This window comes from Oryza glaberrima, chromosome 8 (genome assembly GCF_000147395.1).
Source record: "Oryza glaberrima chromosome 8, OglaRS2, whole genome shotgun sequence".
NCBI classification, from domain to species: domain Eukaryota; kingdom Viridiplantae; phylum Streptophyta; class Magnoliopsida; order Poales; family Poaceae; genus Oryza; species Oryza glaberrima.
In genome coordinates this window covers 21,993,233-22,064,134 of record NC_068333.1, presented here as the reverse complement: position 1 = coordinate 22,064,134, position 70,902 = coordinate 21,993,233, and the positions used below count along the sequence as shown (strand labels likewise).

The following is a 70,902-nucleotide window of genomic DNA, read 5'->3' as shown; positions in this document are numbered from 1 at the left end:
AAATATAAGCATTTTTAGAATAGTGCGAAGTCAAACTTTTAAATTTTGACTATTAATAGCAAAAAAAATTTAAAAGATTAATCATGTAAAAATGAACTATTATAATATGGAAACTATCTTTATTTAAAACATATTAGTCTTATAGATATTGTTGGTCAAAATAGTATCTCGAAGACTGTCCCGACGTAACGGAGGGAGTAGTTGGCAAGAAACAAAAATGACACAAAATCGAGCAACCGCGCATAGTCTTCCTTGAAACACGTAATTTAGTAGTAGTAATACATTTTTATTTGATTATGTTGATAGGAACCTTTATTCAAATTTATTCATCTAAAATATTTTCATGCTAAAAGGCTAATAATACTATACAATATATTGGCTACACAGACCGTTAAGAAACCCTAAAATATTTTCTTAGGAGGGAAGTAACATAACAATATTAGTAAATATTAATAACATAATACACGCGTCAACTGACATGTTGATTTCTCGCGGCAAAAACAAAGAGATCTAGGCTATGTTTGGATCTATGGGATATTTTTTAGCCCACCCCTAACCCCTTTTAGCCACAAAATAGCTCAAGGGGAGCTAAACAGGAGGGCTATTTTAGGGCTATTTGTAAATAGCTCACCCCAAAAAATTATCACTCTCAAGGGGTGCTAATTAGGGCTATTTGGTATGGGCCTACCGATTCCCATTATCTCTCACTTGCTCTGGATCCCATTGCAGCCACCCGCACTCGTCGTGCCTCGCTCTCGCCCTCGCTCGCTCTCCAGAACCCTAGAGCCACCTCGATCTATCGTCGCCGGCCTTTGCTCGTGCCGCCACCCGGCCCCACCCGCGCTGCCCCCTCCTCTTCACCCGCGCCGCTCCTTCCTTTAGATCCGCCGCTGGCCATCCATGCCGGCGCCTCACCCCACCCGCATTGCCGGCCACCGGATCCGCCGTCCACACATCGCCGTGCACCGGATCCGCCGGAAGATGGACCCCAATGGCTTCGATTTCTTCTCCCAAGATCCCATTTCGTCCGTAGCCGGCAACATTTGGCCCTCGCAGCTGTCGGCGTCTAGCCCTTCCCACGAATCCGTTCCCCGCGCCAGCGTTGACACGCTGGACCTCAACGCCTAGGCGGCGTCGGGCCAGGAGTTCCCTCACCTTTACGAATACGGTGCCTTCCTCTAGGGTGGCGGTGAGGAAGGAGCCAGCCGCGGCCGGGGCTCCGGTCTCCCTCCCCTCCACGCACCACACTCTCTAGGAGTGAGGGAGTTCAAACTTGATCACTTATTAAAATTAAAGCAGTTTAACTTTAATAAAAAGTCAAAACATCTTATAAACTGAAAATAGAGGGAGTATATACTATACGGACGAAAATAATTTACAGGACAATGTTTGATTACGCGTATAGTAGATCCATAATTTATACAAAACTGCTTTAATTACATCTCGGGCAGCAAAGCTACTAGAAATTGTTTCGCCCAGCTGCTAGCTCTCCACTCGATCGAGACAAGTCGTGGACTCCGGCCGGCCGGCGGCGGCGAACAATGGCTAGCTAGGACTAGGAGCTAGCCGGCGGCGGGCCGGCGGGGTCGACGGTCTTGAACGACTGGTGCAGCCGGCGGAGGACGGCCTCGTCGCGGCTCCACTCCGGGTTGGGCGCCGTCACGAAGTGCGCGTACAGCTTGTTCCGCGCGCACGTCACGGAGATGAGGCTGTGCGCGCCGGCGCCGGCGATCTCGTACTCGTAGTAGAGCTGCCCGCCGCCGTCCCTCCGCTCCGTCGACAGCACGCCGTCCGCCGACGCGATCTGGTCCTGGAGCCCGACGTCGGAGAGCGCGAGGTTGTCGAGCACGGCGCCCACCGGCGCCAGCGCCCGGAACCCGGCGAGGAACGTGAGGTACTCCCGCTCCGACCGCTTCCGCGGGTTGAAGAACTCGCTGTCCGTGCCGTTGGTGCCCTTCTCCACCTTGGACACCAGCCGCTCCTTCCACCCCTCCGGCACCTCGTACACGTACTCCGCCGCGTCCTTCTTGCTCGCGTTCCCGCCGTACCCGCCGTAGTTCGCCGCGCTCGCCGCCGTGCCGTAGTACACCTTGAACTCCGCCTCCCCGGCCGCCGCCGCCGCCGCCGTGGCCGGGGACAGCGCCAGGAGCCCCGCCGCGGCCACCGCTGCGAGAGTGGCGGCGAGCGGCTTCGCCGGCGCGAGCCTGACAGCCCTCGGCGACGTGGAAGAGGTGGTGGTGGTGGGAAGAGGGGAAGGGGAGAGGAGGGAGGCTAGGAGCATGGCCATGGTCGACGTCGGAGAGGCCGGGGGGAGGGGAAGATGCGGTGGTTGGCGCGCGTTTTCTTGTGTGGTTTTTTGTGTCGGCGAGAGGATAGGAGAGATCGGCGTGGCTTATCCGGTGATGAGACGACATGGCAGTATGGCACTTGCCGCCACTGCCTTTCGCTGTATTTTGTTGGATCACCTGTACATTTCTTCACAAATTTTCTTTTTAAAATTTAACAAATATAATTATAGTATAATCATGATATAATTAAACTATAACTTACACGTAACTTTCAAAAATCTCTCCGTAACATACTATTTTGGTGAAATGGAGGTCTGGAAACGAATCATCTCACATATGTGCATGCAGTGACTTTTTTCCTTCTTCACTTGTACGAATCTTGAAACAAATATAACGGTTCAAAATTATGTGAAAGTTATATGCAAGTTGCATACAAGTTATAATGTAATTACATACGAGTTATAGTATAATTACACTATGATTATACTGTAGTTATATTTGTTAAATTTTTAGAAGAAAATTTGTCGACAAATATATAGCAAAATTGATAAACTTAAAGTTGTGCCATTGTTTATTTCTGTTATGGTTAGGTTCTGAGTTAAAAATTTGTAGCTTCACTTGAAGCAAACACCGGGTTTCATATCCATTATCCAAAAAACTCCGTCCCCGTACAAACATGTTTTTTTTTCTCGAACATTTTTCGCTGCTGTTTTGACCCTGAAAAGGGCAGGATTGCACGAGAAGTTAGAACCCCAGAACGTGTCACTGACGTGCGGGGCCAACCAAGCCCATGGGCCCTCATTCAGGTGGGCCGAGTGCTTTGCGACCACTATTCATGGGCCGAATACTCCTCGTCGGCCGCAGCCTAGTATAGCCCAAAAAGAGACTGGAAGTGGAAGCGTACTCATCAGAGAAGTCAGAAAGGGAGGAGAGCCGTCGCCGCCGTGGGATGTCGCCGTCGTCGTCGTCGTCGAGCACGGGGCCGATGGGGGTGGCGGTGTCGCCGGAGGTGGAAGCGGCGCTGGCGCGCGGCGGCGCGGTCGTCGCCCTCGAGTCCACCATCATCTGCCACGGTAAGCTCGCGCCTCGCCGCCTCCTCCCCACCCCGTCTCCCTCCCGGATTACATGGCTCACTCCGGCGATGTGCGCCCGCGGCTGGGGGACGCGTTTGGCTTTCTTCCCATCCCAGGTATGCCCTACCCGAAGAATCTCCAGACCGCCATGGAGGTGGAGGCCGTCGTGAGGGAGAACGGGGCGGTTCCTGCCACCATAGCCATTCTGAACGGCGTGCCACATGTTGGTGAGTCCTGTGATTTTTCCTGTGACTCGGAGATCAGATACATGTTCAACTGTTCAAGTGCTGGAGGCGTGATCCGTAGTTGCTAGCTACTATGAATTATTCTCCAATTAACACCGGATAATTTTCGTAATGTGATAGGCCTTAGCGGCGAGCAATTGAAGAGCTTGGCTGTAAGTGGAAGACAGTTTCAGAAGACGGCTAGAAGGGATATTGCACATGTTGTGAGTACCTTGCACACTAGAAATTGGTCGTTCAGAATGTTTTCCAATGTGTTCAGTTATATCTGCACTAAAACTTTACAGTTGATATATGTTTATCGTCTTATTGCTTCCTGTAACGAGTTTTACTGATTGAAAGGTGGCCTCTGGTGGTAATGGTGCAACAACAGTTTCTGCCACTATGTTTTTCGCTCATAAGGTCAGAGCCAAAAACATCTTACTGCTCTTGTTACTGTTAATTTATCTTTCCTTGATTTGATAGCCTTTTTCTTGTTCATCTTTGTTACATGTAGTTGGTGCCAATCATTCATCTCTATATCAAACTAAAGTTGCTCTCAAATTCAGGTTGGCATACCAATTTTCGTAACTGGAGGGATTGGAGGTGTTCATAGAAATGGTGAACAGAGTAAGTACCTTCCTCCTTCCAATCGTGTAAGGAGTCCCTTGCTATCGGCACATTTTACAGTTGATGCTTCAATCAGTTTTTCTGAGTTATGAATGGATGCTATAGCCTTCCATTTTAATATCGTTTACTATTACCATGGGTCTAAATGTGGATTATAGCAGCTCATGCCTGATAGAGGTCATGTGGCTTAATAGCTCTAAAAGAGGGCAAGTGAAATGACATGTTTATTATATCTAGACGATGTAATTTTTTGTTGATTTATACCATTTCGATCAGTTTGTGTTTCTTCATGTGTTGAAAACTTAGCAGAAATTTAATATGCCTCTTGATTTTTTGTAATCTAGTTTGTCTATGCCTCTTGATTTTTTGTAATATAGTTTGTTTTCTTTAGCTTTTCTGCATCCTGTTGTCATTCTCTAGTTAATTTAGGAGTAAAGTGCACGGGCGGTCCTTAAACTTGCAGGGGTGTGTCATCTAGGTCTCTAAACTCTCAAAATACATATCAAAGTCCAAGAACCCTTCATAGTGTGTCATTTAGGTCCCAAATCGCTCCAGCCCCTATAGGATCCTACGTGGCACTGATGTGGCATGCCACACGGACAAGACGTGGCATCATTTTGACTAACAAATGAAACCCATTTATCTTTTTCTTCTTTTCTTATCTTTTCCTCCTCCTCCTCTTTTTTTTCTTTCTTCTTTTTTTTTCTTTTCCCGAGTAGAAGAAAGGAAAAAAAAAAGAAGAATGAGAAGAAAACGAAGAAAAAAGAAGGGAAAAAGGAAGAAAAGGACATATCACGTCCATATGGCATGCCATATCAGCGCCACATAGGATTCTATAGGGGCTATGTCGATTTGGGACCTAAATGATACACTTTGACAAGTTCTGGAACCTAGATGTGCATTTTGAGAGTTTGGGGACCTAGATGACACAACCTTACAAGTTTAAGGACTGCCTATGCACTTTACTCTTAATTTAAGATGCTGATGGTGTTATACCATCTACTCAGTTTGAACCCTGAAGCTAAATATTTATTTATATCCATTATCCACACGTTCTTTGAAATACATTACCGACAGTTTGTTGTTTATACTTGATTAAGACATCAATTGATTAAGCACACGTACGTCCTATTAAACAGTTTGCACTGTTTGATGCAGCCATGGACATCTCCTCAGACTTAACTGAACTTGGAAAGACTCCTGTCACTGTTATTTCAGCTGGTGTGAAATCTATTTTGGACATACCACGGACACTTGAGTACTTGGTATTACCTATCACTCCCACTCTTCAAAAGAATGGCTCTTTGATCTGTTAAAAGTGAACTTCCGTCAGTTCATGTAGATTGTTTTCTTGTTAGAACATTGGATACTTCACACACTGTGTATCAGTATTTTCTGGATTCTGTTAATGAAGTATGAGTGGAGCAGCTGTTTTCAGGGGCTCTCCAACAAAATTCTGTAGTCATATCTGTTAGACCACTCTGATATAGGAATACTAATGTAGCATTATAATTTAAATATGAAGTATTACAAAACAAGGTTTACCTAGTAGCAAAGCAAAAAATGCTGCGGAATTGGTAGCTTATTTTTACTCCTAGTGATGTGCTGCCATAAGTATGCTGTTAGCTGCACCGTTACTATGATAGGATGATACACTGTGCAAATTACAGAGCCAGGATCTGATACAGTAAGAAACCAGGAACCAGAAATTAGTTACCACGAAAATTAGCTCACTTCCTATGTATTTTTTGTTGTTATATTTCCCTCAAGAAATAGAATGCTGTTGCATCAGAACCTGAAAGTTTTCTCATGTCCATGATAACTCCATCCAGACAAGTAAAACTGCTAGATCTACAACTGAGGGTTTATAGTTTTCCAGAATCATACGTTTGTTCATTTTATTCTCCATAATCTACGACCATCCTTTTCAAGTAAGTCATGACAATTTTCTGGTGTTTCTTGGTATAGACAAGTTATTTCTTTAGGTTTTACTCGTTAAATGTGCTATATTTGAAATTTGGTGTATTTCTGGCTAGGCATTTCAATGAATGCAATGTTGTTTGGTGCTCAATCGTATAGGTTAACTGATTGCATTGGCAGGAAACTCAAGGAGTAACGGTTGCTGCTTACAAAACCAATGAATTTCCTGCTTTCTTTACAGAAGTCAGCGGATGTAAGGTAGAATAATTTGCTTATGTAAAATGTTTATAAGCTATATTTAATTTTTGTTTTGTTTGTTTAAGGAGATTTTCTTTTCTGTAATCTGGTGTGAATCTGTATAAAAAAGAAGAGCTGGAAATGAGTATGGGTGTTGATTTTTCAATGTTGTGTATTGTGTTGATCTGAAGGTCCCAGAATCTTTCCTTTATATATTTTGCCATGAGCCCTTGGTACAGTATCTTTTGTCTCACTGTACTGCAGTGTTAGGATGTTTGTACTAACTGGCTCCTGTCTGCTTAATTTAGGTGCCATGTCGCGTTGATTCTCCCGAAGAGTGTGCCAAGATAATATGTAAGTATTAAAGTTCGCATTTACCCCATCTGTATTCATATCTGTATCATTTGTGCGATATTGGTTTGACATGCACTGTTGGCACATTATCCATTAACCCGAACTGATTGAACTCCAGCAGACATCCAATACCTTTTGACCTTTTTACTCTGTTGGTTACAGAAAGCTACTGGCCAATGTTAATTCAGAATCACGTAAATTCAACACCAATATCCTATTAGAATCTACAATTGAGTCAGCATAAGATTCAGAACTGAAAGCAGCACATAACACGAATCGGGAGTTCACTATTGTATAGAGTTTGATTTTATCCTATGAATTACTATAACTCAACTGGAAAAAGAATTTATTGTAACACAGAGTTTATCAGCATTGCTGATTTATATCTATTTTTTACAGATGCAAACAAGAATTTACATCTAGGATCTGGGATTTTGATTGCTGTGCCGATTCCCAAGGAACATGCAGCTTCAGGAAATGCTATAGAGTCTGCAATACAGAAAGCCCTCAAGGAAGCAGAGTATTGTCCTTATTCCTAACCTCCTGCTCTCTCACTTTATCTTTTCTGTGTATTTGTGATACTAACAGAAATGATATCTAATGACTTTCTATGTTGTTTCAGGGATAAAAATATAATAGGCAACGCGATCACTCCCTTCATGCTTGACAGAGTGAAAGTACTAACTGGAGGATCTTCGCTAGAAGCCAGTATCCTACAAATTTAATTTCAAACTTTGCTGTATTTTGAACCACGATAATTTTCGTATTTCCCTGTAGTTTTGAGCATTGATTAGCTATTTATTTCTATTTCAACATGCAATTTGGCATTTGGATCTTTTCAAGTTGGACTTTATGAGAGAAAAATCAAAAGGTTCAAACGTTTAGATGAATAACATCTGATTTCCCCCTCTTGTTGTTTCCTGTGTCAATAGAAACTTCTCCTTAGCATATTCAGATATTGCGCTTGTAAAGAACAATGCTCTTGTTGGTGCTAAAATTGCTGTGGCCCTTTCTGATCTTCACCAGAGAGTAACAAACAGTAAGGTTCTCTCATCAATAATAATAGTAAAATCCTAATTCTGTAATTATCTCTACAACTAAATACTTAGGCATCCTGGTTCATAAAGATTTGCAAGGTTATCTGTTCTGCTTGCATGTTTTTAGTTTTTACTGGAGTTAGTCTACTGTCTGTGTTTATTGTTGGAGCTAGACCCTAGACTTGTGATCACACTCACGTCTGCTCTGGGCCAGTGATTTGCTTTTTTATGTGAGATATCACACTAGCATCTCCTCTGCCTACATGTTCAATTGAGACCTAACTATTTTCAACTTGCTGTAACAGGATTTCGGAGGTCTGCCTTATAGAGTGCATGTACAAAGGCAAGCGAGGTCTGAAAGATGGGGCATCCTATTCATCCTCACAATGTATGCTTGTACAACTAGTTGGAAACTTGTAGCTTCATCCTTTTCTGGCACTATATAAATGATACCTGAGGTGCGAGTGCATGATTTGTAGCGAGATTTGCTACTGTAGACTTAAATTAGTACATTCCACTCCAGCATAACGTGTTCTTCGCTTTTTCGGGCGTGTTCTTCACTTTTTTGTTAATCTGATCTTCTGCTTTCACCTTGAAAACTTGAAATTAATTTGAACTGGGCATTCAGTCCTCCTATTTGGAGTGCATGAACTGTTGTCAAACTAATGTGGAATTTGTGACTTGTCAACAGGGCCAGTGTTTGCTCTATTGCGTTGATCATAAATGAATAATGCGAGGACTGACGACGCCATCCGCTCCCAGCTTGGGTTGGCACGAATGCCTGATATCCAGGCCATTTCTGCAAGTGGCCCATTAGGCTGGCCTGCTTCTGTCCAGGTAAGAACTTCTATGGGCCACAATACATTTGGGCCATCTGGTATGACATTATTAGGCTCTGATGATTTTCTAATTTCTAGCAGTGTTATTGTTTTTCATCTTTAATTTTATTGGGTTCAACACTAGAACTTGCTCACAATGTTACGTTCATTTGGAGTACGTGGTGCTTGCTGTACTATACTAGTTCAGTTCAATCAGATCCTAGTAGTAGTCAAGACCGGGGTACGGTTAAGTCAAACTACCGGGTGGTAGCCGGGCTGTTGAAGGTAGTAAAATTTAAAACTTTCTCCAACATCTAACTCCAAGCAATATCAATCGAACAATACCCCAAAATTAACATATGTGCTCTGGTAACAGGATTAATTTTCGTACGAATTAGTTCAATTTATTAGAGAAAAACACTAGCAAAATTTCTTTGTTCCAAAGAAGGCCGCTAGCTAGAAATGCACATATTTTGGAACAAGGGATTGAGAGAGTAGTCCGTAGCAAAATGGGAGCTCTCATAATTTTTCTCAGCTGATGGTAGAATGCCTCTGCTGTAGTGCTGTCTCCTTCCATTCCCCTATACTGCGATTTCGAGCTCGAACAGTGCTCAACAAATTCATGCATGTGCATTCATTCATCATTCAGCATGCTGATCGATCTGCATGTAGCCGGCCGGGGAGCTAGCGGTAACGTGCGGTAGCTGCAGCTTGTGCATGGTCTCTGTTTGGGCCATTCCGAGCTGGCACAGTTACTCCAGTAGTCATGTCAGCTTTCCTAGCCAGGCCTAGTGTAGGATAGCTACATACTAGCTTTCACCCCCTTCCTTCCTGCCTGCATCTGCATGCATCCATCCATGCATTGTGTGCATTGTTTAGCTGCTGCTTTTACTCCAGTTTACAGTTCGCTTGTCACTACAGTTGAGACCCTGTGCAACCACTACTACTGCCAATGCAATGCAATGGCAATGGCAATGGCAATGCAAGGGTAGGGTAGAATGCAAGAGCGGCCGGCCTCCAGCCTCTACTCGGTTTTGGAGGGGGGGACAGGAAGTAATGTGGGGTGCATTTATGCCATGCACCCATCCATCCATTTTGCTGTGCTCCGTGGAGTACGTACGTACGTGACACCAGTATGGCAGTAACTGTACCACCCTCTTGCCCAAAGGCGCATTTACTCTCATCTCATCTGCCTAGCTATAGCTCTTCCATTCTGCTGACATTTTGTCCAAATTACATGCATGCACATATCCATCCCATGCATACATTTTGCCCAAATTTCTTTTATCCCATTCAGATGTGTTTTAGAGAGCCCTCGGCGGAGCCAGAATTTAAACTTGGGAGAGAGGTATAAGAGTCACGAAGGGGTCTAATACTCCATTACGTAGCTTAATTACATAATTCGTTAGATGATTCTATGTAGAAAATTTGTTGGAGGCCTGGAGGGGGCTTGCGGACCCTGCCGCCCCCCTGTCTCCGCCTTTGATGAGAGCACAAACAGAGCGCTGAAAGAGAGTCGTCATGTTTGTCATAAGGTCCTACACTTTCCAATGTTAATCGTCAAAGAAAAAATATATCACAACTGGTGTAAATTGTACTATCTTCGTTCCAAAATATAAGGACTTTTAGGACTAGACATAACTTTTAAGAAAATAGGTAGAATTAAATGGGCAAGATTATGATTGGATGAGAAGTGAAGATATGTTGAATGGTAGAGAATTGTGATTGGTTGAGAAAAAAATATTGGTGGAGTAGTTGTTATATTTTAGAATAAATTCTAAAAGTTAAAAGTTGTTATATTTTGGAATAAAGAAAGTATTCATGTAGATCGATCAACTTATACAGTATGTTTGAATAACATTGTAAGATCCTACCGTACTATGTACTCCACCTTCACTAGAGTTCATGATATTATAAATAGCATGTCTGATTGGATAAAATCCAAGGTGTCACTGCAATTAATACGGGGAGAGACAACCTACGTCCTACATAAAATCCAACCTGAAGAATATATAAAAAAAAGCATTTGATGCATACATATTGTGTCTAGACATGAATCGATTGAAATGGGGATTAAGGTAACGATATTGATTAGTTGAGTCTGAGATAAACCCCATATATATATATATATATATATATATATATATATATATATATATATATATATATATATATATATATATATATATATATATATATATATATATATATATATATGAACAGTTTTCTTGAGTGGTGTTTTAGATGGTATGGACAACTCTAGTTTGTAATGTAAATTCCCTTCATCACATAATAATATAGCAATCTATAATCAGATAAGATATTAGTACAATGAATCTAGATAGCTGTAACGGAGTTAATATATCAGGAATTAATGCTCTTATATCTATGTCGATGGAATAAGCTAGTGGCTTGTTTGGTATCTCGATGGAAAGGGATTGGGAGTTTACACAAGAGAATTGATGATGGGAATTTAATTTTTAATCCCAATATCTTGTTTGGTAGAGGTGATGGAAATTGATAGGGAGTTTAGTTGGAGATTAGGTCATTAATAAAAATGGATGGCTGAGATTTGCTTAGACAAAGTAAAGAAGGAATTCCCTCCCAATCATCTGCCGCTACCCAGGTATTGAAAATGAGGGAGTTTCTTCCTCAATTCCCCATCCCCAGCCCACCAAAATTCCTATGTCACCCTACCAAACAAAACACTTAATAGCCTCATCCCTTTAAATTCTCAATCCCTCCTAAAAACTTCCTCCAACCAAACTGGCCGTAGAGGTATACAAACACATGGATTACTAATTAATTTCAAAGAAAAAAAAGGTATGTTAAATTAAGAAAACAACGTCTAGAAATTAAGAAAACAACGTCTACTAGTACTGTTGGGCCGTGTTACTATCTGGGAGGGATTCTCTCCCTAGGTGCCTGATACGGACGAGAGGGAGAGCAAATCACCAGAGTAAAAAGTGCCTCGTAAACCCGATTTGGGGAGACAGTGCTGTTCCTACCCTGTTAGGGCGTGCACGAGACAGCACGTCACTTGTATATTCCCTCTTGTGCTTCTCCTGGTCTCCCCATCTACCTGCATGTGTCGCTATAGTACTAGTAGTAGCACTACTACTACAACTACAACCACTACCAGCTGTGTGATCACTCCATTTTTCAATGCTCGAGTCTACAACACGCACGCATGCCCTGCTCTGCCCCTACTAGAAGAGAGTATAAGAAAGGGGCATGTAGTGTAATGTTGGTCACTTGGTTGGCAATTTGGTATGCATGTGTAGATGCAAACGCACATTTCAACATGATCGTTGGTAGTGTCAATAATTTTTCTCGTTCATATACCCAAGGATCTAAGAAGAACCGCGTAGATGTCAAGGGAAACATGGGAGATCAACTTGTTTATGTGTGCATGCAGTGCATGCAGAGAAAAGGGTTAATGACACCCGAGCTGCATATATGGTCAATTAACTACTTCTACGTATATATACATCCCTTTTTCATATACTCCTATATGGGTTTATTTTTTCCTCTGGTTTACAAATAATAATAGTCTGAAGGTTTTGATTAATTATGGTCTAGTACAAAATTAATTATCTTGACTACTCCCTCCGTGTAATAATATAATAGTCTAGAACTAAATGAGACACATGCTAATAGTACAAATTTGAACATTGTTTAGATTTGTAGTATTATGTTATTATATTTTGGGACGGAAGAAATTATATAATTTTACATCGACTTGTACAGTGAACTAGGCATAGAAATTTTACCAATACACTAGAGCTAATAAACTAATCTAGGATAATATATGATATTTTTCAGTATAATATATATATCTCGATAATGGAAACATTATATCATATCCTAGGGACGGAGGGAGTACTAGTGAATATAGCGATTAGCAATTGATGAAAAATTGAATGGTGTACCCGGGTCATTCCAGTCCAGGAGATGAGTATAGCACAATCTTATTCAGATTTCTAGGTAATGTTGTCGTACGAGCGTGCCATTTCTCTATCTACGCATTGGGAAATGAGATGCCCCTCCACTCGGCTACCTTATTAATTGAGTATAAACTGTTTTAAATTTAAAAATGGATTAATATGATTTTTTAAAAACAACTTTTGTATAGAAAATTTTTGCAAAAAACACATCGTTTAGTAGTTCGGGAAGAGTACATATGGAAAACGAAACAAACTCTCACAATCTCCTACTGCCGAACACAGCCGTCTCTCAATCCATTACATTTCAACGCATACATGCAAATTAAATTATGCCCTCGTATGCTCTCTCTCTCTTTAGGGCTCTTTCGGAACACATGAATCCAAACTTAAGGTGGCATATTTAATTGATCCTTAGGATTTTCAAAATGCAGAAATTATATGGGACTTCTTGTTTATTCAATGCTTCATAGGAAAAGTCGTATAGGATTTATAGGAGAGATAGACCCACGAAAAGTTTCCCATAAGGTCCAACCTCATTTTAGAAATCATCCAAAATCCTCATGAATCGACCCTTCCATTGGAATTTTATAGAAATCTTAAGTGCATTCCTTTATTCCAAAGGAGCACCAAAAAATTTTCCATAGGATTTTAATACTATACTACAATAGTCCTCCATTTTCCGTTTGTTCGAAAGGAGCCCTTATTTTTATCTAATCTCCTCTAGACCTTTAAATTGTATTTATTGCTTTGTATATCTCTGAATTTTGATATCGATATATATATATATATGTATATATATATATAAAGAGAAAGAGAGAGAGAGTGAGACACACACACACACACTTTTTTTTGTTAATTGACCATTTAGTTGACCGTAAAAAATTTAGTTTTACCCTCGGATATGGAAGGAACATAGAAATTTGTGAGTCTACCAAAAAGTAGTTGTTTGAGGAAGTATTATACATACAAAATTTAGTATATATTAAAAATAGTAAGTGTAGTGTATGTTTAGACAGTAAACATAATAATTAGTTTAGTATAACTTTTTTTAGATAATACATACAACAGGTGGCAAATATGTTATACTACCATCACCGAAATACGCTAATATACTCTTTTAATTAATAAAAATAAATATTACTAAATTTTATCATTATCTAAAAATAAATTGGCATGAATAATACTCGTACCTCACACAAACTCATCAATATAATAGTTTCATGTAGTAAGTTTTCTACACTTCCAATAATGTTATACACAAATTTTATGTTTCTTCTATGTCTAAGGGTAAAATAGACATTTTCATAAATCATAAGCATTAATGATCAACTGTCAAGTAACGGAATTGGCATGTAAGGGATTAAACCGAAATTCAGTAGTAATATAAAGGAAGTGAGAAAATAGTAGGGCCATATAGAAGTGATCGGCTAAAATTTTAGGACATATATACTGTACAAGAAATCTTTTTATGCTTTACACCTTTGGCCGTGTTTAGTTGTAGATTTTTTCTTCAAACTTTCAACTTTTCCATCACATCAAAACTTTTCTACATACACAAACTTTCAACTTTTCCGTCACATCGTTTTATTTTTAACTAAACTTTCAATTTTAACGTGAACTAAACACACCCCGACTAAAATTGATCTTTTATAAATACGGGTAGCTTTCCTCGCCGAACATTTCACAACAAGACCTGGAAGCTGGCGATTAGACATGTCATAACCGGATCACAACTTCCCCGCCCGGTCTCTCTCTCTCTCTCTCTCCTGTTCGATCTATGGCCGACCTGCATGAAATATGTGTGCAGGTGGCTAGCTAGCTAATCACTCCGTCCCAAAATAAGTGTAGTTTTACATTATTCACGTGTTTAACGTTTGATTGTTCGTCTTATTTAAAATTTTTTTATGATTAGTATTTTCGTTGCTATTAGATGATAAAACATGAATAGTATTTTATGTGTGACTAAATATTTTTAAATTTTTCATAAATTTTTCAAATAAGACGGACGGTCAAATGTTAGGCACGGATATCCACGGCTGCACTTATTTTGAGACGGAGGTAGTAGCTACTCTAGCCTCGGTCAGAGATCTAGAGAGAGGCAGCGACATGGACAGAAGGGGGAAGGCGTTGGAGATGGAGAAAAGGACGGTGCAGGATCGGCAAGTGTGGAGTCACGTTGCTGGGTTGTCTGATACTCACACACATGGCCACCTAGCTATCCAGCTGCTTCACGCCTACTGGTACACACAGGCCATGGATCGATTGACTGAATGGATGGATTGTTCCTTTGATATGACCCTTCAAACAGCCAAAATTTGCAGTACTGGAGTTATGACTGACAACCTAGGAGTTCCACACGGAAAGCAGTCGAGAGTAGAGCGTGGCATGGTTTCAACGAAGGAGAATTTCGGACCGTTTGATTGGCTTGAAGATTTGTGCGTCAGGCTCCTCGATCCAGCTCTAGCGACTCGTATAGTGGCAACCCTTCTACCACGAGAATATAGGGCCTGTTCACTTTGATAAAAAAAACCTTATCAAATTTTAGCATTGCTAAAATTTTGGCAAGTTGCTTGGTAACTATGCTAAAATTTTAACAGTCTTTCTTATATAGTTATCAAAATTTGACAACAAACTAAATGTAACCATTTTTTTTGGCAACTTTACCAAAATTTGGTAAGGTTAAAAATGGCATAAAAGTGAATAGGCCCATAATGTGGCGGTGGCCCCTAATAGTTACTCCCTCCGTCCTACAATATAAGGGGATTTGAGATTTTGCTTGAAACGTTTGACCACTCGTCTTATTCAATTTTTTTTTTGCAAATATAAAAAACGAAAAGTTGTGCTTAAAGTACTGTAGATAATAAAGTAAGTCACAAATAAAATAAATAATAATTTCAAAATTTTTTGAATAAGACGAGTGGTCAAACGTTGCAAGCAAAAACTCAAAATCCCTTATATTATGGGACGGAGGGAGTAGGAATCAGGGTTGGGGAAGAGGGAAGAGGGGACTCCCTCGGGTTTAGAGGAAGATCGAGGCAGCTATGGCTCGACGATAAGCTGATACAGATAGAAGTGAGGCATTTCCAAAGCCAAAGTGATGGAGGAGGATGATGAGCGAAGATAGCGGGGGCCGCGGATCCAGTAATAGGAATTACAGGGGACGGAGAGATCGGTATTAAGAGGAACATCGTTGAAGATGGGGAAGAAGGCACAGAGTGGTTAGGCTGCAATGACGGATTCAGCATAGTGAGTTGTGGGAGAAGGAGAAATTGCTGGGAGTGGTCAACCGCATGCAAAGATCAGTTTTGGCCGCTTAGAAAAACTATTTTTTAAGTAGTGACCGGCACATAGGAGGAGTCAGACAATGAGATTGGTGTGATGCGACTGACGACTGTAATAGTTATCTCTTTTTATATATGTCTATAGGAGTTGGTTTGAACCATTGAATCTTGACCGAAGGATGAAATAAAAAAAGACCGAATAGGAGATCTCTCAATTGGCAACCATCGCCGGTCATCCGGTTGCTACATAACATCCGTGAATTTTATGGCCGAACATTTGTAGTAGCTATTGATGGACAAAATCCACAATTCCCTGTTCTCCATTTCTATTGTTTGTTATTAGAATTTAGAAGGTACTAAGCAGGTGATGATGGGCCTACTTTCGAAGGCATTCCATTTTGCGCTTTATATGCTGAAGACACACGATACAATGAAAAATGATCTTAAAGTATGATGGTCCAAAATCCATATTGTGGCAAAAACAGTATAAAAATAAGTAAATTAATTTGAAAAGTTAAGAATTAATATGGCCACGGCTTATAATTAAGACATAACTCAAAGATATATTGTATACTTCCTCTAGTCATTAATATTTGATGTCGATCGGGTAACACCTACTCCCTCCGTTAAAAAAACTCAACTTCTAGAGTTTGAATTTTGTTCCAAAACAACCAACTTTTACCCTTCTACCTACCCTTAGTACGTAAAACGAGAAATTTTATTGCTTCAATACCCTTTACCTACATATCACTCTTACTATTTTTTTTAATGATTAAGGGTATTTTAGTCATTTTAGTTTCACCTAGGGATGCTAGGAATGGACTGTTTCTGGGAGGGAGGAAGTAACTAGTAGGAATAAAATCCGGTTGACATCAAATTAAATAATCAAATATTAGTGACCGGTACGACGCTGAGGTAACGGTAACTCTCATGCAAGATTGTAAAAAGAACCGTATATCTATCTTCTTTTGGAACCTCACCTGACTGAAAAGCTACTCCTTCCGCGCTTTGCAAATGCATGCAGCCGTCACTATATATGACTACACATATATATATACACCACACACATAACCTTTAATTTATTAACTTCTCAAAAAGCTCTCGACGTTCGGTGGATTTTTTTTTCTGACAAAAACAAAAGAGCACTTATCGTACCCATCAGCACACTGTCCATACCCACCCTTTTCTTTCTATCCAAACGTGAGAAAAAGTGCATTATTTGATACGTACATCTCATGGTATGTATGGTGTTCCATCCATCAAACTTTGGCTGCAGTACACACTTTGGTCGGCCATCCCTCCGATCTCTCAAGTGCGCCCAAAAAGTAGATTTCCTCGTAAAAAGAGAAGGGGAAAGATGGCTAGCATCGATCCATCCTTGTTTTGTTTTCTTTGTTTCTACCTGCAGGAGCTAGGTCAATGCTCCAGTGCTGCACATATCCAATCAACTTAGTTTTTTTATTAAAAAAACAAATCAACTTAGCTTAAGGCCGGCTCCTTTCCAATTGACCACACGAAATTTATAGGAATCAATTTAATTTCTGTACAAATTCTCTAAAAGTCCTTTGTTGCAAAGTAGGCCTACACTAGTACATAAATAATTTCTCCAAACGGCCAAAACAAATTTTCGCAAACAGGCCTCTGGCCTATCTACACCTAGGTTTCTGTGAATTAAAATCGCTAAATTTCCATGCGGTTAGTGCAACCGCATGCGTAAACGTGATTTTCGCATGCGGTCACATTTACCGACCGCACACGAAAATAGTTTCAGTTAAAAGAAATCCAGAAAATCAAAATCACCCGAAACCCTAGCTGCTACCGCCGTGGTCGTCAGAGCAGCTGCCACTGCCGTCGTCGTCAGAGCAGCCGTCAACACTAGTCGTCATCGTTGCGCTGCCACTACCCACCGCAGTCGCTCCTGAGAGCTAGGGGCGGAGGCATAGTATATTAGAGGAGTGTCTAGGAACCCGGCCAAGAAAAAAATTTAGCTATACCTCACCTATTTTCATCATGTGTACACCCCCCTCAATACAAACATAGACACCCGAATCAGTTTAAAATCGATCTAAAATAGAGTAAATTAAGCAAGTGCCACCCCTCTGTTTCGTTCTAGCTCCGCCCCTGCCTAGAGCGGGGACGGCGGATCCACGCGCCACCATCGCTTCCTAGGGTGGGGACAGTGGATCACCCGTTCCCATCGCTTGTCGCCCGTCGCTCCCGAGGATGGGGACGGCGGATCCGTTCGCCACCGCCACTCACGCGGGCGGGGACGGTGGATCCGCTCGCTCCCACCACTGACGCCACTGCTCCTAAGGGTGAGGGTGGCGGATCTGCCCGCCGGCCGCTCGCTCCTTCTGCCGCCACTCCCGAGGGGGTGGGGGGGGTGGGGAGGGGTGGTGGGACAGATCCGCGCGCCGTCGTCTCTATCGTGAGGGTGGGCTTGGCGGATCCGCCCACCAGCCACCTTCTCAGGGTGGTGAATCCGCCCGCAGCCGTTGCTCCCGAGGAAAGGGGCGGCGGATCCGCCCGCTCCTGTCGCAGCTTGCCGTAGAAGAGGGGGAAGAGGGGAGAGGGGAGAGGGGGGGAGGGAAGGAGAAGAGATGTGGATAGGGGAGAGGGAGAGGAGTTAGCCTGGAGGAGTGAGAGAGGAGAAAATGGTGTGGTGTAGAGAAAGAAGGGGAGTTCAAAAAATGTTGTGGTAAAAAGTGTGAGGGTCCATGTGCTCTGTATGTAGCCCGCATACGAAAATCTATTTTCGCATGCTGTTTTCGCATGTGAAAATAGACTCATTTTTGCATGCGGATGTGTTAAGAGGTTCGCGTGCGAATTTTTGCATGTGAGCCTCTTAAGGAGCTGTATGCGAAAATACTGGTCGATTTTTGCTGGTGTGACCAGTTATTATCCGTCTATACAAACTATAGGGGTCCTCGTACAGAAAAATTATTTCTGTAGTAGTGCTAGAAGAAGATGCATGCAACTGCTCTATGCTTTTGTGCTGGACCTGTCCCTTACTATAAAAAACAATTTTCCCAAACGGCTAAAATGCATTTTCACATGCTGGTATAGCAATCGTATAACCCTAGGTGTATGTAAAAATAGGGATTTTTCTAGGCGGGCAACACAACTGCACGCACAAAAAATGGATTTTCGCATGCGGCATGTTATGCCGCCTGACTTCAAAAAGAATTCTTGCACAATAAAAAAAAAATCAAAAACAGAAAAATCGTAAAAGCCCAAGCTCGAGAGCGGCCGTCTGCTGTCGCTGGACCCACTGTCACTGACCTCCCAACCGTCGGATTCACACCTGCCGAGGCCCACCGCCGCATTCATTGTCGCAGCTCCCACCAGATCGGCGCGCGAGGGTGGGGGATATGACACTGGATCTGTTGCGTTGAGCCCCACCGCCGCAGCGGGCATCGAGCGGTCAAGCCCTACCACTACCAACCCTTGTGAGGGAGTGAGGGAGGAGTACTGGGAGAGGATGTGGTTGAGACTTATCCACTCTATGGTTAGTAGAGGAGGATACATATCCAGACTAGCTTGCTGGATAAGTTTTTCACGGCTGGTGCTCTTTAGCAGTCGTCTGTGAAAATTGATTTCCGTAAGTAGTCGCTTAAGACATTCGTATGTGAAAATAGTTTTATTTTCACATGTAGACGTGTTAAGCGACCACTTACGAAAATCAATTTTTGCAGACGGACATATACCACAAGAGCTTTCTTACTATTATTACAAAAGGATTTTTATTGCCCCATCTGAAAAAAAATAAAACACTGGTGTCTGCAAAAATTGTTTTATAGTAGTGCCAACAAGAGTATATTTTGGTTGTTTTTACCCTAGACGATTCACATACATATATATAGATCCATGAGCGTCACTTTTAACATGCATTTAGACGATATATGGAGATTATTGATAAATATATGATCTCACTAAAATTTTGCATGCTAAAATAAAGTGTATGCGAGTATGTGTATACGTATGTTATGCATATCAGGATTCATCTTAGGCCCCCTTCAAACAAATGATTTGTGATGTGGCGGAGCCATCTCCTGGATAGGTCGAGCAGTTGCCAGGGCTCCGTCGCCATCTCCTATCTATAGTTGTCAACCCCTATAAAAATTAGTCAATCATTGAAAAACGCTATTAGTGTCGTTCGGGCTTGACGATGTCGTTGGATCCGCCATTGGATTTGTGGAATAATTTTGTAGGATTCAAATAATCCAATAGAAAATTTTCCTATATTGTCCTTTAAAACAAAGGATTGGAGCTTCCCATATCCTATGAAATTACTAAGAAATAGCTTATTTTGGAAAAAAAAAAGTTAACAGGAGCTCTAGCACCTCTTGCAAATTTTCCTTTGAGTTCATCTCTTATTCAATTCATACGTTTTTTCTATAGTTTAATCAAATGATCATTCCATTGCTGTATTCTCCGTGTTTTGCAATTCTCTTTTTTGGATTTGCATTGCCAACAAAGTCATGTATTTTATTTCTATTCATCCGTTTTCTTAATCGTGAGTTTTAAAGTGGCCGTTAAAGTTGGAGCAATATCGTGTCGACGAATTATTACTAGCTTAGCTTGGGAAGCGTTTAGGTCGGCCCGTATATGTGCAGTGTATGCTTGCACATAAGGGGATACGTACGTCGATAAATAGTGGTAGAAACTTGACTGGAGCTCGCATACAACAAAACGGGTGAAAGTTTTTCAACATGTAGAACTGACATTAATGATGTACCGCATGCATGCATGCCAATGGTGGCGGCAATCGATCGTCATCCTCCGAATTACCAATAAATGTCAACACTGTATATATGCAGCGCTAGATCGATCGTCGTTATACATGTACAGTTGCGAACACGATAGACACAATTGATAATCGATCGGTAGTCCTAACTGGAGTAATTAACAAGGGCTGGAGCTAGATTTAATTTACGTACTGCTTCATGACCTGAAACTGAAGAAAACACCGGTTGATCTTGTTCCACCATGGGTTAACATAGCAGAACGGCATGATTACATCAAAATCATCACCAACACGTAATTAATAAGTTGATCATCATACATATGATCGATCGGTGCTATATAATCATGCTAATAAACAACCAGCCAGCTGCTAGCTGCTATATTGATCAAGAAAAACTAAGAGCACGAGATCACACCTTACATTTTCCCATAACCCTAATTAACGTAGCAAACAAAAACAAAAACAGCAACATCAACTAATAAGTGATAGTAGTATCACTAATAGATCGATAGGGTGATCATGAACTCTAGCTACGAACCTGGACAGGATTGAACTTTTTTTTGGATAGAGGGGGTATATGTATGCTAGTAGCTAGCGCGGCGGCGGCTGCAGGGAGGAGGCAGCCATGGAGGACGAAGGTCTGACGACGGCGTCGGCGTCGGAGACGGCGCCGTCGTCGTCGTCGGCGTCGAGGGCGGTGTGGGCGTGGCCGAAGGCGCGGGCGTGGTCCTTGAGGGAGCGCTTGTGCTTGAACTCGGAGCCGCAGAGGCAGTACCAGAGCTTGCCGCAGTTCTTCTCGTGGGTGCGCCAGTCGCCCTTGACGGCGAAGGCCTTGCCGCACTTGCGGCAGAGGAAGGGCTTGAGGCCGTGCTTGCGCTTGTAGTGCGTCTGCAGCGTGCGGAAGTCCTTGAGCGGCCGCGCCCGCGGGTGGTCGATGTTGTTCCGGCACCCCGCCGCGCAGCAGTAGCACGGCAGCCGCAGCATCGCCGTCGGCTGCACCCCGCGCAGCGACTCCGGCCCCTTCCTGTACTGCGACCCATGCCCCCACATATGCATCTGCATCCATGCATTTTTTTTCAACAAGTTTCATTAATTTCCATCTCGTTTTTTTTTCTGATCGACATCAAAATGTATATATTCACCAAATCAATACTCCCTCTGTTCCATAATATAAGGGATTTTTGGGTGGATTTGACATATTGATCTAGTAAAATAAATCTAGGCGGTCCATCTGTCCAGATTTATTATAATGTGTCACATCTATCCAAAATCCCTTTATATTATAGGACAGAGGGAGTAGTATATACAATGTAATAAAAACAAATTCAGAAGTTTTTTTTTATAAAGCTTCATGCATATATATGGGATGTCGATCGTCCTCTCCAGGTATGAGAACACACTTAATTAGATCCCTAGCGATCGTATCATCGCATGCTCAATGTTTCTTAATTTATCTAAAATCATATGCTGATGAGCATTCATTTCAAATGCATCACCTTTTTGTTTATGTTCGTTTTGTTTCAGGAAATTTAGCACCATTATTTCACATTTACTCCTACTAGTATAAACAAAAGGAACAAAAAGGAGGTGATGTATTTCAAATGAATGTTCATCAGCATATGATTCGAGTAAGTATATTGCAGGTATTTAATGCACCACTGCAGCTATAGTTGCTTTGCTAGCAATATTCAGCTGCGGCAAACCAGAGAGAACTACTCGAACTGAAGCTGCTGCATGCATATGTCAATTAGTGCAGCTGCTGCTAGCTAGTGTGTGATCTTTTGAAAGTGAGGGCTCTACTACTCCAGGCAGCTATGCCCCCTTTGCTAGCTTGGCTTGTGTGTTTGTTGTGTTCAATGTGTTGGTGTTGTTCCTTTAAAGAGTGCAGCCAGAGTGGCACTATGTTGGCTGCATGCCTACAGGAAGCACACTGCAGATCTCTCTTGCAGTTCTTGGGAGATGTGTTCAGCAGCAGCAGCTCCATAATCTTATGCTTTCCAAACCATGAAAGCCTGTCCTGAAACAACCCATGCATATATCTACCCAAATCTTATTTGAGCCCTGAGTCCCGAGTGATCAGGATTCAGGACTACTAGGTGCATGATAGCAAAGTGTAGTACTAGTACTAGTACAAGTAGAAACTACACCTCCAGAAAGGAGTATATGTAATCTGATGAGATCAGTGGAAGTGTACTAAGACAGTGAGAGAAGCAAAGATAAAATCTTCACTGGGATCTCCACTGCAGCTTGGCCACTCATATGCATCTCCAAAAGCCAAACAACTCAAGGAGAGAAAAGCATAAAGATTGCATGCATGGTAAGCTCTAGCTCTACCTCTAGCTATAGCTGCTCCTGGCATGCCAGTCTAGTTCAATCACACAAAAGGCAGACACCACTACTGTTGCATGCTCCTGTGAGCTCAAGTCTATTTCATGGCATGCATCTGCTCTCCAAAGCTAGCAGCTTGCTACCCACCTCCTCTCTACTTTAATTGCAATCAACAAAATCATGACCAACCAATCCTTGCAAAGTTATCACAATCATATTGTGTGTCCAAGAACAAGAATTAAGATCAATTATTCAGATGAGATGTTTCTAGCTAGTAGTACTAGCTATAATAAGAATGTGATTAAGATGATTATTAGCTCTGACCTGCAAAGTTATCACAATCATACTGTGTGTCCAAGAACAAGAATTAAACAGCAATATAAGATCAATCATATATTCAAATGAGTAGCTAATAAGAATGTAATTAAGATGATTATTAGCTCTGACCTGCATGTTGTTGTATCTGTTGAAGGTTTTGAAGCAGACAGGGCAGGAGAACTGGGTTGGGCCGATGAGGATCTGCGATGGCGTCGGAATCCAGTACTGCCCTTTGTTCAGCTTCCCGATCGGCGTCGACGAGAACCCTAGCGGCACCACCTCGTCGTCGCCGCCGCTGCCGCCGCCGTCCACCTTGCAGTCCTCCTCCTCCTCCTCGTGTTCGATGCCGGCGCCGGTGAGCCCGGAGAGGAGATCGGCCTCCGTGCCGCCGGCAGGCAGGCCGATGCGCAGGGCGACCGCGGCGTCGATGTCCGCCGTTGTCCCGGCGACCTCCACGTCCATCGGGTCGCCGCCGTCGTTGTCGTCGCCGCAGCAGGTGGGAATGCAGTTGAGGTCGGCGAAGAGCGGCGCGCGCGCGGCGGCGGCGGCGGGGGTGGCCGTCGACCCGGCCGCCGCCCCCTCCTGATCCTGCAGGTGGTGGTAGCAGCAGTCGCCGTCGTCGTCGTCGTCGGAGTCCGAGTCAGCCGCTGCGTCGACGACGCCGCCGCGGCGCGCCGGCGTGGGCGACAGGGACAGCAGCGGCAGCGCTTCCCGCAGCGGCGGCGACGGCGGCGCCTGATGCTGCTGGTGCACCGGCGGCGGGTGGAAGAATGCGGCCGGCGGGTACTGATGATGATGATGATGCGCGCCGACGCCGACGCCGACGCCACCGGCGGTAGGATACAGGGCAGCGTAAGGCGGCGGCAGCGGCGGAGGGAGGTGAGCGGCGGCGGCGGCGGCGGCGGCGGCGGGCGCGGTGGGGAAGGAGCTAGCCGAGGTGCAGTAGTAGTAGTAAGGGTTCTTGAAGAAGCTAGTGTAGGGGTCTTCCATGAGGAAGCTTGGCTCTAGCTGCTTCACTTCACTTCTCAAGCTGATCTCTACTGCTGCTGCTGCTGCTGCTGCTGCTACAGTTTCTACTGCTGCTTCTGCAGCTGCTCTTGCTTGCTTGCTGCTTTTGCTTCTGTTCTTGGCTAGCTACTACTACTGCTGCTTGCTGGATTGGGAGTGAGCTGCCATGGTTGGCAAGGGGTAGTTATAGTGAGAGATGGAGGTAGGGCAGGGAGAGAGATAGAGAGAGAAGGCCAAGAGGGGAAAAATATGTGGAAGAGTGGGGGAAACTGTTTTAACAACTCGACGTCCACCCGTTTATTGCATGTCATCTAAATGGTTATAAAAAAAATTAAAAAAATATGAACAAGATAGATCAATATGCAATATATCAATCCACAAACATGCAAGTTAAAATTTAACTTCTACAAGTTGTAACAAAAATAATAAACAAAACTCAAATTCCTATATGTATATTTATAATTAAATTTGTTATTTTTGTTACAGCCTGTAGAAGTTGAATTTGAAATTGCATGTTTGTGAAGTGTTATATTACACATTGATCTATCTTGTCAATTTTTTTGAAAATTTTTCGTAACCATTTAGTTGGCATGTAATAAAGGGTTGGACGTCCACTCGAGTTATTAGAATCCGTCTCCGGAAGAGTGGTAGTATTGTTCTTCTGACGGTTGCACTCTGCTAAGGGGAATCCTAAGCTTTACCAGATGAGATGTTGTTGTATGGAGAGTATTATGTGCAGGCTGATGACCACACCATATGGGGCTCCATCTTCATCATGAGACCAGATATATCATATAGTACATGCAATGCAAACCTTACACTTTACTGAAATTTTACGGCAATTGAGAAAGTGTTTGGAGGTATGAAGTATATATCTGGAGATACCAAGTTTTATATAAAAATATAATATTTTACTTATTCTCAAGGACGGTAAAAGTATACTTTACTTTACTTTCTCAAGGATATTAAAATTATCCTATAAGTAAAGTTACTTTATCTGATACAATTAAAAAATACACGTCGTTTTATTTTGGCATCGGCGCTAGTTATGTTCCAAATAAATATAGCTTCAATATATCCATTTTTCTATTGTAAGTTATAAATAACACAATTATATGTCTAATATTATGGGAATATTTTAGAGATGAACCTAGCCATATATAAGTAATTTCATGTATCCTTTCTGAGAACTAATATCTAGAGTAATTTAACAAAACTATGTATATTTGCTTTCATTAAACTGTTAAAAAAACTTATATTCAAGTCGATTTATTACAAATGTACAGATTTAGTAATAAAGTTATCAGAAAAAATATAATTTAGAGTTTGAATCCCTAGAATTATTGTTCTACTAGAGCTATATATATAAATATAAATATTATAGTTTTGAATTAAAATTAACACTAAATTTGTAGTTTTGTGATACCGTGCCTTAAATTTTGCGCTGGTAGTTTTGTGATAAGCTCAAGGCTAACTATATCTTTTTTGTGATAGTTTAGTCAAAGCATATAATTGAAATTGCTCTAATATTTAAGAAGACATTCGTGTACTCCATGTTTTAAAATATTGATCAAATGCTGATGAGGACATCAATACTATTCTCTAAACACAAGTATTTGTGATGAAATGTTGTTTTTTCATTGTTTCCCGCCATTTATGGCAGAGAATATTTTTTTGAGCCTTTTCCGAGTGCATATATGTATTGATGGAACATGGAAAATTAACACTCTAGAGATACTTGTACCTGTAATTTCCTTCCAGGTCTGCAAAAAATTATTTTCATTGTGTATTTAACAAATTATTTCAAGCACCGAAAAATGATTTGGCAATAAACTACTTTCTCTGTTTTATAAATGTATGGCTTCCATCACCATTTTGTTTATAGCATGAACGAATTCAGGATGTCCCGACCAGGGTTTACGTTACCGCCAGTAACCGCACGGTTACCGGGCTTACCGCGGGGTACGGTAATATAAATACCACGGTAATATCCTTAAATACAAATAAATTTAAAAAATAATTTGAATTTTTGATAAATTTTGCACGGTTTTTCATGGTTACCGCGCGGTAACCGTGCTTACCGCCGGGGCGCGGTAACCCCAACCCCGGCGGTTTGGGAAACCCTGGTCCTGACTGGCTTTTCAAATGTTTTCCCAGAACATGCATAATAGTTATTTCAAACAACAATTTGTTTCAGTATGTTGCTATGAAGCTTGTGTGGGAAATTAAATCAAATTAAATTCGAACTAATTTAATTTAGTTTTAGTCCATAGTTAGAGTAACACCTGTACTATATTATATTACTCCTACTAGCGGTTTGTCCAGCCAGCCGTGTAGTATTAGCTAGCTAGGAACCAACCAAGAAACGGTTCAACGGAAATGGACAAAGCCAAACAAAGCATGCAAAAGAAACGCAGGCATATGAATAAACAATTCCGCAAACAACGAGACTAACTAAGCTTTTCACTTCCAGACATTACATGGTTTGCATGATCGATCGATTTACACGCCTGCACCTGCACCTGCACCGTGCGTGCCGCTCGTCTGCCCTGCCCTGCCCCTGCCTGCGGGCTGCAAGCGACAGCCGCGGCGTAATCCGCTTCGGGGCGTGGCGCGTCGGCCGCGCCCTCCACCGGCACCCGCCTCGGACGCCGCGGCGCGCGGTCGGGCCGTGGCGCGGCCGCGCTGCCGGGGAACGCGACGTACGCCGTCGAGCCGACGACGTCGTACGCGCACGCGCACCCTCGCATCGCGTGCCGCGCGCGCGCCCTAGCTTCCGATCGATCACACACATCGATCCGCATGTTGTGTGATCGATCGATCTGCCGCCTACCCCCATTCCGCCTCGGAGTTTGCGACGTGCTAATCCCATGCATGCAAATTACTCCTATAGTAAATCTTGCTAATTAGAGCAGGTACAATAGCAGGCTATAAGCTACCTATAAATATATTTTAAAAAAAGATAAAGAAAGAGAGAGAAAAGTAGCAGGCTACGGATCTGTAGCCAGCTACAGCACGGACTCCAAGACACAATGAGTGTAAGACAGGTGGAACCAGATATTAATAGTATAGTAAGCAACTATTGTATGAATTGGCTATTACATTGACTATAAGAGCAAGTTCAATAGTATAGCCAACTACTAGCTCCAATTTATCTATAGCCAATTTAATAGTTCATTCATATAATAGTTACATACTACACTATTAATATCTAGTCCCACCTGTCATAGACACACTGCGTCTTGGAGTCCGTGCTACAGCTGGCTACAAATCTGTAGCCCGCTGCTCTTCTCTCTCTTGATTTATCTCCTTAAAATATGTTTGCAGCTGGCTTATAGTCTGCTATTGTACCTGCTCTAAATGATTTGGAGCTACTAGTGGGCTATATATTAAACTTGCTCTAAGAGTAGGTACGGTACACAATAGCGGACTATAAGCTAGCTATAAACACATATCGAGAAGATAAAAAAGAAGATAGATCGAAGAGTAGTAGCGGACTACAAATTGGTAACCAGCTACAACACGAACTATAAGACACAATATATATGTGAGAGATGAGATCATATATTAATAGTGTAATATATATTTACAAAATAACTATGGTATGAATTAATTATTGTCTATTTGGAGTATAATATTAAACTTGATAAAAAACCGGCGGTCCACTTTTCACACCGCGGCAGCAAGCAAGAAGCTGCTGCTGCTGCTACAGCTTGTTCGGGAAAAGGGGATTAGTAGTATTTTAATCTGAGGAGGATCGAGGGAATTGAATTAGTTTTAATTAGTGAAGGTTAATCTGTTCTGCCGGCAGCTGCCTCCGGAAATCTCTCTGGTGTACAATTCCTGTCGCTGATGAGAGGGAAGAAGCTAGTCTAGTGTGTATCTGCATGCGCACGCGCATGCGTGGTCAGATTACATTTGATCTTTGTCGTTTCAACTGGATGCATGTACTACAGTAGTATGTCCTAGTAGAGTTCGCGGAGCTAAGCAGCTAGCCAGTGTTTTTTTAGTGTTTTGCATGGTTTAATTTCGTTGGGGAAAATCTAAATATCCCTATATAAATCACTAGCCTTTCTAATCTTCCCCCTAAAAGTCACTTTCGTACTAGACACCCTGCAAGTTCAATGCCTCTTTTAGTTCCCTGGTCTCACCCTACAACTTCAATGCCACTTTTAATTTCCTGATCCCCCTCTAGCTTTCAACGATGTACTATCACCATTAGAGCAAGTTTAATAGTATAGCCCACTACTAGCTCTAATTCATTTATAGTCAATCCATACAATAGTTGCTTACTATACTATTAATATATGGTCCCACCTGTCATACACACATTACGTCTTAAAGTCCGTGCTGCAGTTGGCTACAGATCTGTAGCCCGCTGCTCTTCTCTCTCATTTTTTATCTCATTAAAATATGTTTGCAGCTGGCTAATAGTCTGCTATTGTACCCGCTCTTAGCTTAACTCCTTGTGTCGCCTGGGCTTCCAGCATGATGAGGCGAAGTTACCTCATGCGCGATACAACAAGGAAGCCTACGCACCTCCTAGTCAACTAGGGATCACACTGAGTTGTAGATGTTTCAAATAGCCATGTTGTGTTTTGTATCGAGGTTTGCCATCACCACCGCGGTGCTCGTGGAAGGCAGGGTGTGAAGGTTTGCCATCACTGCCGCAACGCTTGTGGAAAGCATGAGGAACCCACCCTTGTCATGATGGGATGGGGCAATTCCATTTCTCCATGTTGGACGCCCACATGGCACGCGAATCTGAGCAAACGATGAACTTGAAAGAGAAATTGAACTTGTAAGGGATATTTTGTATCAAAGTGAGTTGTAGATGGGGTGTAAAAAGACTTTGTGACGTACAGGGGTCATTTGGATTTTCCCAAATTTCGTTGAGAGTACTCCGTGTGTTAACGGAAATTATAATATTTCTATGATCACATACGTAGAATACGCTCGGGCCGATACCAGCACATCACATGCACACACCAACACATTTACAACTCCCCCACCCCAAATCATTTGCCCTATATATACGTATAGAACCAACTGCTACCAGCATTTGAATTTTAAAAGTTGAATTTAAAGTTCTTTCATCAAAATTTATTTTTCAACATCTACTTTTAAATCACTGATGATACATATATAAAAGTTTTACCCACAAATTATTATGTTTTTGCTAATACGCTGTAGAGCACACATATTATTAGCACATGGCCAACCGATGGGGACCACAAACTAAAGAGAATGGATCAGTGAAAAATTTATGATCTTTTTTTTGGGAAACATGTTTACGTATACATAATTTTAATTCCTAGGATAGGTGTGGAGTCATGCATCCATAACTCCATGCGACTATATACCCTAGTTCCTTTCTAGTTGGAAAAAAAAAGAATTTATACTGATCTTTGTATAATATGTTTGGTTTTTTTAGGGCTATTTGCATTTGAATATTGTTGTACACACTACTTGTACCCACAGTCTGCCTATAAAGGAAATTTACATGTGATGGATACATAGGACCCATGTCACAGACCACCAATGAAAATTCAAAGGTGGCCAACTTAACCCATATTTAGTTAAGATGGCCTCTTAAGCTGACCACCTCTAAAAATAGCCTCATATTTAGTGGCGGTTTACTTAAGCGATTGCTTAAGTCCGTATTTCTAGCGGTGGGCAATGAGAAGGAACACCTTATATATTGGTCCGCTCAATCTCTCCACCCCTAGCTCAATCTGTTCGCCCCTCCTCCATTTGCTCCGCTCGCCTATCCTCCTCACGTGCTACCATCATCGTCGCCGCAACTCCTGCCATCACATAGCTAACTTGATCTCTCCCTTTCTGCCATGCCACCTTTCCCCTCAACCTCACCGCCCTATTGGTGCGGTGCTAGATCTCGCGTCCTACACCTCTAGGAAGTTGGATTGACCGCTTCCTCCCCTAGCTATGCCGCAACCCTCTCTCTAGCCACACCATCCACTATAGGATTTGTGCGATAGGGAGCTCAGATGGAGACGCATGAGGGTCTCCTCATTCCCTACCACACTACTTGAGTATATTGACGACGAGGGAACTACTGGGGCCTAGTGGCTAGTAGCACGGTTGGTGAGCTAGCCACCCTAGGTTCGATTCCTCCCTTCTATAAAAATGTTTGAAGGGACGTCTCTCCCTCTACGACGGGTCCCTTGATGATCCGCACAATGTCGATGAGCAGTTCCTCGTTAGTGTTGTGCTCCAGGTACTATCTGGGATTGCATACCTCCACCATGACATCAAGCCCTAGCCTCCAACTTCCTCTCTCTCTCTCTCCCTCACACACGCGCGCGCGAAGATCGCTGACTCCTTTGTTGGCACCATCATCCTAAACTAGACGATGGACCCCTGCAACTCCTCTATTGGCACCATCACCTGCATTAGCACTCGTCAGTCGTGTAGTTGATGCAACACCTATTTGTTGCCGAACCACAACCACAGATATGCACCTGCTCGCTGCCTCCCTGTCATGACTGAGACTCTGAATGAATCTCGATTCGTCCTTTCTCTATTCTTTTTGTTGTCCCACAATTCTCCTCTTTTCTCACAGATTTGAGAGCTGCTGGAACATCTGCGTAGCCGAGGTCTCGAGATGGTGGGAAGACCGAGGCTGAGCTCGTTTGTTGTTTTTTTACCCATGTTCTTCCCCTTTTAGCTGTCCAATTTTGTGAGATTTTATATTTGAAACCCTTTTTGCTATTCAATTTATGATATTCTATATGTGAATTTCGAACCGATAGGGTTGGGAGCAATGATTTTCTTCCTATGTGCTACCTCTCTTCAAAAAAAAAAAATCTAATCTAGATAGGGTGTGACCTACAACGAATCTAGGCAACCTCCTGCCCTGATTCGTTGTCTAGATTGAGTTTTTTTTTTTGAATGGAGGAGTATGTAAAGATATGCCAATTCGTTTGACTTTTGAAATTGACAATGGGGGCAACGCAAGTGCAGACTGCAGAGAGCAACTGCATGTGCATCAAGCCGTACCTTCTTTTTCTAAAGAAGCTACCATAATGGGTTGACGTCACCAATGAAAATCATTTACACATATGGTTGTCTAACACGAGCACCTACATTTTCCATGTGTGAAAATGCATCATTTTCCACGCCTTTTGTTAGAGGCTGTCGTCCGAACCACCTTTGCAAATGCATTTTAGCTGCCTTTAAAAATACGAGCAATTTTACGGTCTTTAAGAAGATATCATGGGGTATTAAAAATTTAGGGTAAAATTTGATACCTCATAGTACCTACTCCCTCCGTCCCAAAAAAAGACAAATCCTGGTTTCCGTGTCCAACATTTGACCGTCCGTCTTATTTGAAAAAATTATGAAACAAAATTAAAAAGATAAATCACGCACAAAGTATTAATCATGTTTTATCATCTAACAACAATGAAAATACTAATTATAAAAAAATTTCATATAATACGGACAGTCAAACGTTCGCACGGAAACCCAGGGTTTGCTTTTTTTGTGACGGAGGGAGTAGGTATCAAAAAGTACCAAATTTATAATAGAAAAGGTGGTACCTCCTCACGCATCAACCTTTCCTACCCTTGAAATAGAAGAGAAATGCATTAATGATTAACCACCGATTTTGCTGCATGCACGCCGCTGCACACACTGCTAGCTTCTACTATACCATAACATTATTCGAGGACGACGATTGCATCATCAGTCATGAATCATGATACGTACTAGTGCCTCCTGGCAAATGAAATTAAGCCGGCCAGGTTTTTTGTAATCTAGGGTGCATGCATGCATATGTATGCACAACCACACAGTAGCTAGCGTGTATATATTCTCGGTCTCGATCGATCGATTCTTCTGAGAATCCAAATCGAAAGATTCAATTGCTTAGCAGCTAGCAGCAGCAGCAATGATCAAAGGCGCCACATGATATACATCTCATGCATACAGCTAGCTAGCTCATTGATGCAACACTATAGCAAACGCAAGATGCACACACCTCTCTCTCCCCTGCAGCTTGACACTGTGATTACCTAAGCCATCGCACTGTGCTCATGCCTATGAAAACTACTGCATGCATGCGATATTGCCGGTCGATATCGCATGAATGCATCATGCACGATCATTGTCGCTAGCAAGTACTATATACCACCACCACCACCACCACCACTACACTCTCTCTGTCAATCAATCGAATCCATCCATGCATGCAGAGCCAAAACCAAACTGAAGGCTATAGCTACTAGTAGCAAATTAAACTTGCCTCGCAGATGCAGCGACATGGGATGCAAATGCTCTCCAGTGCAGCGTTTGGTCTTACATGTCTCGACCTCGACATTGGTCATCATCATCATATGGAGAGAGAGAGCAAGCCATTCAGTGTCGTCGTCTTCGATCGATATATAGTAGTATCTATCCATGCATATGATGCATTGATTTCATCCATGGATCGACACCACCTGAAGGATATAGTGAGAAAAAAGAAAGAGGAGTTGCAGGTGTTTGTAGTAGTTAGATTGGCATTGAATACGTACACTGTGCTTGTACATTGGCGTCGTCGTGTAGCGTAGTGTCGCGGTCCATTCCATCTCCGATCGATGCATATGGGTGATGGAGGGGAGGCGTCAGATTAAGTGTGAGAGCTGTGCATCACAGTGCATCCTCTCTCTCTCTGCGTGCAGAGCGAGCAGTCAGCTAGGTAGTGGCCCTGTCCAACCGCCGGCTACTGTTCCAATTGATTAGCCATCGGTGCGATCCCCTGTACATATATAATCCGGCCTCACCCGAATGCACCAAGGGAGATCGATCCATTAGTCCTGTGTGAAAAATACAAGTTACATAGTAGTATAAAAGTTTCTAAATTATGTATATGCAAAACTTGATCACATGGCCTAGAGATTAGTTCTATGTTTTGCAATTGACAAATGATCAGTTGTACGAATTGAGAAACGTGAGTTATACGAAATGCCATGAAGCGTTTTTTTCTTTCTTTCTTTGCCATCTATCGTCATCGGTTGACCACTAGTTGACCTCCGCTAACCCTATGTAGAAAAAAAAAGAAATCAAATTTACCCGGAGAATACGGAGTGGCTCGCCTATCAGTGCCACGGAAGTGTAGAGCAATTAACAAGCACATAGATATATACTCCCTTCGTTCCAGAAAAAACTCAACTCTCTATCCAAATTCATTGTATTAGGAGGGGTCACATTCCTCCTAGATTAAATTTTTTTGGAAATTCATTATACTAGGAGAAACCACATCCCCTTTTAGATTGAGTTTTTTTTTATGGATAGAGGAATTATGTACTAATAGAAAAACATTCACCATTGACGTCTTGACGATCAATTAAGTGATGTATATATCCATGCAATGTTTGGAGGGCAAGAGAGGACAGTGGGGGGTGGAGACAATGAGGTAGTAGAAGAGGATACGTACGAGATGTCATGATATATATGATCCGGGCAGACGGGCAGACAGAGTGGGTTCAAGGTATAAACCATAAACTCCAAACAGTGAGGCCATTTAATTGGAAATAGTAGCCAGAGAACAAGGGACTGCTGGTGTGATGCATACATAGTGTTGTGGTTGCACGGCGGGACAAGAGGCGGACTGGATCATATCGATGGCATTTATGTCCATCCATCCATCCATCTATGAGAGAGAAAGAGAGAGTGAGAACAGGGAGAGAATAGTAATACAGGGAGGGTACTCAAACCATGCATGGTAATTAAAATTAAAGGAGGCATCCAATATGTATAATCTCACCATCAGTCGTGTCAATCAATGCATGATTTCTCCTCCTTTCCTTTCGATTGTTAGCTCTGCATGCATGCCCCAAATTAATCAAAGAGAGTATCAAATCAGTTTGATCATATCCTAGCGACCGAGTGTGATAGATTTATTCAATTCGTATTCATTTAATTGGGTGGGGAAGTTTCCATTATGTCTATAGATGAGGATCGAGTGAATTATTCCATTTGAATTGGCTGGAAAATCCGTACCTTAATTACTCGATCAGTTCTAGTAGTCTCCATATATCTTATCTGAATAGAAGCTTTAAAAGGAACAGCAAACATATCTCCGTATTTCAAGCTTGGTGGGGCTCGTACGTTGTCTCACCTCACGGTCCGGTGTACCACATAAGTCTGTTCTGAGGTGAGCTTCTGCTGATTTCTAGTGCAGAAAATTAAAGGTTGTCACTTGATGAACCTGTCGATCGATCAGTTGGTAGTTATTATCTCCGTTCCCAAATATTCACCAGACACTGTTTACAATCAAACTCTGATTACTCTTATTTGAGTAATAAATCTGTAAAATGTTTGAAGATATACCATGGTATTATTGAAGTACTATGTTGTAATGTTAAATATGATTATACAATATTTGTTCATCAAAATATTATTGAAGTATGTTGTATGTTAAATATGATTACACAATATTTGTTCATCAAAATATTATATCGACTATCGGATTAAAGCAACGCTTGTGAATAGTGTAAGTAATCCCTCCATTTTAAAATATAACTACCCAAAGGTCGGTCTAAATGGAAATGGAGTAGCTAGCTACTTGTCGGACTAGTGGGGTGTACATGCATGTGTACTCCCTCCATCTACTTTTGATAGTAATATTTTATTTTGGCACACAGACCAAGGATAATTAATTCTACTTATTATCCATTTAAATATGCTACTAGTCATTCCTCGTAAACAAGCGATTCATTAATATTTATATTTCTCAATGCCCATGTAGCCAATCATGTGTGGAAGAATGAAGAGTCATGCATTAAATCCAAGAAAGTCATTAAGATGATAAGTTGTTGGATTGAAATATGCATATCAAAAATAAATTTTTCAGATTTGAAAATATGACTATCAGTATATCCTTGTTTAGCTAGGTCATCATCAGGTCACATAAATTTCAACCTAGCAGTCCTGATTCTCGATGTTTCAATCCATATATGCACACTCTATCCGTTATAAAATAAGTACAACTGTGTAATGGTTGCACTTATTTTGGGACTTACTAGTGTTTACTAGTACTGTAATCATCACTCGTCCACATGTTCATGTCTCTCAAGAAGTTGTTCCATCAAAGTTCAGTAACGGCTTTGATTTGTATGGATCGGATTGCCTCCATAATTTTATTTCCCAAAGCTAGCCAACTCTATTTACCTTGGTTTAGGGCCAGTTTAGGGAAGCTTTAGATTCTGAGAAGCAGCTGTTTGGTAGCTAGCTTCTGAGCTCTGAAACCCAGCTTATGGCTTCTTAGTTCATTTTTCAGAATTTGTAACTATATATTCTCAGAAGCTGTGGACTGTTTGGGCAGTTTCTAGTAGAAGCAGCTTTTGGGAAAAGCTGCAGCTGGAACAAGCTCTGCCAAACAGGGCCTTAATCTGGTTAATTCCCTCCGTTTCATAATATAAGATTTTCTAGCATTGCCCACATTTAAATAAGACACTGTAATGCTCCAATATTGCTTGTTCACACTTCTACTTCATCCGTTTCATAATGTAAGACTTTCTAGTATTGCCCACATTCATGTAAATGTTAATGAATCTAGACATACATATATGTCTAGATTCATTAACATTTACATGAATGTGGGCAATACTAGAAAGTCTTACATTATGAAACGGATGAAGTAGAAGTGTGAACAAGCAATATTGGAGCATTACAGTGTCTTATTTAAACAAGGCGTAGTACATATACATACCTTTCAAGCTTCCGTTTCTACAAAATTGATCTCCTGTATATTGCTAATCTATTTTGTTCAAGCGCATATACGATTCTGGATACTTAGAAAAGTTTCCGACGCATTAATACTCTGACCGGTCAGAGTTCATTGTAATTAAGTTATCGAAGGATACTAATTATCAAAAATGATACTCCCTCCGTTTCAAAATATTTGACACCGTTGACTTTTTAGCACATGTTTGACCGTTCGTCTTATTAAAAAAATTTATGAAATATATAAAACTATATGTGTAAATGAAAGTATATTTAACAATGAATCAAATGATAAGAAAAGAATAAATAATTAGTTAAATTTTTTGAATAAGACGAATGGTCAAACACGTACTAAAAAGTCAACGGTGTCAAACATCTTGAAACGGAGGGAGTAATACACTAAATTAGTACAAATGTTATTCGAATGACAATAAAATTTAATGGTAACAGATATCTCACTGACTGTGAAAGGTCAAACCGACATCATCTTTTATTGGAGGGACCAGAGAGTGCAACGAAAGTACCATTCATGTTTAATCTATTTGAAGATACCATTTCATTCGGTCAGTCAATCTAAGGGTATACTATACAATGTAATAGGGATCTCTTAGCTTTATTAATTAGGGATGTTTGATGACATGGAAGAGAGAGAAGCAAGGAGAGAGAAACATCGTTGCTACGGTTAACAATGGCTTAGCAACGACTCTTAATCTATAGTATAAAATAGAAACTTTGGCTGTGTTTAGATCCAAACTTTAGTCCTTTTCCATCACATCAACCTGTCATACACACATAACTTTTCAGTCACATCATCTCCAATTTCAACCAAAATCCAAACTTCGCGCTGAACTAAACACAACCTTTGCTGCATGAGAGTGTGAAAAAGGAAAGAATAGTAATAAAAGAACACTTTTATGGATTAAAGGTTTAGAATCTTTGTTATCTCCGCTATTGTAAGGATAGTCTCTAAATAAACATACATTATCTAAAAGTTTTTATGAGCTCTACGTATGAACATGCCCTAAGTAGTCCTACATATTCTAAATTTGAGCAAGTGTCAGATACCAGTACTCTCTTTTCTAAATTACTCCCTCCATCGATAAAAGTTACACCTATTTCACATTCGAGTTTTTTCAAATAAGTTGTTCCTATTTGTAGTCTTTATGCATTGAAGGCTTAAATGAAGAGATAAATATTTGTATCTTTGACTACCGGGTTTCTAAAAATTTATATGGTTTAACATCGTTTTGTTTTTAGATCCACCATGAGAAACATTTTTATAATATTTAACTAATTCGCATGTTGATTTTAGAAATTGATGTTTAAAGATAGAAAATTTTTAACTTAGGATAATAAAGCGAATGCTAAGTAATTTGAAACAAAGTGAACAATAATTCTTTCGTAGAACTGTTCAAAAAATAGACCACCTGCCAAATTTATTCGTTGCTAGCTAGAATAAACCATACCTTTGCCAATTGGTAGTGGCATGAGCCCAAGGCTGTACATGTACTGTGGCGGTACCCCTGTAACCACCGGCAGCACCGCCGCATCCGAAGGCCTCGGCGCTGTCCAGAGTCCAGACCAGGCCACAGCATCCAGGCCGCCCAACCAAGCAGAAACCGGAGCCAATTCCAACTCCATCCTCCGACCCACATAAATGCTGAAGGAAACAGGCATGATTCCCAGCGAGCTAGCGTCCATCATCAGCCACGCCCATTTCACGCCCCAGGCAGCAGCAACAAGGCATGTGCTCCTCCGGGATGCATGCAGGCAGGCAAACCACCGTGCCCACAGCCATCCTCCTCATTCCTTCTTCTTCCTCTCCCTTTTCCTTCCCCTTAGCTTGTGTTGTCCTCCTCCTGCAAGAATCAACAAAGATCGATCAAGATGCAGCACAAACAGTAGGTGAAACATTAAATGATACTCACAAATAACAGCAGCAAAGCTTCGACTCAAAACATGTCGAACCCCCCACAAGTCCACAACAACAGATCAATAATATATCTTCTTCCCCCACATCAATAAAACAGGGGTACAGTAATGGCAGGCAAAAGGAACAAAGTGAAGCAAGTACACCGGTGTTATGAGCCTGACGGCTCCATTTCATCTTCCAGAGTAATCACCAGGCCACCATGGCAGAAAACCAGGCTGGTCATGCATCATGCACACGGGAGTAGGAAGGGCATGACACTTGGTCAATTGCCATGCCCCATTGGGCAAGTTTTTCAACATATATGAACAGTGGGGGAGAAGCACTCAACATTATGCATTAACATACAAGAATTGTCGCCGAATGTCCCAAATGATGAATTACAATTACAGTTTGAGGATCGGTCCTCAAGACCATGAATTCATGGTAGAAAAGTGTGCGCAGCATGGATTGGTTTTCATGTCGTCGGCTGATGTCAGGAAGGGGGGAAGGATTGCCTTCTTGTTCCACACGATATGCAGATTAAAGATTGTCACTTGTCAGCACAATCTCTCTCTGCATTTGGCAGCATAAAAATTCCTCCGATGAAGTGATGAGCCCTGGTAATGCATCAGTTCACAGATCACAGATGCAAATAACCTCCTTCCCATCCATTGAAATTGTAAGCATTTGTGTTGTTAGTATGGTGACTTTCCTGATGAATACCTAGCTCTGTCTCAGCATCCAAGACCTTTCAGTATATTACTCAACTCATTGATAACATCTGTTACCCTTGCATATGATCCAGGGAGATTTATGGCATGATACTCTAAGCTCTTCCAGTGTGAGATCAATGCAAAATGTGGGCGTCGATACATGCTGCTGATGATTTCAAGGACTTTTGTATCTGGGGTAGCTGAAACCAAGTGAGTTAGACCAGCCCCATGTGCCCCTATTACTACTGAAGCTTCCTGTATAGCACGCAGTTGCTCCTTCATGTTCATGTGGGCAAAAAGACCATTGATGACATTTATTTTGCATTTCTGACCTTTTGCCCAGCCCTCAATTGCATCATATACCTCCTTCTCATTGCTTAGTCTAGATTCAACCTTTCCACTGTGGCGTGGATGGGCCAAGTAGTCCTCTCGCCGAACAAAGAGAACATTGAGCCCATTTGATGTTTTGGATGACAGTATGTCATCCCTCAGAAGATCAAAAGAAGCTAAAATCATCTCACCAAATTCAGACAACCTTGCCGTTTTCTGGTGATCAGGCTTTTCTCTGAGGGACTCCGCAGAAGCACCTTCGCAGCTAAAGCTCTCACTAAGGCCCTTAAATAGCGCGGTCTCATAGCCCAATGGTGAAAGAATTGCATGTCGAAAACAAACAGGGCCAGAGAAATTCTTAACATATGTCACATTTGAGAAAAGTGCTTCCCATGTTTGCTCCAGTTGTGCCTGTGAATGTCAGATCATACTGTTAAAAGACAAAAGCATATACACAGGGAAAACTTAAATAAACACTGTTATTGAGTAAAAAATGAGCCGTCTTGTTAACTAGCATTAATCACACAATATGCTGCCGCACTCATCAAACAGTATCTGCATGCATGTTTTCAGGTTTTGTTGAATAAAACCTATATGAATGGCAAAATTGAACCACCATGCTCCTGATTTGCAATATGAAGGAAATCATTGCACAAGAAACCCTACTCAGATATTTCCGTTACATCATTAAATAGAAGAGGAATATAATTATCATTATTCTACTTGGTCCTGGCCTGACTTCACAGTAACAAGTCGAAAGAATCGCATGCAGTGCAGTCATGAAGTGATGAAACTGTTCTGCTATTTATGAGCAGGTTTTGAGATGATGGGTGAAGAGGCATGCTCTAAAATGGCAAAATGGTTAACCCCAGTTGACTGATTTTATGACCAATAAAGTCAAAGTTCTGCTTCTTGTTTCACTTTCTAGTATTTCAATACAACTGTCTGTAACTGTACTTCTCTAAGATGACGTTGATACTCTCCTGAAGTGTATTCCAATGTACTACAAATTAAGCTATTGTAATAACCCGGAAAGAGGAGAATCACATTATAAAGGAGCGAAGGGAAATGGAAATGTGGCAGCCTGGCTGGCAGGGAAATGAGGAAGGGAAACAGACTAATTACCATAAAGTCCATAACTCAGGCTATATAGTTCATGAAATAGAACAACTAAACTGCAGTGCATCAACAATCAAAGAATGTAGCAACTCAAAATGCATCACGTGTAACGTACCTTGCAATGTCCATCCACAAAGACCACATTAGGGCGGTTAGGTAAATCCGTGACTCTGGAACTGACATATGCACTGTACCAGTCCGTAATTGTGTGGAAAAGGTTTGCATATTCAAAACGAGTTACTAGAAGTGTTGGTTCTTCAACCCACTGCAACAAATATAATAACATTAGAAAGGAATTTATCCTAGGGGAGCTTTACGAAAATATTACTGTGATATGTATACATTGGTGAAGAAATGAATCCTGCAATATAACAATAGGAGTCATGGAATGAATTCAATGCTCTGCTTCTTGAGAGGTTCATGTGTTTCTTCATAAAAAATCTAGTGTTATAAAGGCTACAAAGATACATCTTCAAAGCTCAAAACAGACTACCCATATCCAAGCAAAATTTTAAGCAATTCGCTAAATAGTCAACTACATCTGTATTGATATGGTAAATTTGCAACCAATCAGAACTAAATCAAATAACCAAAAGCATGAGTACAGTGCATCAATCAAGGCATCAAATATGTTACAGCAATACAGTTGCACAAGGCGTCAGCACGATTAACTCGACTAATCAAATAACCGAAAGCTTTTTTTTTCTCCCTAAACCAAATAACCGAATCAAAATATTTATTCATTATATAGCCAGTTGGTTCTCATGGTGTTCTCATTAACAAGAGAAAAAGAAAATTCCATCAAACTGCCAAGTCAACAGTAGAACAAAAAAGAAAGGGAGGGAATGAAACAACTATAACCACTTTGAAGACTGAAATTATAGCCTGTAAGATTTCTTGCCCACACCCATCTCCCTCACCAAACAAAAAGAAAGGAGCTCATTGACTCATTGTTAGGAGTTCCCATACTAGCCCAATAAACCTGTGGCCAGCACTAACATTGCTGCCTTGCTATTTGCCAATTTGCCAGATCCAATAGTGGGTGCCACCCAGAGCAGATGTTATCTTGCTGAACCAAACTAACCCAAACTCAATTGCTCGCCGCTAGTCCTCAGTCCTCCGTTGCAGGAGCAGAAGAGCAAGGACTGAGGACCCAAACTCAATCAAATTCTTTTACACCCTGGCCTTCTTGAAATTTCCTCGCAATCGATTAATTAATTAAATTTAGTCGCAATTACTACAGGAAACATGCTATAAACATCTTCCCACCTTTTGCCATGGACTCTACAATGGAATGATACTACTCATTATTACTCCTACAGTTCAAATCATTGTTGCAATCTTCATAGATATATGAAATGTTTAAGCAAGTCAGTGTTCATGTGAACCGGATCCAACATACAACAATAAATTCTCCCAAATTTACACTTCCAATTTTAGCTACTACTACTGGTTACTGAGGCAAAGAGTGTGTGTACCTGCGAGCAGTGTAGCTCGCCGGGCGGCACGACGCGCCCCGAGTCGAGCAGCGACCTCATCGTGTGCATCCCGATCCCGCCGGTGGGCACGTAGGCGTCGAGGAACCCCGCTTCCACCAACGGCCCCGTCCTCTTCGCCGCCGCCTCCACCTGCAGCGCGCCGGGCTCGTACTTGGGCAGCTCCTCCTCCTCGGCGCGGCCCATCACCTGGTCGAGCGGCTCGCCGCCGCGCGACATCGCGATGAGCCCCGGGTCGAGCAGCACCCTCCCGCCCTCGCAGATCGAGCTGCGCAGCGTCTCGCTGTGGTGGCACCGGAACCACCCGCCGCCGCCGCCGCCCCGCGCGGGGAGCACGTCCACGAGGCGGGAGAACCCGTTCCCGAAGTACCCCTCACAGGAGTGCTTCGGCGGCGGCCGAACGGAGGCGGACGTCCACGGGAGGAAGGAGGGGAGGCGAGGCCATGGCTTCTGCGAGGACGGCGCTTCTACCCGCACACGGTCCACGGCTCCTCCTCCTCCGCCTCCTCCGGCTGCGTCCACGGCGTCGCGCTCGGGGTCAGCGGCAGGGTGCGGGTGCGGGTGCGGCGACTGGTGGCGGAGGAGGTACGCCGCGAACGAGACGGCGTAGATGGCGAAGACGGCGAGGAGGACTCGGGGGATGATGCGGCGTAGCCGATGGTTGTTGCTGTTATTGTGGTGGTGGTGGTGGTGGTACGTGCGTACAGGCATCATCGCCTTCCGCCGCCGGCGAGGTGCTCGTCGTCGTCGCCGCCGGCGAGGTTCTCGGCGGCGTAGATCGGGGGTGAACGGATCTCGGAAGCGGTCGCGAGCGAACTCGCGGAGACGAGATCGCCTGACCCTTGTGCAGCTTGCCGTTGTGTCACTGACGTGTGGGCCATAGTAAAAGTGGGGCCCACATGTCAGTGTCGCAACTCCAAACTGAACAAAGTCGGGGGAAGTGTGGGCCCACCGGATCGGACGGCTGAGATTCATCGCGATGGTGTTTGGTGAGAGCTTTTGGTGTTTTTTGGACGGCTGCGATCCATTTCGCCTTTTCTACTTTTTTTTTCCCTTTTTCTGGTGATGAAGTATCGTCGATCTCGCGAGGACGGCGGCGCGTGGCGGTGTGCGGTGGCCGGAATCGTGCATCGCCGCCTCCGATGGGGCTCAGATCACCGGCGAGCCGCCACCGCAAGCTACATTGACCAACCCAGCTTTGGCGGAGATCAGTTGCGGCGCAGGTGTATGCCATGACTAGCGAGAGCAAAGGTGAAGAACTACTTTATCCAGAATCTTTTTTTTTTATTTTTGTTCTTGGTGAATCTTTCCTAGAAATTTCCATTTCCTTGCTTCGATAAAGAGAGAAAAGATTATCGGTTTGCTTGCACGGTGTGACGAACAGAAAAGGTGCGGGATCGCACGGCTAGTTTGAGGTGTTCTTAACAATGAATAATTGAACAGGATTTGAGAAGTGATCAAGCTCGATCAGATTAAAGGGGATCAGCTCACTTCTGATATTTCAGATGTTCCCTTCTGATACATTAGCGTATTTCAGGATCACAGGTACGTAATCGTCAGCACAAAGTAACTACCTGACTATCTAACTTTCTTTTTTCTTCAGGACGAAGTCTGAATTTTTGGGATACGATTACCTAACAAGTTACACATGCTTGTAGTTTGCAGTAACAGGAATACAGGATGGTCTGACAACTAATATGTTGAATTAATTATTGTCCTATGGCTTCTCCAGAAGCAATTAGGTTAATTGTTTGTTTTTTAATCTTCTGTGTCACAGTCTTCTGAATGATTTTCAGAGTAAGATATCAGGATCTAAGGGTCAGAGTGTTTCTTTGGAACTCTAGATGCATTTTACATCATAGTATTGTTATTTCAATCTCAGGATTGAGTGCAAGCAATCTGTTTGTACAAAATACAGTCATCTGAACTCTAGAAAGTTAGTTAAATATTATGCTAACTCACGTTATGCAAGTGAACTGTTCCATTAGAATGTACTCAGGTATGGTACTGTAACAATTATGCTGATGTTCATACAGTTAATATAGGATTCGATTTTTCTCATTCAACAATTCATAGCCATAACTAAATCATTTACTTGTTTTTGCAACTTATTCAAATTTTGATGTTTGATTGTTTTCTAGTGTACTACACTTCCCTAGAACGTGTGTCACTCGCACCCTCTGAGATGGACAGCTACATATGAACAAACTACTAATAATTGAGAGTACTTATCACTAGTAACTTTTTGAGATGTACTCCATCTTATAAGCAATCAACCAGTAGTTTGACAATATCAGGCTTTCAGCTTTCTTGTACCACATATTCTGTTCAATTTAATATATATGCCGACACTCTTTTAACTTTACATATTTTGTGAAGAACAATAAGCTATAGCACCTCTAGAGGATAAGGCCTGCATATTGTACGCTCATCTGAAGGATATGGATTGTTTAATACGTTTCATTTTGATCATACATATTGTACGCTCATCTGAAGGATATGGATTGTTTGAATACGTTTCATTTTGATCATTCTTCTATTGTCTGCTTGTCTTCCTTGCTTCTGTCTTGACAAGAAATCTGATCTCCCGGGGCACGTCTCAGATACAGTAATACAGAACGGCTGAGAAATCCCTATGGTTACTCTTATACAAACCATGCCATCTGACCCCTCAACAATGGTTCAGGCATGAGATACAGAAACAGAAACTACTGTACATTCTCAAAAACTTCATATTTATGTTCCTATGACTTGATGTCCATGCCAAAAATCGTTGATCCTGAACGATCAAATTAACAAAAAAAGCATTAGATTAAGTCAGAAAACAACAGTAAGTTACTAACTACAGACTAATCCTTAATGTTGATCTGTGCAGGAATGTTACCTAATGTTGGCAGTAAGACTGTCAGAGCTGCAATGGCAACAATTTTCAGGGGCAACCCAGTGGCCACCAGATCCTTGATGGTAATGTAGCCGGTGCTGAAGCCGACAACGTTTGACGGCGATCCGGTGGGCAACAAGTATGACAACTGGGCCCCGATTGCGCCGGAAACCATGAGCAAGGCAGGGTGCACCTCAATGGATTTGGCAAGTTCAGCGAACAATGGCAGCACCAGCGTCGTGGTTGAGTCGTCAGAAGTGAACTCTGTCATGATCCCGCTGAAAACGCAGGCGACAGGCACGATCACCAGCGTCGGCGCCCCTTTCAGGAACCTGAGGCCGTTGGAGAGGATGTCGGTGAGGCCACTCGTCTTGAAGCCATCGGCAATGGCGAATCCTGCGCCGAGGAGAAGGATGATGCTCCACTGGATCTTCTTGCACTTGTTCCAGTCCATCAGCTTCTCACCCTCCCTCTTCCCGCTGGGGATTATGAACAGCAGGGTGGCCATCATGATCTGCATTGCAAAGTGATTTGCTTCTGTATAAGATCAGGTAAATGCAACTGGCTCACTAGCTCAGTAATTTTTGTCTTTGTGATTATTTCAGCACTTACAGTAACTGTGCCATCCCCAACTTTATTGTGGAAGAGAACTCCCCATCCAGGGATGTTGTCTGTTATGTTCCTAGTCATCCACAGCACAACTAGGCCCTGCAAAAAAAAAAGTCCATTTCAGTTAGTTTTATCAAGATAGTACAAATAATCAGTTTCAATTTGTATGACAGAAACCAAACCCTGCATATGTCTTCATATTGAAATTTATGGTCATAAAATCAGAACATAGCTAGTGTTGGATTAGAAAAAAAAAATAGAAATAGAATTTTACCCCAAACACAGCCAAGACCATCTTCTCTGCAAAAGCCATTGGACCTGTCATAGATCATGACACCTCATCAGACAATCATGGACTTAGAATTAGATACTGAATTTGTGGCTGTTATTAATCAACTGTTCAGGCAGAAAAATACTTAGCCCAATCAGAATTATCCAAGTGATGACCACAGGTCAATTGTCAACTTTTTAGCAGTGATATACAATCAAAGGTAAACACATTTTTTATGTTCTAGGTAGCAACGTTTTGGAACGGATATACTCCCTCCATCCCTAATTATTTGCCACTGTTGTCTTTTTTAAACATGTTTGACCGTTCGTCTTATTCAAAAACTTTTGTGAAATATGTAAAACTATATGTATACATAAAAATATATATTTAACAATTAATCAAATGATATGGAAAAAAAACTAATAATTACTTAATTTTTTTGAATAAGACGAACGGTTAAACATGTTTAAAAAATTCAACGGCGTCAAATATTTAGAGATGGAGGGAGTAGATAGTATCAAGAAACGGGATGCCACGTATACCTAACAAGCTGAGCTCTCTTCTCAAATGGCTTCTGTCGAGGTAGGCGGAGAGGGCCTTGGCGGTGTTGTTGGAGCAGTACATGAGGCAGAGGGTGAGCCAGAGCGCGAGGAAGAGGATGATCGCCATGGGGAGGCCGAAGGACATCCATGAGCTGAAGGTGATGGGCTTCTGCTCCGGGAAGTAGGACGACCACATCCCCACCAGGATGATGTTCACGCCGGTGCCGGTCAGCGTCGCCATGCCGCCGATCGCCGACGCGTACACCACGCCGAGCACCACCGCTTTGGAGAATCGCCGCACCTCCTGCCCGCCGCCGTCGTCGATGTCGCCGCGGGGGAACCTCTGCAGGATCCCCGTCGCCACCGGCATCATCATGACCGTGCACGCCGTGTTGTGGATCCACATGCTGACGAGCGCGGTCGTGCCGGTGACGCCGAGGAGCAGCAGCGACGGCCGCACCGGATCGCCGCAGAAGAGGGACAGCACGTTGAGGGCGAGGCGGCGGTGGATGCGGTGGTGGTCGACGGCGAGGGCGAGGATGAAGCTGCCGAGGACGAGGGAGATGACGTCGCCCATGTACGCCCTGGCGACGTCGTCGGAGGAGGAGATCCCCAGGGCCGGGAAGAGGAACAGCGGCGCCATGGACGCGACGGCGAGCGGCACGGCGCCGGTGACCCACCAGAGGAACACCCACGCCAGCACGCCCAGCATGTTCCGCGCCTCGCCGTGCCCGTCCCCGAGGTCCACGGCGGCGCACACCGCCGCGCACGCCGCCGGCCCCGCCGCGATCGCCGGGTACTTGTGCGCGAGCAGAGCGCGCACCCACGCCGCCGCCGCCGCCGACGCCGGACGTCGACGATCACCCTTCGCCATCGTCCCGCTCCTCGCCGCCGGCAGCAGCAGCGGCGCCTCCACGTCGTCCGACGAGCTCTCGCCGTAGCTGCTGCCGTTCTTGTCCATGCCGATGAACTGATGGATCGTTCGCCGCCGCCGCCGTGGTTGGCCTCAGCTCGCCTCGTCTCGGCTGGTTTTATAGCAGCTAGGGCGACGCTTAAAATGGATGGAGAAGTGATCTGGCCAAGTTTAAATTCACCGGAAAAATACGCAAAAATTTCAAAAATAGACGATAAAAACATTTAAAATGATGGCGAATCGTTGCCACGTGGAAGGCTCGTGCCAGGGAAACGAGGGGCGTGATGAGTTGTCGCCACGTCGCATGGTGGCATTTTTAGCTAAGCTTCCCTGATATTTTTGGAGGCGGTGTCTTCCCTTCAGAGTTCAGATGCAATATAATGCTTCCTCCGGTCTTGCCATGGAGTAGAATTTGTTTGAATTCAGTGAAGAGTTGTTCAAACTCTACGAAAGAAAATCTATTCAAATAGCTCAATGGTTTACTCTTCGTCTTATTAGGCACATATAAAAACATAGTTTTAGAATTCATTTTGATGTTTTCTTATCGATTAGTATTGGTTTTTTAAAGCGCGAAGAATACATATATTAAAACTAAAGTTTGTTTTTTAAAAATTCACTTTTTAAGGTTTGTTATTAAAATTAAAAACTTGTATTACTTGTTAATGACTTTCTACCTACTGACTTGCTTCTGAATCCTTTTCAGATAGGATATAGCAGAAAAGAGGTTCTAGAGATGATAGATATATATATATATGCTTAGAGCTTCTACAGATAATTTCCGATGTGTTTAGGTCTTTAAGATGCCGGCCGTGAGCTGAGCTACTTGAGATTAATTTGTGGCCTAATTTGTGCGGCGGATGAGTTCGTGCACACGTGGAGATATTTATTTTTCAGCAAAGACAAAGCTAACTGTACCTTGATCAGAACCACAGCACAAAACAGATAAGATCAGACACCGTGACGATGATATTTGCCAAGTTGTAAGCGCAAAGCTAGAGTCTAAAAACTAGCAAAGTTGAGAGTTCGGACAACCTCAGATTTTTGCGATTTTCGTTCAAAGAATTAAACATCTATAGTTTCTGCCATAAAATTATACAATGATAATAAATAGAGACTATCTATATATCGTTTGACAGAAAAACCGCCTCCGAAATCTCGCAAAATTGCACCATTGGATTGTTTTGAGATTCGTTCAACAACACCTAACCTTAATCCCTCTTCCTTCTATGCTCGTTCCCAACTCTAACCACAGTAGCCCACAAGTTCGTTTCCCTCCCCCCGTCCTCCCCCACCTCTTCCTTGTGCACGTGCATTCTCCCCGCCGCCACCCGACTGTGCCGTCACTCAACCTCACGGGTTGGACAGAGGGCATCTACAACACCGTGCAAGGCCCCAGTCGGTATCATTTCCCTTTCATCTCTCTCCTCCTCCTTCCCGAGGCGGCGGCTAAGAGATGCCCCTACACCACCTCTTCCCTATCTCCCCACCGTTGTATTCGTCACAACCGACCATCTCCTTCTAACCATAAGCTCACTTTGTCCTTGCCACCAACCCCGGCCGACTGCCCTCCACCATCCCCATGGCTCTGGTGCCTCGTTGCCTGCCGTGTCCACCGCTCATCACCAGACAACCATCTCCTACGATCATCTCTCTAAGCCCGGTGATCTCTCCCCTCTTTCCCCTCAATCCCCACCTCCCCCCATCTAAACCCTAACTTCACTGGTGTTCATCGGGTCGTCACCAGTAGCCGGTGCTTCATGGGAGCTAGAGGAGAAGAACTTGGGCACACGAATCTTTACGTAAATCATGTGGTTCAAATCTCCGTTGATCTTTTGTAGTGTGCCATTCAGCAATTCCCTAATAAGAATCCCAAAGATCAGGGAAGAATGATGGGTGTCTGTCGCCATTGTCTCCTCTGAACCTTGATTGCTTAACTGTTATTTGATTGATGCTTTAATATACACCACTAATTCTTCTCCCGCTTATGGCCAGAGGTGACTATGAGGGTGACTGGGCGCAATCATGTACGCTTGGCTGGGACCCCTGCCTCATGTCTATCTAGATCAAGCTGACAATTGGATGGACATTAATTCGTTCAGATTCAGCCAATCGAGACTGAATGCTGTCATATCCAAAGAGAAATATATCACCCCATGCCGTAGTTGACGAACTAATTAACCTGACACCTCTGTTAATTGGAGTAGTATTGAACTGTTAACACAATAACACTGTACTATAATGTAATGCAATGCCACTGTGTGTTCAAGGAGGCGTGCAAGCTAAGCTAATTAATACTAAGATGGTAATTAAGAGGTTGGATTCGTTTAGATAGCTAGGCTGCTAGCTAGCCGCTTTCGATCACCAGTTACAAAATTACGTAAACATGTTAATATTTTGAGTTTTTACATGGTAATAAGCCGATGAACAGGAGGTTTATTTATTTTAAAAGATATTTTTAACTTTATAGTATTATTAGAATGTGTTATGTGGAATATTTTGGAGCGGAAGAAAACTATAGTATGTACATGTGCCTGCCTCAGGTCGTAACAGGATTAAAAATATGGTTGGCAGATTACCGCTTATTCGATATGATCAACAGCTAACTAGCTAGGAGTAGCGAATTAATGAACGTATATATACGTACATTTTTTTTTAGAAAGTATGAACGTATATATACGTACATTTTTTTTTAGAAAGTATGAACGTATATATAATTCAATAATTATCTCTTTCAGTCCATCGATCAGTTGATCGACCATCGACGACGACGGCCATGTTAAATGTAGCACTGTTCCCTGAAAGGAAAAGAAAATCATTCATTAATTTGCCGTACGTGTGTAGCCTACCACAACCTTACTCCCTCCATTCAAAAAGACTTAATTCTTGGATTTCCTTGTCCAATATTTAACCATTTATTTTATATAAATTTTTTTATGATTAGTATATTTATTATTGCTAGATGATAAAGCATGAATAATACTTTATGCATGACTTATCTTTTTAAATTTTTTCATATCTTTTTTCAAATAAGACGGACGGTTAAAAGTTAGACACGGAAACCTAAGAATTGAGTTTTTTTGAAGGCAAAATTTACTACAGGATACTAAAAAAACATGTAATTAGCCATGGGACACCGCAAAAACGTGAATTGGCTGTAGGACATCGCAAAAGAGTGGTAATTAGCTATTGGACACTGAAGACATTATTTTATTATTTCCGGTGAAAATAGAAAGAGAAAGAGCGTTAAAAGTACTAAAATGCCCCTGGCCGCGAGCACTCCCTCTCCAGCCTCCTCGTTGTGCTGCGCACTCTCTCCGTCGGCGCTGCGTACGCCGGCCCCCTCCGCCTCACCCGGCAGAACCAGAATGGCATGTCGCACGCTGCTGTTGTCCTGTTCGCCCCCACCTGCGACGTTCGCAGCGGCGGTCGCTACTCGCCCACGGCCTCGCCGACGCGGTCCCCGGCGTCGAGGCGAACAACCCGGGGTTCCTTGACCTCATGCTGATCGAGTCGTTCAGGGCCAGACAGCCTCGGGGAGAACAGCGTGAGCTAGCCCGGGTGGTGCTGCGCCGACGATGACGGCAATGTCTTCTTCGGTGACCGGCTCAATGTCGTGCACGAACGTCGCGTTTCTAACCGATGGGGTCGCCGGCGATGCGATGCATGCAGGGCCTGGCTACGACGACGCGAGACCGTACACCGTGCTGTTCCACCCGCTGACGGGGCGCTGCGTGGTGAGGCGGGCGGCAGATGACGCGGCGGCGGCAACGGCAGCGGGGACGCTGGAGCTGGGCTGGTGCGAGGACACAGATGCGTGGGCATACACGCAGCCGGTGTCCACGCTGGCGATGCAGGGCGTGTGGCGGGGGTCACCGCCGCTCTGCCTGAGAGCCGTGGGGAGCGGCCGGCCGGCACGGCTCGCCACCAACGACGCCGCTGCCGCCGCCGCTGGCTGCCGCGGCGACGCCCGACTGCTCCGGGAACGCCGAGCTGCGCGAGCTGCGCCGGGGATGTGTCGTCGGACGGGAAGAACAATCGTCGGGAGGAAGAGGAAAGAAAATAGAGGAGAGACTGACATCCTGGGCGCACGTAGGGCAATCTGGTCTTTTTTAATTGTTTCTCTCTTCGTTTCCACTAAAAATAATAAAATAATGTCTCTAGTGTCTAGTTGCTAATTACCACTCTTTTGCGATGTCCTATAGCCAATTCACGTTTTTGCAGTGTCCCATGGCTAATTACACGTTTTTTAAGTGTCCTATAGCAAATTTTGCCTTTTTGGAATGGAAGGAGTAAATATCACGTACAAGGATATTCAGGACCGGTTTGAAGCTGAAATATCGTAACCTACGAGAATATTGACATTTTAAAATAATAAATCGGTAATATTTAGTTTACTATCAATATTTTATCTATTAGACACATGTATTACTAAAATATTAGCATTGCCAATTATAACTTGCCCATATTTCTCAGTATGATAGCAAACCAAAAAGCTAGTACTAGTAGTACTCCCCCACTATCATGTAGGGGTATACACCACACAACGAACGCAGAGGAAATAAAAAAGATCTTTTCACTTAAACATTGGCATGCATTATTGATACTGAAGCTATCACCAATCTTCTCTGAACATGTAGGGATTGTTTGGTTCACTACCACAATTTATCTTACCATGCCACAGCTTAACTTAGCCAGGTTTGTGCCATACTTATGGCAAGATTCCATCACCATGATGTGAATCCCACATGTTATTGGCTAATAAAAGTATGGCAAGCTTGCTTTCCTATGGCTGAAATATGGCTTCAATTTTATTATCAACATATTACGCATGTTAGCTAAATGAAGTATGGCAAGCTTTGGCAATATGGGTATGTCAACCAAACAACCCCTACCAAGTTACTTTCTCTATTTCACGCTATAAGACGTTCTGATTTTGAATAGATCCATGCAAAAATCAATGAATGTGTTATATATATGGGTACAAACTCATGGATATTAGTTAACCTGAAATTTTCACAATTTGACCCTTTGCAAAAACTTTTTTTTACAAATGAACCGCTGCCAAAACTTATTTTAAAAATGACTCTTTTGGTCAGCGCCAAATCACCTGGCGCTGAACTTAGACATCTCAGCGCCATGTTAACTAGCGCTGAATGCCGTGCCACCGCGGATGGGAGACTAAGTCAGCGTGCCAACGCATATTCAGCGCCACGCTATTTGGCGCTGAGGTGTCTAAGTTCAGCGCCAAGGGTTATTTTTGAAATAAGTTTTGGTGACGGTTCATTTGTAAAAATAGTTTTTGCAAAGGGTCAAATTGTGAAAATTTTTGTTAGTTAACCTAGGGTGTGTTTAGATTCAGGGATGTAAAATTTTGGCGTGTCACATCGGTATTATATAGGGTGTCGCATGGGGTATTCAGGCACTAATAGAAAAACTAATTACAGAATCCATCGATAAACAGCAAGACAAATTTATTAAGCCTAATTAATTTATCATTAGCAAATGTTTACTATAGTACCACATTGTCAAATCATGGAGCAATTAGATTTAAAATATTCGTGCCGCAAATTAATCGCAATCTGTGTAATTAGTTATTTTTTTAGCATATATTTAATACTTCACGAAGGTATTCAAACGTTTGACGTGACAGTGTGTAAAGTTTTTATACGATAACTAAATAGGGCCCTAGCTAAGAGTAGAGAAGCCAAAACATCTAGTAATATGAAACGGAGAAGTATACACACTACCGTACGTCTGCTCAATCTCACTTGTACGTGTGACGTGTCCACGTACGCCGACGTTCTTCCAGAACGTTCCAACTGTTCGTTCGTGCCTCCCTTTGGCTCATGACAAGGAGGCCGGTCGGCCTCACCAGCAGTGGCCACCACCACCACGCCAACCACCAATAATGCAGCTTACCTAGCACCATTGCGTATTTGGGTACGCGTGTTTGTGCAATGCACCCCGCGCGCCGCGAGAGAAACCTCGGCCACCTCGAAAACGACCGCGCGCGACGACCTCGGACCCGGAGACAGGCGCAGACAATCTCCCAGCCGATTGGTAGGCCCGTACCTGCGCAACGCAAGGCCGTCCATGGGGATATTGTTGAGGTGGTGGAGCCCTGAGGACCGGAGGGCCAATTAAGACGGGTTTGAGTTTGAGGTGATCAAGCTAGCTAGCAACCGATAGGCCATGTACCATGGGTAGCTCGGCGCGTACTGGCTCTGGCTCACGGCGTTCGGCTCTCGTCTAATTTCAAGCTTGGCCGCACCGTCCCCCGGCAGAGACGCGTGTCTGCTCTACAAGGGACGCGGCTGTACGAGCTCCTCGGCTAGGGGACCAGGCAAGGAGCTACGCTGGGTCGGCTATGGCCGGGTAAAGAGCCTGTGGACACCGCTCCCCCCTCCCCCCGTTTTTTCAGTTCCACCCTCATCTCCACTGCTGCTCCCTCCTCCTCGGTGTCGTCGCGCTCGTCTTCTCTCCGTCTCCCTGCTCATCAACGATGGTGCGAGGCAGCGAGGTGGTGGAGGAGCCGTTGGCAGCCCCGCAAAGACGGATTCGCGACGACGACGACCTAGGGACAGCACGGCCGACCGGATCTGGCCTCCTGACCAGCCACGGAGGAAGAGTGAGGCGGTGACTGGCAGAGGGAGAGGGGATGCAGCAACCATCGCGCCGTCGCCACCACGCCCCGCGTGCCGCTCGCCGTGCAAAGAGGGAGAGAGGCGGCGGGAGAGGAAGGACGTGAGAGAGTGGATCCGGCTGCTAGCTAGCTAGGTGGACAGCAACGAGCAGCGGGAGAAAGCGGCAACGGCCAAGGGGATAGAGAGCGAGAGAGAGGCAAGCGGTGGCGGTGGGAGAGAGAGGGAAAGGGCAGGAGAAAGAGGCGATAATGACCGACGGGATAGAGAGGGGCAGAGCGCCAACGAGAGAGAGAGAGTAAGAACGGCGGCGGCTGCCGGGAGAGAGGGCGAGAGCGGCGACGGTGGGATAGAGAGATGGAGTCAGCCACTAGGGAGGACGAGGAGGGAGGAAGCAGCGGTGCTCGGGAGGGCGAGGAGGGAGGCAGCGACGACGGCTACTTCTGCGGAGGGCGAGGAGGGAGGCGGTGGTTGCGACTACTGCGGAGGGCGAGGAGGCAGAGGATCAAGAAGCGGCGATCACGGCGATGGGATCAAAGCGGCGAAGAAAAGAGAAGAGAAAGGGAGAAGCTGGTGGGTGCTCGGTGGGCTAGGAATAGAGAAGGAAATACATAATCGTGGTTACGTGGGTTGGGGTATCTCGTAAGCTGGAGTACCTCTCGGTTACTTGATATTTTGAAAGCCCAGCTGCGAGTATCCCTCATTGAGAGATGGGTGTCTCTAAGAGTGGCTTCAGTTAGTAACGACACCCTTGATATGGCTTATATTGTAGATGCCCTTAGGCTCTCTCTGAATTACAGGGTCGAGAAAACACGAGAATATAAAACAGGGGTTGAAAAATATAAGAAAAATTGAATGAACGGATATTTTAGCCACGTGAAAGACATAGTATAAATTAACGTACAGAGACATGGAGGACTCAAAGAAAGTTTCCGTCGGGTTAAACCTACGGCGTGTTAATTTTCCTCCAATATCTTCTTTTCTTCGGCCAGTCATTCCATACGAATTCCGTAGAATTCTTGGTGTCTCCATGATCTTCTCTTATATGTCAGAATTTTTATTTTTCTTGTTACAGTTAAAATACAAAATATAAAAATTCTGATAGATTTAAGAGTATAAATGTGTTAGAATTTTTTTTCTTTTTTTACCCTTTATATATAGTAAATTTGAAGATAAAACTTTACACATAGATATAATACTATTGAAAGTACATGTCCAATTTTTATTAGAATTTTTTTATGAAAATTGGTAGTTGGTGTGCACATTGTGTACGCGCAAAGGCTTCTATGCATAAGATACGTTTCCAGTTAACCTACTGTTAACGACCAAATTTGGTAATACCATGGGCTGGATTCGAAGTTAGAAACGAAGCTGATTTGGAGAAATCCTGTTTGAGAAAGCAGAATACGTATAGGTTACGAGCAGCATCGGCTATAGGCGGTATCGACTGCCACATATCAACAAAGTGCCAGATCCGACGGAGGTAAGCCAATGCAACCAGTCTCGGGAAAGATGGTCCCACGTCCGTCATCGAATTGGTTGAAGCACTTCATAGCTATTGCCACGCAAGGATTGGAGTCTTAGAAAGGGCAATTGTATCTATTAATTAGGACATTTTCTAGTTTTCTTAGAGATATTTTGGTAAGGGTCCACCTGAAGGACTCATTTGTATTTTAAATTGTGTTAGATATAAAGAGCTGTGTCCAGTAAGGACATATTATGTACTTTGGGTATAAATATGACCCGACACCAAGTAATCAAAGGACGACAGTTCAATATACTTCGGCGCATCACCACCCTTTTCTATTTTTATTGTTTCGAGTTTTTGCTTTCGAGTTGGGCTGCATCGGGTTCGATCTCCGACGAAGAGGTAAAGCTTGTTATGGCGGCTTGCGTTCTCGGGATTAGTGCTTACATATTCATGACACTCTAATCCTGCCTACGTAAACCACCGAGTTATCATATATACCGCATAATCTAGATTGATCTCGTCATTTAAGCTTCATCGGCTAGCCTCTATCATCGAAAACGGCCGATAGGCTTAGGCTTCGATATCAAGCTAGACTATACGGTGTATCTAACATCTTGAATGGGTTTTCATCGATTTGATTAGATCTTATGTTTCTCTCCACGCTTAATGCTACATCGGTTAGGTTCGATCTGTTAAGTACTGTCTTGAAACGTTTTATCTAGTTCCTTCTTTGATTGCTAATAGAGATAGCATCGGAGTTTTAGCCGACCTTACCTGATTTAGTCGTCTTGCTTCCTTATCTGGTTCTGGATAGTCTAAATATGCCTCTTATATCAAGATCTCATCTATTTAAAGTATATTAAGCTTCCTATTAATCTGCTAGGTTCATCCTGCTTGCTAGATTGGTTTCAGTTTTACATATTTCATCTGTGCTGATATCTTGGTATAAGGCGGTATTGGAGTATTAGCCGATGCAAGTTAGGTTTGTCCTATCGGCTATGCTATGAGCATGCATAATCCTTGCTTTGGGGCACATTTAGATATGGAGTGATTTATACTGTCTCGATGCAGCTACCGATCTATCCCAATCACTCGATCTAAGCGTATCCCATTGTATGGATTACGTATTGCTAACATCTACAGCTGATCGAGTACACCAAACACTCTCCAAGTTTTCATCTGCCTCTGTCGATCTGACGCAAGTTACATCGGCATGGCCTCGGACGATACGTCATTGGCAATCCTGCCGATCCCCTATCGTTGATGGATTTAACTCTTTGCCCTTTTTTCTATCTTGTTGGTTGCAGGATCAAACCAGCTGGCACGCTCAGAACCCGAAGGCAATTCTTTGGACCTGCAGAGTTAAGCAGATCTCTCAGGTCAGTGCGTGTTTTTCGCGTCAACACCTACCTCATACTATTTGATATGGATATTTTCGCATTTGATTATTTTTGTGATAAATTGAGATATCCCCAGCTTCCATTGAAGGACAATTAACAGTGATATTTTATTAAATGCTTGGCTGGAAGAATGGCGTGCAACTGTACTATAATTTTACATTTTCTATAGATATATTTTGGTCATCAAGGCCATACGTACAGGCTGTATGCTCCTCGTGGCTAGTTCACAAACCATCGCCAAATAACTGGACTAATTCATACAAGTTAAACCGGTTGTAGCTACGACCCTGAGATATAAAAGATGAAAGGGTTTATTTGAAAGATTGTTAGATGCCAGAAGGATATATGTGAAGAACAAAATGTTGCGAGGGGCCAAAGCTTACAAGTAAAAGATTAAAAAGGTAACTAGATGGTATATGTTAAAAGAATGGAAGAGATAGAAGGACCTAAACGTAAGATTTCAGAAGGTGCAAGGGCACAAAAAAATGCCTCCAAGGGCATATCTGCAAGAGCTAAGGACCAGCACGTAAATTAGTAAAAAAATACCTCCAGGGACCAAGAGATATAAGTAGAGATGGTAACGGGTGCATACCCATCGGGTTCCCTTGCCCCATACCCACACCCGTAATGTCTAAATATCTCCAATTAAATACCCACACCCGTCACGGGTACAAAATCGTCCTCATATCCACACCCACACCCATGCGGGTAACGGGTATCCATACCCAGATAATTGACTTGTAGCATTTATAGTTTTGTACTGTGATTAGCCATATTAGAGTTGTAAACCATCAATATTTACTCTAGCAGCAATGCTATTAACATTAGCGTTCAAAGGTGAGTAAAAAAAATTATACAACCATATTACATAATCAAGAAATCTAATAACAATGTCATATAACTAGACTAGAACAATATTTAAGATGTGAAATGAGTTTTATGCTATGATTTAGTAGTCATTGAGACTTATATTCCTCATAGTTTTAGGCTCAATCAACAAGTTTTTTTCACCCACGGGTTGGTGGGTACGGGTGGTAAAGAACGGACCCATACCCACGTACCCAATGGTTAAGAGTTTTCGCCCATCAGTAAACCCATTAGTATAAGAGTTAAAACACGATTAGCTCCTAATAGAGTAAAAACCCGTCGGGTATCGGGTTATGGGTCCCCATTGCCATCTCTAGATATAAGGACCTAAACGTAAGATTTCAGAAGGTGCAAGGGCACTAAAAAAATGCCTCCAGGGGCATATTTGCAAGAGCTAAGGATGAGTTAGAACACAATTAGACGAGTTAGAACACGATTAGCTCCTAATAGAGTAAAAACCCGTCGCGTATCGGGCTATGGGTTCCCATTGCCATCTCTAGATATAAGGACCTAAACGTAAGATTTTAGAAGGTGCAAGGGCACTAAAAAAAAGCCTCCAGAGGCATATCTGCAAGAGCTAAGGATGAGTAAGAACATTATTAGCTTCTAATAAGTAAAAACCCGTCGGGTACGGCCGAAGCGCCACAGCCTGTGCTTATATAAGCTGAAGAAACCCTCGCTCGGTTTCTGGTATGGTATTAAACTTCCTCCCCCGCGGCGCTCTCGGAAGCCAGGGGCGCGAAGGCCCAAACCACGGAGGTAGGCCCATTGCGTAGGTGGGCCGTTAATAAGCGTCTCACGGAATCACGGGGTTATAGACTATTAGAGCGTGAAGCAGGAGGAGGCCGGCCTTCTAGAATGTTCCAGATGCTTCCGCCCCGCTTGGCCTTCTCGACCAGATTCTCCTGTGGCGGCGGCGGCGGCGGCGCCGTCGTCGTCTCCGGCGAGAGGCTCGCTGTTGATGCTCGTCGAAACGACCCTGATGAGGTGAGGACGTTTTCTCCTTTATTTCCCCCACCATCTGGCTCAGAACCAATAATCCTGAGATAATTTCAGAGAGAATTTGAGAGAGACAAGATTGTGATCTCATGCTACAGATTTCACCCACATTTATTCAGTTAAAACAAAATTAGGGCCACGTCTAGTAAGTTCAAAGGAAATCCTGCACCTCTGAACACATACAAAATGCATCTCTTCAGACAGGAGATGAGATTAATTACAACATTACACTGAAGCTTCCAGCTCAGTCAGCAATGTACACTACTAGTTACACTTACGGCTTCATTCATTCAGTAGTTCAGTGCTTGCTAGAATATATTTGTAGCCTTTGTCCTATAAACAGATTTATACAGCAGGAAGAAACGGATATTCAGATGTTTCCCTACCAAAACAGCTACTGGATTCCTAGCAGCACAGCATTGACAGACAATAAATAGCTTTCCCAATCCAATGGAAAGTGTGATAACTGAACTCTGAACAACCAATTACACAGCTTCAACTGAGGATGTCAGCTCAGATGAGCAGAGACGCGAAGAGCGCCGTCACCATCGGTAGAATGCCGGCTCTCATGACAGCAGCGGCCTGAGAGCCTGACGGCGACGCACCGGGTGCAGGGGTGCTCCCATTGGCAGCGCCGCCAGGTGCATTCTTCGGCGCGGCAGAAGGGAACGGCGGTTCAGTGACGTCTGATGAGTTCAGTACCGGCATTGGTGCCAGAGCTGGTGGCTGGGCTTGGCTGCCGTTGAGTAGCTGCGCTAGGACGCCAATTTCCGCAGGATTCATGTATGAAGGCATGTTAACTCCCAGACCGGTACAGGAGTTCACTGCCAAGAGGACAGCATGAGTGCAAGCAGCAACAGTGAGTGACACCATAATATGGCCAGGATAAATTACTGTGCAAAACATAACACTATTCAAGTAACAAGACAAATATTTGCTTTATCTAAAATATGTTAGATTAGCGAGATGGCAGTACACAGGATAATTGTGTCTAGGTGATAAAAACTATGTTAGATTAGCAAGATGTCAGTACACGATTTGCTGGTGGTTAAATGGAGCTGCAAAGTTGATATTTCCTTATTCTTTTGTACTTGTTTCCTCCATTAGAGTTAATGTATACTAGGCGTGATCAGCTGAACGAACATTTCGTTTTCATCATATCTAAGACAAGCAAGAGTTGAAATAATAGAACCTTATGGATAATTGGATACAGAAAATGACACTTACTTTTGTATCTTCTGACTGTTTTCGGAAAATCAGTTATGATGCCATCAATATTAACTAACTGGACATAGCTATTGATTTCCACTGTTACATCTGAAAAGAAATCCCAAGGTGGTGATACAAACTCATTCCGGAACACCTGTGCATAGATAGCTAGCCCAGCAGAACGGAGATCTTTCACAAGATTTGTTTCCTTCATGATAAAGCCCTGGCTCTCGGGGAAAATAGATTCCCTTTCAACAATGACAGCATCAGCAAATTTCTTCACATCTACCAGTGAGGAAGCAGAAGCATCCCCGATAGTTGATGGGAGAGTGTAAACAAGCTTGTATTTGGTTTCCAGCTGCTTCAGGTTGACAAGAACAGCACTATCTTCTGACTGGATCATAACCTCCTTGGCTTTGGTAGTTTGATTATTATAGCCAGCATCACTTAAGGCTTTGGTTACAGAATCAACAACATCAAATCCTAATGAATTTGCCATAAATACAGCATTCTGCAGTACAAAAGGTTTGATCAATGTAAAAGGCTGAAATATTTTAAATTGGTCCAAATATGTGACAAGAATGAGGAAAATATAATTTTACATATACATATATAGATATACATGGTAGTAATGTAAAATATATTATTACTAGGCACCACAGACTTCCGAAAACAGGCTGTGTTAATAACTCATGTTTGTCCTAAAAATATTGAAAGCTAACTTCCAGATGAACTTTTGCCCACAGAAGGGAGATGATAGTGCATATGTAATTCAAGCGGTAGAAAATTTGAAGCTAAAGGATCAGATTAACAAGAATATTAAGTACTTCAAGACGAAGCATCACCTTTATGATGATCATGATGCCAGACAAATCTTTATCCTTAGCAAATGTTAGAAAGTCAGATAACCTGAAGAAATTCCCCGCATTTCGGTACACTGGGTTCCTTACAAGATAATATATACTCTCTGGGGAAGATATCTTGGCTGTAGACAAAGATCAAATGCATGATTATTTTCTTAATTTATTGTGCCATCCACATTAATTACCAAGATAGAGTAGATAATTTCTCATAGAAAAAAAATAGCAAGTGTGAGATAAAGAAACTAACGTCTCAAATCACTACTGCTAATTTCAGCCCAAGTGAGATTGAATGTGAAGATTCCTGGAGTAGGCTGAATATCTTTAAAGATAGAAGCACGATTGCTGAAAGAGGTTCTCTGAACATTCGTGGTGTCAAACAGATTAATTGAACTCATGCATACAGGAACTCCATCACTGGTCATCTGAATGGAACAATCAATGACATCGGCACCATCATCAACCGCTTTCTGATAAGCCAAATCCGTACAGTCTGGGTAGTCTCCACTAGCACCATTGTGCGAGATAATTAATGGGCTCCCTGTATAGAAACACTACAGCAATTAGATCAAGTAGAACTTCTGGGTATCAAGCATCATGGGTAGAACTGTACAGTAAGTTTGGCACCCAAATGAAACATACCATGATCTGTCTTACTGCTTACATTCAAATTAGTGAAACAACCTGCAGACATAGAGATTAAAATGCATTAATTATTACTCTCTTATTACTTCACCAAACAATTAAAGAAAGCATCATAATTGTGATTGGTGGAAGTACAAGGCAATCAGTTAGTATATGGGCAGAAAAGGCATAGGGCCTCATCTTTTCGCTTATGCTTATAAGCCAAAATTTGAATTTTCAACCTTAAATTTGGAGCTGATTTTGAGGTTTTCTCATCGAAGTTTATTTTTCAGCCTTTGCTTTTAGATCGCTAAGAACACATATATAAAAGTTTTATTCACAAATTACTTTTCGTTTACAAATATGCCGTTTCGCTTATTCTGCGAATAAGCGAAACGATGGCCCCGATAAATTATCCAATCTTCAATCAGTAAGGATGTAAATTTGTATAGCCTTTTATTATTATAGAATCCAAACCAAACATGCTTTATGGATATTATTACATGATAGACGGTGCCAAATATGCTGGTGATGTAATGATCATCGTTATCTATGATCACCCATTCAACTTTACAATTTATTCCTCTATATTACAAATCAGGGAAATGCTTCAGTGCTCCTCCAAAAAGCACAAAATTAAAACATATCGAGGATAGAATCTAATTTTATAATGGTAAAACTGACATGCTGTAGATGAAACTTCAATATGATGTACTTTGTGTTCCTCTGTAAGAATGTTTAAAAAAAATAAAGAAAAGTTGGTCATTAAGGATAAGGGAAAAATCAGTAACTGTGGTGGTTATATTGGGCTAACAATGACCCAACCCCTGGATAAAAAGAAATTTCCCATGTGTAAGCACTTGAGTCAACAATCCTAGATTCTTCTTCTACTTGCAGTCAAGATCTTATGTAAAGTATCTAACTACAAAAGGAAGAACTAAATCAGATGATCATCTCCTTTCTAAAAGAAAAAGGATTGAATGATCATTTTCAACAAGTCGGCTTATGTGGTTTTCAGTAGAGCAAATGAACCACAGTGTTTTGGTGGTGACCAATTATTAGGCATAAAACTACAAAAGTAGTGTTGTTCCTTATCGAACAAATATCAAGCATTCATTGACAAATTTTGTTCTTAGTTTTTTTTTTTTTTTTTTTTTGCTTGCAGATTCACTAACTTTTTACAGAGAGGAGTACTGATGAACTTTCCAACTTTGATAAGTAATTAGTGTAATAATGATAGAATCTTACCAATAGCCGCTGCTGCAGTAAGTGGGAACTCAGATAATACTCCATCAACAGAGAAGTTATCACTAGCAACAAAATGCAAATATTCTTCCAACGGATCATAGCTGTAATTATACGGAATAGTTCTATCATTTGCAAAGTCAGAAGCATATATTTCTAAACCTGCACTGTGGGCATCTCTGACAATTGATTTGGCAGGCTGAATATAGTTATTAGTTGTCACTGGCCAAATGTACTCCTTGGGAACCATTATACCAGAGGCAACAGTCTTAATAAATGTCAAATTACTCAACAGATAACCATATGTTTGGTTTGAAGAAGGATCAGAACTGGTTGCATCAAGAAAACGAAACACTAGCTTCGTTTTGCGATTAACTCTTCCTGATATACTTTGGAGAAAACCCAATTCAGGTGACGAGATATACTGCACAGAACCACCCTTCGAAATTGAAAGGATGTATTTTGTCATATTCAAACCATGCTGTCTGTAGAAAATATCGTGCTGCACGAATGAAAGATAAATTAGCTTCTATGGAACTCAAAGTCATGAACAGCTAGCAAGTAGCAACAACAACTTTTGCAAGTTCAAGTTGCAAGAGCAGTAGGTCAACCTCAATATTCAGCCAAACAGAAGATGATTTGGCAAAATCTGTCACATTGGTAACAGCAAGAATGGGAAGGTATGCAAAATCAAACTTGTCGGTGCGAGACCAAATTGCCTGTGTTACTGTTCAATGGCATAAAAAGAGTACAGAAATATACCAGGTTAGCAAAAAATATCACATCAACACATCACACCATTCAAGAGAGGAATTTCATCATCCAATCAAAAACAGAGTAAATTCTACACATGATTTAGCCAAAATACACATTGTGTGGAATACATATTGCGAAAATACATTTTAATAGTTCTCATCATTAACACAATCTAACCAACTGATCCCACCTAACTACAAATGGTAATTTCTGCAGAGTGTGGCCTGGACACATCAGTGTATGACGTGAAAGCTGATGTTGCTAAGGTGGCTGGAGGAGCTAAATGACTTTGGTATCCTTTGTGCCATGCCGTTATATTGAAGAGGCCAGGGAGATTCCTTAATTGACACAATGATCAGAAATTACCATGTGCCACCCTAAAAAAAATATTACCATGCGTCATTTACAGGTTTGCTTGGTTGTCTGGTTGATCAGAGTCATTAGTTACAAAAGATCATCACACATGCAGTTTTATGATAGGTATGCCAAATAATGCATAGCTTCATGAATACTATTTTAATATCATAATTGTGTGATAGTTCGGTCAAAGCATATAGTGTCTATGTGAAGAGCTAAGAGGCAAAACCATCATGCGTTTTTGGTGATCAAAGGAAATTTCTTTTAAAACTTGAACATCCATTTGCCGAATCCAAACAAATTCGACTTATTTTTTTAAAAAAAAAACAGAGGCACATACTACCGGAACCCAGTGGTAAACCCGAAATTTCGGTCCTAAATGGTGAACCCTGGAGAAGAGTTGAAAAATGATAGGTTGGCACTTACAGATAACACTTTGCAGCGAAGAAATGGTATAGTCAATAGGAAACCATCCTTTGCTCCGTTGACCGTTGACAATGTATGCCTTCTCTCCCGCTGGGTAAGCTTGCTTTATACTGGTGCAGTTGTTCATAAGTAAATCCCGGAGGCAAATTCCGACACCATCCTTGGTTAGTTGCACATCGCACCACAAAGTGGTGTCACCCGAGGTAGAAGACAAGGCAAAAACGTAGGCATTTTGGCTGGAATCAGGAAACACTCCTGAAAAGCCACCTTTAGCTATGACGAGGGGCGCCTTACCTGAAATAACAAATGCCCAATGGTTTGCTCAATTCTGGCTATACATAAAGAACTAGAATTTCAATTGGTAATAATCATCAGTTACAGAGCTGCAAGTAATGATCGGTAATTAAGCAGATAAAAAGGACAAGAAACAATTAATTAACACGGCGCGGTGCAGCGATTTCTCTACTTATTATGAAACTCTTAACAATTGCAGGTCATACGCTCAGTTGCTGCGCAGCTCATATGCTTTCCAGCCGCGGAAAAAGGAATTGATCCTTCAATATCCTATATAGTACTCCCTCCGTCTCTAAATATTCGACGCCGTTAATTTTTTTTAACATATTTGACAGTTCGTTCTATTAAAAAATTTATATAATTATTAATTCTTTTCCTATCTTTTGATTCATTCTTAAATATACTATATACTTTTATGTATATATGTAGTTTTATATATTTCACAACACGTTTAAAAAGAGTAGTACGAATCAACTCGAAAGCAAAAAACCCCAACCCATTCAAACCAGAGTCGTTGAATGCCCTGGAGAAAAGGGAAACAGAACAAACAAGAGGAAAGGTCCAAAGGCGGACCCCCCCCCCTCCCTCCCTCTACCCGCACGCCGCCGGGGAAGGCGGGGAAGGAGGCAGCAGAGCTTACCGGAGAGGGTCTTGTAGGCCGGGGGCCTCTGCGCGGCGGCGCCGCCTCCGCCTGAAAGGAGCATCAGGAGGAGGCCGCAGCACCACAGCCGCACGGCGCCACCGCCACCGCCACCACCACCACCCCAGCTGCTCGTCGTCATCCCGCAGAACCTTCCAGAAGCTTCCTTGCCGCGGAGCTCAGGAAGAGCAGAGCAGAGAGAGAAGAAGCGCACTGCGAAAAGCGGTGGTGTTTTTTTTTCCTTTTTTTTGGTTTGGCAGAGAGAATATTGGCACACGGGGATTTGTATATATATATAGGGGAGAGGAGAGGGCGAGCGGGTGGGACCCACCTGTCAGCTTCAGAGAGTGGTGGCCCGCGAGGAGACGGCTGGTGATGGGGCCCACCGCACAGTGAGACGCCCGTGAACCGAGCGAGGCTTGGCGTCCCCCGAGAAATTGCACCACAAAGACGACGCTCGCTCGATCCGCGTGCTTGTCTCCAACTGTTTGGTTGTTACTCCTAGCTTAGCTATCAGAGCAAGTTTAATATAGCTTACTACTAGCTCCAAATCATTTATAGCTAATGTAATAGCCAATTTATACAATAGTTGCTTACTATACTATTAATACCTGGTCTCACCTATCATATACACATTACGTCTTGAAGCCCGTGCTGCAGCTGGCTACAGATCTGTAGCCCGCTACTTTTCTCTCTCTTCCTTTATCTCTTTAAAATATGTTTAGAGCTGGCTTATAGCCTGCTATTGTACCTGCTCTCAGTATACTTATGAGTGGTGCTAAACTATTTGCCACTGAACCCACATGTCATTGATATATGAGGGCCCACGTATCATAGACAGCGAGTGGCAAATAATTAATTGCCACATCTTAAAAGTGGCATGGAGTTAAATTGTCCCTTATTTATTTTATAGTTTACCGCGTGCTACCTCCATTTTTTTTAAAAAAATATGAGACGTAGTTCATTTTTAAGAACTCCATTGTCCAAACAGCATATTTACAAACGGAAAATAATTTGTAAATATAACTTTTATATACATGTTGTTAGCGATCTAAAAGTAAAGGTTGAAAAATAAACTATGATGAGAAAAACCTCACGATCACGTTTAAATTTTAGGTTCAAATTTTAAATTTTAGCTTATAAGCATAAGCATAAGTGAAAAAAACTGGCCCTAAAATAGTATTTGAGCAACTTATGATCAACTTATAAGCCGTTATGTCGCAGCTAGCACCGTTTGTTTGGGCTATTAGCAGTGACAACTTTTCCCTTTTTCGTTAGCGTGCTTCCTAAATTACTGAATGTTTTTTTTTCAAAAACTTTTCTATAGAGGTTTCATTAAAACATAAGTAGACCACCCGTGTTCATGTTTGTAATAATTAATAATCAATTAATTTGCCTCGTTTTATGTCTCGTAGAGTTGTGGGAATGGCCGAAAATAATTAAATCATAGTTGTAGTATGATTCGCTTCCAACATAGCGCTCACATATCAACGTTGAAAAGAAAATGGCAGGATTTGCTTGCGCTTGTTAAATGTATAACGAAGAATTTGATAACCCCAACTTAGATTGTCATGATAATTTTTATTGGTAAATGGTGTCAAATCTTGGGATAGAGAGGTGCTTGTTTGTTTATAAAGTACTATTGTTCTTTAATTTCCCGCTTGTCTTTTGGCCTTTACTTATATAGTAGTACATGCTTCCATTCCTCTGCTCATTTAGTACTGCAAATGATCATTCAAACTTTTAAACAAACGGGATTTAACTTACTCTTGATTGCTTCATGCTAGTTCGACCTGCAGATAGAGCTAGAATATAATTTTTTTTCAGGAGAAGAAACCATGCATCTGGGCAGGTGAAAACACGCGTATATACCTCTGACTTTGTATTAACCAACTAACTAGGTTGTCTTTAGATTCAAGGTTTGGATTCAAATTTTAGTCTTTTTTTATCACATCAACCTATCATACACACAACATTTTAACTTTTCAGTCACATCATCTCCAATTTCAACCAAAATCTAAACTTTACACTGAACTAAACACAGCCTAAAACTGATCATTTATAGATGAAGAACGAAGCTGAGATAGTGCCAAGCAGCTGTAAACTTGTAAAGCGATGTGCGCTTCTGTTTCGCAATCAGCTGCGACGGATTCGGGCAAAAGTGGAGGAGTGGATCCAGTGATCCAGTCAATCATACGGAGGCTCTGAAGTCTGAACTGATCGATCACCTCAATCGCCATGGCAGATACGGCAGCAAACCAGAATACTCCATCCGTCCTTTAAAAAAAATAAATTAGATATAATATAATAATATAAGTTTATTGTACTATGATACTCCATTTATCCCAAAATATAAGTGCGCGTCCTAAACTACGCTTCGGGTTGTTATTTTCTAAATTTTCATTAGCATACTTTTAAAACTGGTTAGCGCTATGTTTCTTGCGAAAATTTTTTATGTATAAGTTGCTTTATTTTTTTCAAAAAAATATATATATATTTCAAGTTTTTAATAGTTAATACTCAACTAATCATATGCTAATCATGTTTCTCGTTTTAATCCATTTCAGATCGGACTTTGGAACGGGTCTAAAGGGATGCAACCACCTTCTTTAAAATGCGAGTGGCCACTTGGAATTTACACTTTTGTATCCATATTGTAATTTTCTATACTACTTTAAAATATTGGTGGTGGTGGTGGTTCTGCTGCCACCAACTGTCATGTGGGTTTATATTTGAGCGTTCACTATATGAATTTCATACAACATGTATATTTATATCAATTGTTCAGCAACCGTGTAACTCGACATGCACGTACAAAATTTTACCACATATATTAGGATGATTAGATAGGGAATAATTTTATTTTATTTTGTAGGGTTTAATATAAGCTGATTGCAATGCATGGGTATTTAATATTGTAAAATGGACCGAATGTTGACCGCCCACAATAAAACAGTCTCCACAATGATCATGGCAACAACAAAAAGATAAAAAAGGGAGATAAAAAGAAGGAAACGGTTTCTTCAGCGGTCAAGACGGATTGCGACATTGCAAGTTTGTATTGGGCAAAACGAACCACGAATGTGACCAGGTCCGCACGGCAGATTCCAAACAAGAGAGGGAAAAAGATGACAGCGATCTGTCCGTGTCACAGCGTGCATGCCTCCAAACACCCAAAGGGTATATAAAACTCCAAGATATTATCTAAAAGAACAACTCCAAAAGAAAATTAGTGTTGTGGAGAAGAAATGTAGACTTTTTTTTTACACCAAGAAATGCAGACTTGGCCTTCGACTTGGGCTCTGTTTTGAGCTTTGGATCTGGTCAGTCTCTAGTATGTACGTGTGCAAGTCGCCGGTCAAGGTCGACCGTTTCGTCTCCTAGCATGAGAAAAATAATAATATCTTCGGTTTTTTAATAGATGACGCTGTTGACTTTTTCTCACATGTTTGATCATTCATCTTATTAAAAAAATTACGTAATTATAATTTATTTTGTTATGAGTTGTTTTATCACTTATAATACTTTAAATGTGATTTATATATTATACATTTGCATAAAATTTTTGAATAAAACGAATGGTCAAATATGTTAGAAAAAGTCAACGGCATCATCTATTATGAGGAAGTATTATACTAGCAGTTCTTCTGTAAAGAGATATACTAGTATACTTCTAGTAGTATTTCTTTATAAAGAGATATACACACTACTCTGTTCTAAATAAATTTATATTCACACTTCCACATACACTACTTCTGCTCTATCGATTCCTTATCTCTCACTTTATCTACTCCCAGTCAATGCATTTATCTCTTACTTTTATAAAATTTGGTATAATGATTGCTAAAATTTAAATTAAATTTATTTTGTGGTAAACAAGAGAGACTAAAAATGGAATAACACTAGTAGACTAACGATTTTTTTTGTGTGGTCGGAATCGGTTTTTGCGTGTAGATCTTCCACCCGTCTGGAACGAGGTGTATGTGAAAATCACGATTTTCACGTGCGGGTGACACACCCGCACGCGGACGCTTAAACTGCCTGCATGGGAAAATAAAAAATCAAAAAAAAAAATCAAAAACGCCGTCACCACCGTCGTCGCCGTCACCACTATCGTCGTCGCCACTTTGCCCGAGGCCCGCTGCCGTCTTCCCTGCAGTTGCCGGTGACGGATCCGGCCTCCCCACAGCGGCCAGCGACGGATCCGGCCTCCCCGCAGCGGCCTTGGACGCTGCTCCCGGCGGCGGCCTCCGCGCTTCCCTTCGGCCGCACCGCCGCTGACGCCCCTCCCCTCTGCCGGATCTAGGGAGGAAAGGAAGGTGAGGGGAGGAGAGCGGGATCCCGTAGGGGAGGGCGCCCGGCCGACGGATCCATGCGGTGACGGCCACCGCCTGCCGGATCCCGCGCGTCATCGATCGCCGCGCCACCGCTGCCGCAGCCGCCGCCTACGCCCACTGCCAGCATCGGGGAGGGAAGGAAGGGGAGGGGAGGGGAGGGAAGGGGAGGAGAGGACGGGACGGAAGGAAGTGGAGAAAGTGGATAGGAGGGAAGGAGAGGAGAAAAAGAGGGGAGAGAAAGGGGGAAAAATTTAAAGTGGGTAGGAGGGAAAGAGGGGTGGGTATTTTTCCATGTGACTGTACGTGAAAATGGGCTCATTTTTTCCAAACACGACCAGTTATAATCCGTATGCAATCTAAATGTGTTTTTGTCAAGGATTTTGTGTAGTAGTGTAGGTCCATGACGAAAGGGATTGCTATTTACTATTACTATCAGTAGTTGCAGTCCTTGTCATGATCCTCATGGAATTATTAGTTTGGCCAACAGGTCGCAATCATTAATTCCCCTCTAGCTAACAGTTGCAATTTGCAGAAACACCGGCTGTTGCTCCCGGATTTCGACGCCGAAGCCGTGTGACGGTCCCATGATCGATCGAGGTATGCTCGGTAGGGTTTCAACTTTAAAATTTTGGTATAGAAATTGGGTCTGAAATATGGTTGTAAAACAGTATAAATTATTTTATGAGACTGCTTTTACCTAACTTCGCTTCCGTTTTAGGTGAAACTGAAACTTTTTTAGTCCAGCTCCAGTAAACTTTTTTGTACCTTTCGTTGGACGCATGATGCGACGTAACTTATGTGCGTGTGCCAGTTCACTAGTTATTACTCCCTCGGTCCCATTATAAGTACAATCATAAGCTTCTGTGCCTAACTTTTGACCGTTCGTCTTATTTAAAAAATTTATGAAAATTTTTTAAAAGTTAAGTAACGCATAAAGTATTATTCATATTTTATCATCTAATAATAATAAAAATACTAATCATAAAAATATTTTAAATAAGACGGTTGGTCAAAATTTGACACTGAAAGTTACAACTGTGCTTATTATGGTTACTTAATAGTATTGCCGTGTGAGCGCTGGCACTACTATTTTGGTGCCCATGTTTTCTGAACGAGTCCATGACAAATACAGTGTGCGATAGCCTTTCTAATTCAACGCCAAAATATACAGGTCTCACCTCAGTCACTGACCAAGTCCAGGACCAGAGATATGTCCAAGCCGTTCCATGCAAAATGCCTCCGGCGTTTACGAGCAGCAGTAGCAGTGTGGAGATTATAGATACCCATATCTACATGACAGTTATACTTTAGTCGGATATATGGTACCAAATATAGATAGAATATCTTTATGAGGACTCGGGGTAGGTTCTAAACTTATATGTCAAGAAAATACCCGGGATCCTAGTCGGCTACGATTGTATTTTATCTGTCATCCCATATTCCGTTAGGATATGGACTGTACCTTGTATTTCGGATCCCTTCCCCTATATAAGGAGGGTCCGTGTGCCTCTTAGGGCACGATTCTTTTTTTCTCCCAACTATACAATCAATAACACACTCGGCGGAATCATCCCCGGACAGGAGTAGGGTATTACTTCTTTAATAAAAAGGCCTGAACCTGTATAAAATCCCTTGTCTCTAAACACATCCACTTTCCAAGCTTGATAGCCACCCCCTTTTGTTATTGCCGAAATCTTGTTTCGATAGTTGGCGCGTCAGGTAGGGGCGGCGTCAGGTTCTCGCCGACTAGGTGCGATGGGTTTCGTTTCTGGCATCGACGACCTCGCCTTCCCTCCCGGGCAGGCGTTCCGATTCGGCAGCCTCGACTTCATCGCCGACGACTTCGGCAAGATCTCTCTCCTTGACTCGGACTCAAACCAGTCGGGGAGAAACCAGGTCCTCGTGCCGTTCGGTATTCCGAACTCGGCCGAGGCCTACTCCAAGATCATCTCTCCCGAGTCGGCTTCAAACTACTCGGACGAGATCCAATCTACTCTTCCGCGACCAGATCAAGACGACGGGTCCTATCCCTCAATCTTGATGAAACTTCCTG

General features: G+C 42.5%; 6 protein-coding genes across 6 annotated transcripts; 1 reads left to right on the top strand and 5 right to left on the bottom strand.

Moving 5' to 3' along the window:
- Positions 1–1,327: 1,327 nt before the first annotated feature.
- LOC127782892 (thylakoid lumenal 19 kDa protein, chloroplastic) lies at positions 1,328–2,394 on the bottom strand. The gene has a single exon (XM_052310170.1). It carries the CDS (start codon positions 2,285–2,287, stop codon positions 1,556–1,558), a length of 732 nt encoding a protein of 243 aa, XP_052166130.1. The 5' UTR covers positions 2,288–2,394; the 3' UTR covers positions 1,328–1,555.
- A 791-nt stretch (positions 2,395–3,185) lies between these two features.
- LOC127782891 (pseudouridine-5'-phosphate glycosidase) lies at positions 3,186–8,320 on the top strand. Its single transcript, XM_052310169.1, has 12 exons — positions 3,186–3,361; positions 3,478–3,588; positions 3,727–3,809; positions 3,946–4,005; positions 4,152–4,212; positions 5,371–5,477; positions 6,313–6,390; positions 6,678–6,723; positions 7,123–7,243; positions 7,346–7,431; positions 7,679–7,762; positions 8,066–8,320. The coding sequence occupies exons 1-12, from the start codon at positions 3,238–3,240 to the stop codon at positions 8,086–8,088; spliced, it is 984 nt and encodes a 327-aa protein (XP_052166129.1). The 5' UTR covers positions 3,186–3,237; the 3' UTR covers positions 8,089–8,320.
- A 12,443-nt stretch (positions 8,321–20,763) lies between these two features.
- On the bottom strand, positions 20,764–24,421 carry LOC127781644 (zinc finger protein WIP2-like). Its single transcript, XM_052308645.1, has 2 exons — positions 23,329–24,421; positions 20,764–21,609 (listed from the first exon to the last, which is right to left on the bottom strand). Exons 1-2 carry the CDS (start codon positions 24,187–24,189, stop codon positions 21,145–21,147), a joined length of 1,326 nt encoding a protein of 441 aa, XP_052164605.1. The 5' UTR covers positions 24,190–24,421; the 3' UTR covers positions 20,764–21,144.
- Positions 24,422–38,804: 14,383 nt separating this feature from the next.
- Positions 38,805–42,479, bottom strand: LOC127781753 (beta-1,2-xylosyltransferase RCN11). Its single transcript, XM_052308767.1, is given in 4 exon segments — positions 38,805–39,027; positions 39,030–39,303; positions 40,127–40,276; positions 41,490–42,479. Coding segments are annotated over 4 exon segments (1,233 nt in total). The 5' UTR covers positions 42,222–42,479; the 3' UTR covers positions 38,805–38,950.
- Positions 42,480–43,813: 1,334 nt separating this feature from the next.
- On the bottom strand, positions 43,814–46,845 carry LOC127781752 (tonoplast dicarboxylate transporter-like). The gene is made up of 5 exons (XM_052308766.1): positions 45,811–46,845; positions 45,272–45,315; positions 45,001–45,096; positions 44,392–44,902; positions 43,814–44,286 (listed from the first exon to the last, which is right to left on the bottom strand). The coding sequence occupies exons 1-5, from the start codon at positions 46,769–46,771 to the stop codon at positions 44,252–44,254; spliced, it is 1,647 nt and encodes a 548-aa protein (XP_052164726.1). The 5' UTR covers positions 46,772–46,845; the 3' UTR covers positions 43,814–44,251.
- An 11,335-nt stretch (positions 46,846–58,180) lies between these two features.
- On the bottom strand, positions 58,181–64,787 carry LOC127782105 (glycerophosphodiester phosphodiesterase GDPDL3-like). Its single transcript, XM_052309182.1, has 9 exons — positions 64,513–64,787; positions 63,579–63,872; positions 62,651–62,766; positions 62,043–62,541; positions 60,813–60,854; positions 60,421–60,711; positions 60,156–60,295; positions 59,329–59,821; positions 58,181–58,925 (listed from the first exon to the last, which is right to left on the bottom strand). Exons 1-9 carry the CDS (start codon positions 64,652–64,654, stop codon positions 58,615–58,617), a joined length of 2,328 nt encoding a protein of 775 aa, XP_052165142.1. The 5' UTR covers positions 64,655–64,787; the 3' UTR covers positions 58,181–58,614.
- Between the last annotated feature and the right edge of the window lie 6,115 nt (positions 64,788–70,902).

What these genes read in the sequence shown, in the direction of transcription:
- LOC127782105 (XM_052309182.1), bottom strand. Translation starts at nt 64,654, where the DNA reads ATGACGACGAGCAGCTGGGGTGGTGGTGGTGGCGGTGGCGGTGGCGCC. An exon ending in TTCGCTGCAAAGTGTTATCT is followed by an intron (nt 62,767 to 63,578) that starts GTAAGTGCCAAC and finishes GCCATTGAACAG; the next exon opens with TAACACAGGCAATTTGGTCT. An exon ending in GCATCATGATCATCATAAAG is followed by an intron (nt 59,822 to 60,155) that starts GTGATGCTTCGT and finishes TTTGTACTGCAG; the next exon opens with AATGCTGTATTTATGGCAAA.
- LOC127782891 (XM_052310169.1), top strand. Translation starts at nt 3,238, where the DNA reads ATGTCGCCGTCGTCGTCGTCGTCGAGCACGGGGCCGATGGGGGTGGCG. An exon ending in GAAGGGATATTGCACATGTT is followed by an intron (nt 3,810 to 3,945) that starts GTGAGTACCTTG and finishes ACTGATTGAAAG; the next exon opens with GTGGCCTCTGGTGGTAATGG. An exon ending in CACGGACACTTGAGTACTTG is followed by an intron (nt 5,478 to 6,312) that starts GTATTACCTATC and finishes TTGCATTGGCAG; the next exon opens with GAAACTCAAGGAGTAACGGT.
- LOC127781644 (XM_052308645.1), bottom strand. Translation starts at nt 24,189, where the DNA reads ATGGAAGACCCCTACACTAGCTTCTTCAAGAACCCTTACTACTACTAC. An exon ending in ACAGATACAACAACATGCAG is followed by an intron (nt 21,610 to 23,328) that starts GTCAGAGCTAAT and finishes GCATGGATGCAG; the next exon opens with ATGCATATGTGGGGGCATGG.
- LOC127782892 (XM_052310170.1), bottom strand. Translation starts at nt 2,287, where the DNA reads ATGGCCATGCTCCTAGCCTCCCTCCTCTCCCCTTCCCCTCTTCCCACC.
- LOC127781752 (XM_052308766.1), bottom strand. Translation starts at nt 46,771, where the DNA reads ATGGACAAGAACGGCAGCAGCTACGGCGAGAGCTCGTCGGACGACGTG. An exon ending in AAGAGAGCTCAGCTTGTTAG is followed by an intron (nt 45,316 to 45,810) that starts GTATACGTGGCA and finishes GATCTATGACAG; the next exon opens with GTCCAATGGCTTTTGCAGAG. An exon ending in AGTCTTACTGCCAACATTAG is followed by an intron (nt 44,287 to 44,391) that starts GTAACATTCCTG and finishes TTGATCGTTCAG; the next exon opens with GATCAACGATTTTTGGCATG.